This window comes from Phaethon aethereus, assembly GCF_964289735.1.
Source record: "Phaethon aethereus genome assembly, chromosome: 11".
Classification (NCBI taxonomy): Eukaryota; Metazoa; Chordata; class Aves; order Phaethontiformes; family Phaethontidae; genus Phaethon; species Phaethon aethereus.
The window spans coordinates 17,212,773-17,284,861 of record NC_138587.1 but is presented as its reverse complement, the minus strand read 5'-3'; the positions used below and the strand labels follow the sequence as shown (position 1 = coordinate 17,284,861).

General features: G+C 43.5%; 1 protein-coding gene across 1 annotated transcript; it reads right to left on the bottom strand.

The window, feature by feature from the left end:
• Positions 1-12,544: 12,544 nt before the first annotated feature.
• On the bottom strand, positions 12,545-71,744 carry POC1A (POC1 centriolar protein A; the record flags this gene model as incomplete). The annotated part of the gene is made up of 11 exons (XM_082004609.1): positions 12,545-12,643; positions 24,700-24,840; positions 41,204-41,302; positions 45,170-45,238; positions 57,141-57,274; positions 62,502-62,617; positions 64,011-64,118; positions 65,237-65,416; positions 68,896-69,067; positions 70,063-70,147; positions 71,727-71,744. 11 exons carry the CDS (start codon positions 71,742-71,744, stop codon positions 12,545-12,547), a joined length of 1,221 nt encoding a protein of 406 aa, XP_081860735.1.
• Positions 71,745-72,089: the final 345 nt, after the last annotated feature.

Sequence of the window (72,089 nt, the reverse complement as noted above, 5' to 3'; positions counted from 1 at the left end):
GAAGAAAAAGGAGTGAGGTGAATCCATTCCTTCTCAGAGGTCTCTAGTGAACCCACCAGGCAGCATTAAACCCTTAGGAGACAAAGAGGAAGGGCGTAAGTCACAAAATCAGAGTGTAGAAACCAGCTTGTGGAGAGTCAACAAGGGAGGAGGTTTGGTGTGGGAGACAAGAAAGCCTCTTGAGAAAGCGCTCGAGAGATGAACTGTAAGATGCACAGGAAATCAAATAGCACCCGCAGCTCCGCACCTGGGCTGTGACCCAACCAAACGCATTTCAACACAACCACGAGCTATTTCCTCAGCCAGGCACGGACATCGGTGAGGGATGCAGGCAATTGTGGAGACCTGTTTTTAGGATGCTGCTCTGCAGTCTCCAAAGAAACTGGCTCATCCTCAGCAACCCCTGTTTGGACCAACATTTCTGCCTCCTGGACTATATTAGTGGAGAGCAGAACATCTTCCAGATGGAGCATGGATTTCTTGTAGCTTTCCAACACCTGCAGGTCTTTCAGCATTACTTCTACACACTTGGCTTTGACTTTCACACCACCCCATTAACAGAAATATTATCCCTATCTATGGAAGGGAAAGGCCTAGATCTTCAGGACTCAGCTCACCAGCTCCAGCTCAGGACAGGGAGTCCAGAGCCAAACCAAATTCTCCCTGCACCACTGGGTCTCCATCCAGCACCCAAACACTGGAGCACCTTCCAGAAGGCAAGGCCACAAGTGTCCTACGGGATGGCTCGGCCAAAAGAAACAAGAACACAGGTGCTGATCTTGGGTCAGCGTCTCGCTGGCTCAGATACTGAAGCTGCAGAAGCTGAGCTCCACACAGGCTGCAAAAGTCAGCTGAGACGGTGGCAAAACAGCCGGATGGTCCAGCCATGCTGCGTTTCCACTGCCAGCAGCACCCTCACCAGCTAGCTAAAACCAAACCTGCATCTCCGTGTCCAAGCTGGAGATCGCACCATGACCGCGTGCAGACAACTTACACAGTCTTAAGCAAGTCACTCCACCTTCCAGTGAGTCAGGATCCCTGTCCACGAGGGCTGGTTTGAGTACGACCTCTGTTATCTCACCGGGCTCCGGCAAAGATCTCACGGATGCTTGCACAACGCCGTGATTACGTGACACGCCATCTACGTGATGGCTTTCATCAGACAGGAGCACTGAGAAACCTACCAGCGGGGATGCAGTGGGGCTCTGTGAAGGATCCCCTGCTGAGGAAAAGCACCATTTCCAGCACTATCCAAGACTTTTGGAGATAGGTTGGCTCACTGGCAAGACCCATGTACCAGCACACACAAGTGGTGTGTATTTTTCCCTCCAGCCCTGCTTTGTCAGGTCCAGCTCACGGGACTGGCCCTGAAGGCCTTTTGTAAAGGGGCTTTGCAAAAGCCTCTCCATTCCCAGCCCATGAACAGCCCCTTCCTCCACAGGGAACTCTAGCAGACAAAGCCAACCTGGAAGGGATAAGAAGTCCTGATCTGCCGGTGCAGGAAAGTAACGGAAGATTTACCCTTCACGTCTGCAGGTGACACAAGGATAGCCCTGACGCTCACGAGAAAATCTGGAAAGACAGGGCTCCCAGGTATCTTTGGAAAGGGTCCCCTTTCCTCTGCACACTGACCGCCCTGAACCCATCAACCAGGCTTCAGCCTCCAGGCAAGGACCTCAGCCACGGGGCCTGCAGAAGCCAACGACTGCCAGGGCGTGATGAGAAACACAGTGACCGCAGCTGTGGTAACACGGTTTAGCCAGGCCAGGCTTCTTGACAGAGGCGGAAGGTAAGTAGGAGCCAGCAAAAACCAACGTTGGTCCTTCAGGCCCTGCTGAGCTGCCAGCTGTTCGGTGGGCTGTGACCGCCTTTCTCCTCGCAAGGGTTCACATCTGTTGCTTTCCTTAGCGTTCCTGACATCATTTTTCTAGCTTTACCTGGTTGTCACACTAGAGGGTGACGAGAGGTTTCCAAGCGCATGTATCGACAGTACGGACCATTGACAGACTATACCGGCTGGTGGACTTCATCCCTGCACGGCATGAGAACAAAGACCACAAAATTAAACAGGAGCCCGCACAAAGCCTCCTGGGAACACCATCTCCCACACTTTGCACAGGTCTGCTACCAACCCATCTGTTGCATAGGTGTGATGGGACCCATTTGAACACCATCAGCTGCAGGGACAACGTGCGGCTCATCCTCCAAAGCTACAAAGCACCTTTATGTCCAGCCAGGATGCAAACTCAAGGAAAGGAAAGGCTCAGGAAAAAGGAAAATCAGTGTCGTGGCTCAGAGGCAAGGAGGCATTAAAGTCTCTTCAGCACAACAGTCCAGTAAATGGGACTTCTTTTGCATTTGGACAACTCAGAGCCGATAACCTCGACAGGGGCCTCCCAAGCTATCTGGCCCCAACCCCAGGTCTGAACGATTTCCATACAGGTACCTGATCTCCCCTCCAGCGAAGGAAAGCTCCCAGGCAGCCAGCTGGGACTTCACTGCTCGCTCTGTGCAACTGGGAAGGGAAGGCAAAGGGTTAAAGCCCTTGCAAATCCCCTTCCGTTTAGATGCAGGGGCTAGTTTTAACTAACCTCAGGGATTTCAACTGAGTTATTAGTTAAACTGGTGCAGGTAGATGTGGATGGATTATAGCAGTCTTGCTTAGATTTCCAAGGAATCAGCTTCAGATGAATTGATGCAAAGCTCTTTAAGAACAATTTTCATGCAGCCTGAAAGTGAGCAAGAGCAAGAAGAGGGGGAAAAATCTTCATCGAATATTTAAACCCCATAAAATTTCTCACTGGCTAAAAATAAGGAGTGTTTAGTGGGAAAAGGGGAGAAAAAGTGGAGAAAAGGCAAAGGGATCCTAAGAAGAGGAGTGGCCAGTGCAGGCTTCAGGTCTCCACCACCCAAAAGCCACAGTTCACCGAAAGCCCTGGGGGAAGCAGAAATACCTGGGGAGGAGGTGGATCCTGGATCCAGCATCTCCCCCTCTGGCAGGAAAGTCTCACGCTGGCCTGTGCAGGCAGGAGGGTTTCAGGAGCACAAAGATGAGGATGAGCTTCACAGCAAGTATAACCCATCACCACAGATGGCTCACGGTGGGGACAAACAGGCTCTCCTGCCCGTACCCTGCTTTCTTGTCTCCTTCCGCCCCATCACAGACAGCCCAGGGAACGTGACACATTTCTGTGCCGCCCAACACATGAACCCCCCAAGGGAAGGAAAAGCCTCCCGTCTCTCTGGCATGCAGCTCTCTAGGAAACCTAAATGATGGATGTCTACTGGTCAACAAGCCCCTTGCTATGGGCTGTCTCACTCTTTCCTGCCTGTTTAGGCATCCTTCAGCAACAACGGAGCTCTCTGCTCACACCCGAGCCCCGTCCTCTCCTCGCTGGCAAGAGGAAAGGGAGGCTAGCAAGGTCCTTGGATGAAGGAAAAGGAGGGGACTGAGCCTAACAGCTGTCCCCACAGGTAAATCACGGTTTAGCTTGAGGAAGTAAGGGGACGTTAAGTAACTACTAGGATAGGAACCACATATCATGTTTTTAAAGAGGTTCCTGCCAAAGCCACAGCATGCGCTTACCCCTCTGCTTTGTGGTCGCGCTGCACCGGTGGCCTTGCCACTCACACCACTGAAAACAGACAGACAGACACACTGCCTCACCCATGGGACCACAGGCACCGTCCCTTTGTCGCTCGCTCAGCCGTCGAGCTGCCCAAGCACCTTGCGTGCTGGGGATCTGCCGATCGGCATCTCGGCCCCTCTCCCCCTCCAGCAGCCCTCACCCGCATAACCCGAGCGGCAGCAGCGGCACTGGGGTGCAACACCTCTGCACCCCAAGACGGGGCCAGAGCAGCTTGTTGCAGGAGGAGAGGCAGCTGATCCCGCAGCTCTCCGAGCAAGCCTGTGCAGGGCCGGGGTGGATTCGGGAAAGATGGCTTTAGCTGACCTTCATTTAGCTTTCTGCTGCTCCTTTCCCTTCACTGTAAATTAGCAAGGTACTTACTTGCATCTGAAAGGCAGGTGAGCCAGTCCAGGTGGGGCCAGGGCAGCGTGCACTTGCAGAAGGGGGCAAAGGGGCTTTTCATTTAAAAGAGGCGGGGAGTGGGTGGAAAAAGCTACTTTCCTGACTGCCGGGACCAGGCTGGAAAGCCCGGGTAACACAGATGCATGTAAAGCATGCCGCTGGCTTTCTCCTTCCCTCCAGTGCCGTGGTGGAGCCCGGCACGGTCCTGGTGCGATGACCACGTGCGGTTTCAAAGCTGCCTCCCGACTTCAATAGGTGGGAGAGAGGGAAGGAAAACGGCCCCCAGTCACTGCACCAATTTTCATTGCTATTAAATATAATCATCTCCGCTCTCTTTCATCTTCGCTTCTCCTCTGAGAGCTGGCAGCAGAGGCAGCAGGCAGAGGCGGGAGCGCAGGGTAATCGCAGCAAAGAACGTAACCCGCGGAGCGCGCGCCCGGCCGCGGGGCAGGGAGCGCAGCGAAACCCGCCGGCGCAGGGAAGCGCACAGGCCCGTCGCTGTCGGAGGTGTGGGGCAGGGAGCAGAGCCAGCCACTTGTTCAGCTTTGTTTCTTGAAGCAAAGCAAGCGACGGATTCCCAGCACAGGGAGCGACCTGGCCCCCCGCCCAAGCTCTAGGTCTCGCTATGTTAAAACGCCGCTCCGCGAGCGAGGAGCCGGGCTGGCTCTCGGCACAGGCAAGGCAGGCAGCTGCTTGAGGCAGCAAATGGCCAGCGGTGGCAAAATCACCCCGGGCGTGCTACAAGCCAGGGTCACAGCCACGGCTGCTGCGGCCATGCCCTCACTCGCAGCCTGGGAACAGCAAACCCGTCATCGGGTTAGACAAGATCCGGCTTCTCTGCCAGCTGCGGCCTTTTGCAGCGCAGGGGAGGTGACGGAGGTAACTCCAAGCAGGAATGGCTGCTGGGGAGCACGGGTGCCGGAGGGGCCGCCGGCACAGGTCTCGTGGTCCACGTGGAGACACTATCCCAGAGAAATCCCACGGCGGGGAGCAGCAAGGGGCCAGGGCTTGGCCCGGGTGCTTGCTCCTGACCCCACGAGTGGGTACGGCAGCACAGGAGAGCTCCCTGTCCTCGGGCAGCGGCCCCCACACCCTGCCCTGCGGAGCTGCACTCCCCATCCTACCCTCCTTCCCTGCCCAGGAAGATAGGCTGCTTTATTGCCTGGGGCTCCGGTTTCATAATTTATTACCAGGTAGCAGCAAGGGGGAGTTTAACCCCAAGCTCCCCTTGGTCCTGCTGCCTGGTTTTTCCACAACTCTTCTCTGCTCCCAAGGCCACCCCTGCAGCCCCCCTGACCCCAATTCAGCTCTGGAGCATCATCCAAGGATTTATTCTGTGGGCATCCATGTTCCAACCTGTCGGACCCAGACTAGCTGCCCTTTGACTCGAAGGAGCAGACACTCACTTGCAACAGGAATAGCACAGAAGGAGCAGAAGGGGAAGGAATAAGCACTTTCTCTGACTCGGCTCCGCTGTTTGCAGAAGTTGCCTCTACCCACATCCCCAGCTGATGCCAAAGGCAGGTGCTACATCAGCTGGAACCATCAGAAGCTGGTTCTTCTGGTGGCTCTGGTTCCTCTAAAAAAGCCGTGTCAGTGCTGGGCTAGTAGCGCCAGGAGCCAGCAGAGCATGGGTAACAGCTGGCTCTTTGCCCACACCAGCTCGTGGCCGGGCTCAGCCAGGCTGGAGACTGAGGGCCCTTCTCCAGCTCGCACGGGTGCAGAGCGAGAAGGCAAAGCCGGGATGCTCCTGGGCCGCATCTTGGACATTTCTGGCTATCCAGGAGCCCCTTCACCAGTGGATGCCGTTGCAAAACATGGTTGCAAGGTATATCCCCGCTGGCTGGGTCAGCTGGGACCACTCACTGCTGCCTCGTGACACGCAGAACTTGACTTTTCCTGCCTGCACGGGAAGGCTGGCGAAGCCACAGCCTGGAAAGCAGCAGGCCAGTTTGGGGCGCAGGACCGAGAGAGGCAAAGGAACACGCGGCACCTTGCCAGGCAAAAACCTGGGCTGATGCAGGCCTACTAGTAAACGACAGCCTGGGCAGCCTTGGCGCAGACGAGAGCGAGCGTGGTACCACCTCGGGCAGGGTGCCGCACAGGAGCGGCAGATCTGCCCTCTCAAAATCAGACGAAGCAGCCCCATGGCCTGCTGCAAAGTCTCCACAGCAACCCAAGCCCGCTCAGTGCCACCAACACAGCCTCAGTGAAAGGCACCTAAAGAATTTTCAGTGTCCTCCGCAGCACGTAGCCCAGATCACCCCCTCCCCCCTGACCTGGGCTGCCAAATTTAGCAGACCGATCCCATGGCCCACCCTTATCCCTGCCCCTGCTTCACTGCATGACCTGCGGGTACTCCGGCAAGAATTTCTGCTTTTGCCTCCCATCACCTGGGCCGCTGTCAAAGCACTTCCATGGACAAACCACTCCTTTGTGCTCGGGTGAGCTCCTCTCCCCCTCTCTGGCAAAGACGCTTGGCTGATGGGAAAGGCCGTGCCAGCGGGCAGGTTTGCGCATTCTCCTCCAGCACGCCTTGCTTCAGACACTTTGCAGCAGACATTCCTTTTTAAGATCTATTGATTCCATAAATAATTAAAGCAGCACACCACGCAAATACACAGGTCAAATAATCTCTCCCTTAGGAAACAAGCAGGAGCAAAAAAAAAAACCCAGCAGGTCTGCATTGATCTTTAAGCAAAAGATCAAGTGGCATTAAAGCTATTTGTTAATCAGCCTAACAGCACACAAGTATGGCCATATTCAAACAGGTCACCTTGAAGGGTCTTGCTCCACAAACCTGCAGCTTGAAGCCTGCCTTGCTCACTCCCGAAGCTGTGGAAGCACCCGTAGTGTTTTGTCACCTCGTCGTACTGAAGACCAAGCCCTTGAAGAAGAGAACAGCTCCATGGCAAGGCAGCTGTACCTCTCCCAAATCACTCCTCTCCATCACACGCACAGCATTTTAGTCTCTGCTGCTAGGGCATCATATTGAGAGCTTTTGTTTCAGTCCATCCCCCCAGTCTACAGTTTTCTTTTAGCCAGCTGCTGTCCAGCTGTGCCACCGCTGCTGCAGAGCATGACCAGGGAGATGCCCGGTTTGAGAGCACCTTTCCTGGGTAGCACCAGCCCCAAGAACAGCCAGGCCCTGCTGCTTCCCACCTGCGCTCTCGGATCTGAAGCCTGGGGTAAGGCACGTCCCAGCTGAACGCGGCCACTTCCATGCCAGCCCTTTGCCTCGCTCCACCTCCGCATAGGAAAGCGCCAGCCTAGCAGGGACCTCACCTGCAGCCCACCGCGGACGCTGGCAGAAATGAAGAAACAGCAAGTGGAGGAGGAGCTTGTTACAGCCTTGCTTTGCAGAGCTTCCTCACGTTAAGTACCATCTTTCCCTACGACCTCAAAAGCGGAACCCAAACACCATCTTGACATCGCTGAATTGACCAAGTTTGAAGCTGCTTTGGGGAAGGGTTTCTTAAACTCTACCACCACCACAGGCAGACACAAGATGGGATGAAACGCCACAGAGGCAAAGCTGCAAAACCAAAGCTTGCCCTCCCACTCCTGGTGTCTCTCCAAGGACCTGTGATTAAGCCAGATGAAACTTTCAACCATCCTGGCTTGTGGGCCAGCAGCTCTCAGTAGCGACATCTCACACGCTTCTGCTCCAACCACGTTTACTACAGGAAAACACGAGCACTCAGCAGCTTCTGCAATAGCACAACTACCTCCGTCTTGGTTGTACTGACCGACACTCACAAGGGACAAGCGCCAAAAGCCAAAATCTTCATCCCTAACTCCTGGAGAAGGCTCTTGCCTGGAGAGCCCAACACACAACAAGAAGCTTCTCCAGCCACAGGCCTGCATCAGAAGACACTCATGTAGAAAGCAACATCTACTGCCCTCAGGACAAAAGAGAACAACGTCCTCTGAAGCAAGCACAGCCTTTTGGAGAAGCTGAGCAACTAGAAGGTAGGAGAAATGCAAGATAAAAACTATATTCCCAGGCTCTCACAGGATGAAAACCATGTTGGTCAACTCCGGTTAGCCCAAGGCACCTGCTGTGCCAGACGGACCAAGCGCAGCAGCAGCAGGCAGACAGAGCCTTTCTTGCTGTTACGGCATCTACATGTGGTAGAGCAGATTCACAGAAGAGGAAAAGCAATGAGCCCGTACCACGCTGCGAGGAGGTTCTCCTCCTGGGAGGATCTCATGGCGCCCAGCACAATTCCACGCTTGTGGATCTGCCCATTTCAGCTGCGCAGTGAAGTTCTTCCTCCAGTTGGGAGACCAGCACACCGAAGGCTGGCTCCGTTTTTCAGCAGGGCTGCGCAAATGTGACAATGGAAACATTGCCAAGAGCAGCCAACCAAGAGGGGAGTGAGGCCACGCAGGAGCTCTATCCAGGCAGCTGTTTAGCTTAACCCTTTCAGTCACCAGCTGAAAGAACAGCTACCACCAACAGGACATGCTCCACGCAGCCGCAAGCTCTTGGAGTGAGCGGGATCAGCCTTGGTAGCACTCCACACCGGGCATGTGCAGAAAAATCATTGTGCCACACAGAGCACCACCATACCCTCAGCTAGACTGGCGTCCGGAAGGCGGCAGTGAGTTATTAGCCACATGGAAGATGCCTGCGGGGAGCAGAAACAGCACAGGAGAACAGAGGTGACAGGACTTTGGCACTGGGTCACGGCGCTGATTCAGCCTAACCATTTTGAGACAAAATGGTGTGTTTCCAGCTGTATTGCATTATCAGGGAGGAAGGGCTGGAGTGACTATAAAGAAACCTAAGGGTGTTGCAGAGCTAGAAATAGATCCCAGCTTTCCCGGAGACACACATAAAACTTCCTACAGCATGTTAAATCCAGGTTAAATATGCAAATGAGCATCAAAAAGAGACTCTTCCTTCCCATCACATTTCCTTCCCAAAACTACAGCCGATCAGGTCATGCCATTTGAGAAGCACTTGGAGACCAACCATTTCTAAAAGCAAGAGAAGAAACACAGCTCTGCTCTCACGTCACAAGTGACAAACCTTTGCAAAACGATTCGCTTCCCTCCCCTCCTACTCACTCGTGTTTCAAAAAACATTTCGTTCAAAAGCAGCTCTTTAAAGAGGTTATATAATAAGTGATTTGTACCACGAGGCTGGCTAGTTTTAGCCCAGCTACTTAGATCATAGTTGATTTTCTAGTTAGCTGGCGGACTCCTGTTCAGCAACGACCCTGCGGGCAGAGGACGCTCCTGACCATCTTGCTTCCCGGCCGGAAGAGTCAACACCAGAGCGCTCTGGTGTTTTTGCCTATGCAGTTACGAGCTCTGCTGTGCTATCCATCCAACTCCAGCTCCCAGACAGGAAGGGAAGTGGGCAGTGCTTGAAGATTCTTACTTTTTCACAGATCACGGTTATGTTTAACATGCTCCATACTCATAGCAGCCAAAAAGCCATTTGCAGCAGCGCCAGGCTCCCCAGGGGCCAATCTCGGCACAAAGAACTGTTGCTAAAAGTTTAGTGAGGTCATACGTCTGGCAAATATAATGGCAACAAATTAAACTACTTTTTTAAGAACTTGGCTTCAAGCTTGCCTTGGAGATCCAAAACAAAATCCTTAACTCTTTGTAGCCTCCCCACGCACAGAGTTTACTGCAAGCCGTTTTCAAGGGAGAGTATATCCTCACACGGTGTAGAAGCGTTGTCAGCCCAAGTACAAACAACGTGCTCCTCCTTGCTTGGTTGTTCCACTGCTCCTCAAGTTAATAGCTTCACAAATCAGTTGCTGCAGATGCTCCCAAGTCAAAAAAAAAAGATCATGAGTGTAAAAATAAAAGTGGATTTAACTCACACCAGAGGCTACGCTCCTCAGTGCTCAAAAATCGTGGTGCTTAGTGGATAGTTAAGCATGGAGCCTAGGGACAAGACAGGCAATGTTTTTTTTTAAGTTATCGCTCAATGTTTAAGCACAAGCATTATAATTTAAATCTTGTATTTTCCACACCTTGCCTGCCTCTCAAACAATAGCCACCCTTTCAGAGTGCAGTACATTTTAAGTCCTGATATCCTACTCCAGCTAAGAGGTTGTAAGGAGGGGAAATGAAGAGACAGCAAGTTGCTGAGATTTGGCACAAAGAAAAGATTGAGATGGAAAGTACTGTCAGAAGAAATTCCCTTCAGATTATCTTTCTTGCCACCTAAATCATAGAGGTTGTTAGATTCCCTCTCCTCCTAACTCCCCACACTCACCCACCCTGGGGTACCTCTACAACACCACATTGTATTGATCAAATGAGTGCTTTAAGAAGTTGAGGCCAGAAAAGCAACTTTCCCTACATCCTACTGGCTTGCCCTTCAGCACCTGAGCATCTCATCTGTTTTAGAAGCACAATTAAATCTTTCAAATGGATTCACTCAGAACATCTGAAAGGAAAAGGTGTCTATATTGAATGTGCCCCAGTCATTTTTATTGCCATTCTCCCTAAAATACTATATACAAATTGCTTCTGTGGTCTCTAAGACATCAGAAACTACACACTAAAAGGAAGCAGAGGCTATTTTTAAAGTAAAGCTTAAAAATTGATGAATGTTGGAATAGCTTAAATTTTCTTCTCCCCTCCACACCCCACCCCAAAGGCCAGTCCACAACATTGAGGATCAAGTTGATAAATTAGGCTCTTGTAACTCATTTTTCTCATCACCTCAGCAGCAGCAGATCAGGGCAGGAGCAGCCTCCTCCTAGCAGCAAATGAGCCACTCGTCCCCTCGAGTCCCCTCCTCCCCACCCACCTGCATCACGACATCAGCTCATTTCAATGAAAATTATGTCAGCCTCTCAGCAGAAAGCCACTGAAAGCTTATAGCAAGAGCACAGACTAATATCACTGAATTGATTCCATTAGCGTAATCTAAAAGAAAATAATGATTTATCAGACTGAGCTTGGAAACAAAAAACAAACAGTCTGTGGCAGAGCAGAGAGAAACTCAGATTTATAATCAACGCAATAAGCATGGAAATGTGAAAGCTCTCAGCTTCCCACAAACAAAGAGTGAAATATTGTGATAATACCAGCAAAGGGTTCTTAGAGATGTAGAAAGTACCAGGAGGGAAGAAGACCAGAAGCTTCCTGGTGACGGCAGGCGAATGTGAACAGCTTCACCCAGATGGGATGAGATAGTGTTAACACTGTCAAGACACCGTACCAGCAGACACAGCCTGCAAAAGAAACAGGTGCAGAAAACTTCACGGGCTGTCCCTGAGATCTGCTAAGCCCCATGTCCAGCATGCCCACAGCACATCTGGAGACGGGGGCCTTGGGAGCTGTGGGAGGCTGGCAGGTGGTGGCAGCAGGAGGGACCACCAAGGGCAGGGACCCAGGCAGCCGCTCTATTTGAAGGCATCAGACAGTGGTGAGAAGGGTTTCATTAACCCTGAGGCGCTCAAGTTCCCGCAGCTCATATCTCCAGGAATGCGGGTAATAGTTTATTGTAAGAAAGGAGACCACCAGTGTGTGTTAGCAGAAGAGGTGTTGGAGAACAGGATCTCCCAGAAGTCCAAATTCTTGTGCAACTACATATTGAACACCTGCTAAAGCCTTGAAAAAGTCAGAAGGAGCGATGACGGGAGCAGGGTGAGAGCGTAGGTGTGAGTAATGAGCTATTCAACTGTGAAAACATCTGCAAAATGACCAAAAATTAAAGGCAGTCTGGTGCGAGAAGAAGAAAGTTCCAAGATGGAGCAAACATTCTGCTATTTGGTTGCCTTTCCTCCCCCTGTACCCTGCCTTTAATTTAAGAAGCAGAAGCAGCACAGCAAAATCTGCCTGGAATCCACCCTGCATCTGACCCTCCAGGGCCTCTCTTCCAGCCTCAAGCAATTGTTTTCCACATATTGCACAAGGGAGCAGGTTAAATCCCACCACTGGATTTAATCACCTCTACACAAATACCATCCAGGGTCTGAACGGCTCTTTGTCAGATTTGCCAGGCACCACCTGGGACTCAGGTGAGACAGACCCTTCTCCAGGTGCCAGTTGTGCTGGGACTTCACCCGCTCACGAAGACCTGCCAACAGAGGTTTCTGTTTCTATCAGAGCTGCCTGAAACATCCTGGGAGCTCTTTGTTTGTCACCCACAGACAGCACACACCTCAGCAACAAGCCTAATACAGCCCGCACCAGACATTTGGCAACTCCAAGATGCTTAAACATTTTAAAACTAACCCAGCAAAACCAAAGACGGGAGAGATGCGGCCTTCCTAGTTAGTACTCAGACCATACGCTGGCTGCCATATCTCTGGAAAACATAGGAGATCACAATTGTTATCCACACTTATGAATAAAATATTTCTTTTATTTTAGTAAAGTAACAAAGCTTATTTACAGACACAATAACTGTACATTCCAATTAAAAAATAGATTGTGCTCAAAATCGCTCAAGCAAGTCACACACAGCCTGGTAGGAACACAACCAACCTCAAACCTCCCCATGCCTTCAGCTCCCGTCTTCTCTCAGGAAATCAGCCCGATTTGTTCTGAATGATTTTCTGCTGATTCTCAAGACATTCCTTCAGCTTGTCTTCAGTGAGTGTCAGCCTCTGCTCCAGGATGGAAACTGTCTGCAAAACAAAACAAGAGCTGCTGTTGAGCTGCCCACAAAGACAAGCTACATACTGTACTCTCAGCGGGTAATAAAATGTTAAATCCACAGGAGTATTTTGAGGTATTTCAGGGCTGTAACTCCTTTATCAGCATTTTAGTAGGCTGAGCCCCACATGACTTGAGAGGAGCAAAGGAGGCTGGTGGGCACAAAGCTCTCCTGCAGACAATGCTGAGCAGCCATTTTGGCAATCGGTGCTTTCAAATTGGGTTCTGCATTTCCTTTCACAGACAGGTTCTGTCCTTCTACATTCGTGAGCCACCAGACACTAGAGACCAACCAGACACTCTTCTGCTAACGACAGACAGAGGTTTTGAACAGTTTTGCCCAGTTTTAACTTCGATTTTGCCTCTCTGCTTTCAACTTTTTCCTCCCTTATCTGGATGCCATCAGTTTGCTGCAATTAAAACACGCAAAACTTGCTGGACAAGCACAATGACAGGCAAGAAAACCCTCCCTCCCAGCATAAAGCAGTGCAACAGGCAATGGAGGGGAACTGAAACCCAAAGTGGCAATATCTACTTCAATATAATGCCTAAATACTTTTGTGTAATCCAGTTAGCCCACAAAGGATTGTTACATCTTTCTCCTCAAGCTGAAGTCATCATGTACAGGATACACAGGAAGAACATTTTAACCACGTGGCAATAAAAGCTTCTGCTGAAAACCTTTTATTGATCGCTCCGAGCTAATCAAGGGACCTAGCTATGCAAAACCGCTTCCAGCTTCCAAAGACACCGGAATGGCTGATAATAGGCAGTGATGATTTAATGCTTTAGTATCCATAAACTTATCAGCAACAATCAATAGCTTCACATTTTGAGTGTTTTTACTGCATAAATAACATCCTCTGTTAAAAACAAAGGATGTTCAGAACCTTGGACTTTTAATAAAGTTATTCAAATAAACTTGGACAACCGCTGTTTGTATAGAAGTTATACATAGAAAGCCTTTTAATAGCACATTTCATAAGCACATCTCTAAGTTCCTGACAAAAGAAAGCAGGTCTCATTATCCCCATTTTACAGCTGGGGAAACTGAAGCACAAAGAGAGGAAATAACTTGGCTAAGGCCACTCGAGTGACTAGGAAAAATCTCCCATTAAATAATTTGGGGAATGAGGCAAATAGGGGGTGGGAAAACAGCACCAAGCACTGTGGCAAAGCCATCTCACAGGACAGCGTATCAAAGTCAAAAAGGGCTGTGCATCCTGGCATTTACCATAATGTACCCTTTTTTTTAATCCCCAAACATAGTTCAAAGCTTATTTCTACCACACATGCACCACTGACATGTGACAAGGCAGAAGAGCTAACTCCTACTGCCTAATGCAGTATTGTTGCAACTGTGGAAGGCTTCACCTGAAAGAAAAAACCCTGCATTACTTAAATATTCCCCTGGGCTACAGCACTAGCTTCATTTAAGTTTTTACCTCCTCTACTGCCACTCCTTTGAGGCACGAGAACTGCAGTACACAGAGAACCAGAAGAAAAGTTGTGGAGCCAGCAGGAGCCCTCCCGCCTATCCAAAGGGGAAAGGATTTCATCTTTTTCATATCTCGCCACGCTACTGCCCAGTGGCTGTCTTACAGAGGTCAGGAGTAAAACTGCTCAGGGCAGAGCACAGCAGGCTGAATGTCTGCCAGTGGTTTACAGCAAAGATCTTACCCTGCAAGCAACCAGAGAATGAAAAGCAATAGGGATCTTGGCTTTTCCATTTGAAAAAAAAGCAAGTAAACTGAAGACTTGGTTGGGGGGGTGGGAATGAAACACTGCATCAAATTTCCTTTAGAAAGATAATCAACGAAATTCATGTCCTGGACACACTACCTCGCTAGAAGCAAAGCCCCACATTACTTGTGATTCCTGCATCCCGTGATTTACTGCCACTACGATCCTGCCGATAAGAGTTAAGTGCTGTTACATGCAGCACCGCGAGACTCGGTGCAAATGAAGATTTCAGAAAGTGTTGCATTTGTAAAAAAGATGTAGGGAAAATGTTTATTGGAATGGAAATTGCATGTAAGTATAAGCAGAAAGCTTGTAGTGAGTATTTTTTGGAAACTAGAAGTGGAAAAGTAGCAGTCAGAAATGAAATCCAGGAAGTCTGAAGTAGGAACTGATGACTACAGTCCATATGATGCCTGCAATACGGAGGGCACCTGACGTGCTAGGAACATAAGGGAAAGTGCAAATACTGCCCAGCTGTTGTTACTGCTGCATTAGTATTGTAACTTACATATGAAAGAAAAGTTCCTTTATGAGCAGCTGACAGTTTTACAATATTTCCATGTTGCTATTTATAAAGCAAGTCCTTGTTGGTAGGCATTTGCCTAAACTGCGCCCATTCAACTGCTGCAAGTTTTTGCTATTGCTTTTCAGAAGATAACGAACCAACAATTAAGCCGAAGAAGAAAATATCATTAGCCAGATTCAGCAAGGATTCACCGGAGGCAGGTTCGCACTCGAGCCCTTTCTCCGTGGCAGAATCTGGGCTTCCCGTTGTGTCAGGAGCACAGTACATGTCTCCATTACACACCAGGGAGTTAAATGCTGGATAATTTATTATAGTCTTGGCTCAAATTGGCAGAAGATTAAGATCTTAGGCTTAAACGAGAAGAAAGATCAACCTATTTATTAAGGAGTATTTCTGACCTTACAGTAATATACTGAGCATTGCTACGGACACCAGCGCAGAATATGGAATTTTTTTTTTTTTTTTTTTTTACACGAAAGAAAATTTACTTAAATCACTTCTACCAATGCTTCCTGCAACATTTGTCTTAATTCATCTTCACAGACTTAGCTTAGAAAAAAACCCCTGTTCTTCTCTTTGAAAACATTAGTGAGAAACTGTGTAAGAAAGTAAATAGGATGCAACTTATTTTTTTCAAGTTCTTTCACCTCCATTCTACCCCAGCAGACCTAAACTGAAGCACTCTGTCATCACGCTTGCTTGGTCTCTTCTCCCAAGTAACAAGCAATAGGATGAGAGGAAACAGCATCAAGTTGCACGAGGGATGCTTAGATTGGGTATTAGGAAAAATTTCTTCACTGAAAGGGTTGCCAAGCATTGGAACAGGCTGCCCAGGGAAGTGGTTGAGTCACCATCCCTGAAGGTATTTCAAAGACATGTAGACATGGTGCTTAGGGACATGGCTTCGTGGTAGACTTGGCAGTGCTAGGTTAGTGGTTGGACTCTATGATCTTAAAGGTCTTTTCCAAACCAAATTATTCTATGATTCTATTCCTGTCATCATTCCATAACATAAAATCCTTCTCTCCATTCATCTTGAAGGGGGTAGAAGTAGCTTCCTAGCTTTACTTAAAAAAAAAAATTTTCTTAAGAGTTTGCTCCACCAGTTTTTTTAAGTCTATGCTAAAAAAACAGATTTTGCAGGGCACTAACATATCAAATAGCCCAAGAAAAAACAGTACTTATACCTCTTAAGATTTTTCTTTTCTATTTGACATGTTAATTTATGAAGACAGCATTTTCTTTTCAATTTATCAAAAAATGCACCTGCAAAAGAACATGCAACAAATGCAGAAGGTTCTACGTTTCCGTACACTCAGTTTCCCCTCCCCACTGTGCTGGTACAAGGACAGACTTAGGGATGCCTTTCCAAGAGGTACAATGAAGACTATAGATGGCCCATGGGTTTGCCGAATGAGACTTGTCAAGTTTGACCTGGAGTTGCAGGCTTAAGAGCTCTGCCCCCTGTAAGAAGCAAGGCCAACACTGGTTTGTTTTCGAAGAGATAGATGCCCTGCTATAACTTCTTACGGTTTTCCCTAAAAATGGTCCTTTCAGAGCTGATTTCGGTCCCAAAGGTGGCCAAGTACAGCAAGTAAGCCACTTCATAAAAATGCTGCCTTAGCATCCAAGGGTCCTTCTCCTTGGCAAGTGCTGAGTGGGTTCAGAGGTACCTATATACCTCTCGGGCGCAAATTCCTGACACCTCGCCCCCAGACTACTGCACACCATTGAGGACACCTATTGGCACTCTACTGGAAAGTAAAAACAGTCTTGCAAGAAAGCAGTACAGTTGCCAACTTTCAAATGCATCAGTTAAACAAGAAGAGACCCCAGTTACTGTATACAGATCACTAAAATGGTACCTCCAACGCCCACTAAATACAGTCCTGGGCATATACGCAGTCCTATGCAGAGACAGGAATTAGCAAGTATCCAGGTCAATAATTGGCAGCCCTTCCTCTGAACTAAGGCAATGAGTGAAATAAACTACCACAGGAAGGGTTTGCACCAGCGTAGCCCTACCTACCTCTTACAGAAGAAGAAAAAAAACCCAACTCCTTCCACCAACAATAGTTTAAAACACCAAACTCCAGCTGCAAGATTTAAAGGCTCATGGAAGAACTAGTGCAGCAAAAGCAATTCTGAGGTTCAAGCATGAACCTGTCTGGTAAGAAGCAGCCTCTCCTCCTGTTGTACTAAGTTTTGCCCTGACTTGCTGCCAGCCTCCCTTCGGTCTCAGCAACTGCATATAGTGAAACTCAAAGCAGACCCCTGCTATTAGTAAGCATGCTTAAAGCAAGCTAGGCTGCCCTCCTCGTACACAAGTTATATCTTAACACAGTGTTGAGATGGGACCCGAAGCAACTACTATTCAGTATGCTCTGAAGCATTTTCAGCAAAAGCTGGCAGTTTAGACTAACCAAGGAACTAAGCTTCATATCTGAGGGTATAACAAGGTATGAAGCCTTCACAGTTATTAACACTTTATGCAGCAAACAAATGCATGCAAGGCTCTTTGCATGCTGGGACTAGCCTTACTCTAGTGGTCAAAGCCTTAATCTCAGAGATCAAATATACAATTAAGGCTTTTTTTTTTTAAATGTGAAATGATTTCTAAAGAAATGATAGCTCTTCAGCTGCTCAGACTAAAACAAGATCTGCTATCCCAGAGACATTTAAAGTAAGTTCTGTAGCTCCTCACCATCTCAATTGCTTTGAATGCAAACTCAAAAGGTGAATTCTCACAAAGCCTATTTACATAGAATATTTCACTCCAGGCTGATTTACAAATAGTGTATTGATTATTTCAGAATTAAGACGATAGTTCATGTAGTGCTTTAGTCTTCCCCTCAAACTTTTTTTAATGCAACTTCCTGAATTTTCCTGGGTTTACTTTGTAACATGCTTCAAATTCCACAAGCTTTTATGTTTGTTACTACAAAACACTTAGCTCCAGCATGGCTAGACAGGAACATACAGGTCGGTGCTTGCTGTACAGCTGTGGGTTAGGAAGTCCCACAGGCTCCCTCAACACAGATTTTGCACGTTCAGCCAATATCACATGTGGATGAGGAAAACGCGACTGTGCCTGCAGAAGTGCAAATGCTAGCACTAACCTGGCCTCCTCAGGACCCCTATGCAGAGCTCCAGATCTGCTCAAGAAGTCGTGTGCCTAAACAGCTTCCACATCTGTTCTCTAAAGCAGCGCACAAGTCCCACCAGCTCTCTTCAGCCAGTCAGATATGTGCTACTCGCAATACTTGAAAAGTAAAGAATTTTTTTATATGTAGCAGCCCAAAGCACTACAAGAAGGGAGTGGGGAGTTATAAAACTCGAAACCAGTATTGCTCAGCTATCCACTCCTTGTTACGGTGAGGGTGGTGAGACAGTGGAATCAGTTGCGCAGAGAAGCTATGGATGCCCCCTCCCTGGAGGTGCTCAAGGCCAGGCCAGATGGGCCTTTGAGCAACCTGATCTAGTAGAAGGTGTCCCTGCCCATGGCGGGGGGGTGGAGCTGGATGATCTTGAAGGTCCCTTCCAACCATACGATTCCATGATTAGCAGCTGCCATCTCTCCTTCCACCTCCCACATACACTCCACTTTCTGTAGATCCTCAACTCAGTTAACCAACCCTTTAACTAAATTATAGGAGCAGCTTTGGTGCTGCTCAGTACAGGAACAACAAGTTATCACTCATGGTGCTCATTGTGCTTTTTACAGTAGGAAAACCATATGAAAGTACCTGAAAATTCTTCCAGGTATCAAAGTATCATCTACTTTGCCAGACCAAGCAGCATGGTCTTTACCAATATCACAGTGACCAAAGAGACCCTGGAGCACAGAAAAGGATCTCCTTTGTACTAAATCAAAGATGATGAGCCATGGGTTCTGCCAGCTTCCTCCATGCAGTGTAAGGACACAAGGTATGCCAGTCATTGTAACTGAGCCTTTGTGTTTACAGCCCTCTTACTAAAAAATGTCTCATTGCACATTGCTGGTGCTTCAATCTTGACAGCTGATCAGCCAAAGCTAAACTGAGGGCACTTGCATCAGATCCCACAAGTTTCCAGAAGAGAATAGCTGCACACTTCTGCACAGGTACCAGCAGCCTTCCTGGTGCAGAGCTCCTAGACCTCTGGGGCTAGACCAGCAAGAGTCAGGGGACCAAATTTCGGCACACAGTTTGAAAACACAGCAAGTTATGATGAGTTACAACAAAATATCCAAGCACGTACCATGGGAGCAACTGCACAACATAGAGTTTAGTGACCCCAAAAGATTAGAGGTCTCCCCCAACCACAAGGACTTCAAAGATTTCCCATATCCTTCCCTTGTCACCCAGTCTACCTCTTGAAATGATGCAAATCACTCAGTTAAATTAACCCAACTGCTGGTACCCAATAGCTGAATAACAATTTATATCAATCTTCAAGGTCTGCTTGTGAAAACAAAATGTGGGAGGTGTTTAATATTGCTGCCCATTTAAAGATAAAGGAAGGTGAAGGTCCTGTGGACCTCCAGGGAGATGATCAGCACTTTTGAGAGGCCAGCCTTTGGACAGTGTCCTGCTAATACAGCAATATCCCTGGGAGTGCATGTAAGTCTTAGAAAGAAGAAAAATCCATTTGCATCTAGACTTAGAGATTTTGTAACACACATATTTTGGAAGTGAATTTCAGAAAAAAGTAGCCCTGATGACACCATACAGAGGACTGGCAGCAACCAGGGTACCGCACTTGTTTTCTTTGAGTGAAAGATCAAAGCTACTGCATCTCCAAGAGGGTTCTGACTCATGAGAAATAGCCTCTATGTCCTTTAAATTAAGATTTAAAAACCAAGCTCACCTGGCATTTCAGATTTTTCAGATGGGAACTTCTTTTATTAGTGTTTTGGATTTCAAAACTATTTATTTTGGAATAAAGACTGCTTGCCATTTTTCGCCTATGTGTTGGGTCCACCTGTAGCCAGTAGGAGTTCAGGTATTGAGAGTAACATAGAAACCAAGACATTTGTGCAATGAAGAGGTAGCAGCACTTAATGAACAAAAGGAAAAAAAAAAATCTTCATTCTTGACTTTTCACTACTTGAAGTCATAGGAACATTTATTTTACTAAACCAGTTGCTTAATCCACATTCAATAACTTTCAGAAGAGAGGAACCATTCATTCCTCACCAACACAGGCTTTGGAGACCACATCTCCAAAAAAAAAAAAAAGAGTAACAAATAATGAAAACAAGTAAAATTAAATAAGCATTGCACACACAAACATTTTCAGTTTTAATTAAAAAGCAATCCAGTTGTCCAAGTCTTTTTTTATGCTAAAGAATTTAATTTTAAAAATTCTCCTCCCTCCCTCTGCAATCTTCTCTGGAGTGAAATAATCCTTTAATCTCACATGAGCTAGATTGTACTTCAGTTGAGGCTTGGATTATTTTACGGATTTAGCAAGTCTTCTCCATTTCACTGTGTTGTTTTCTCCCAGCTACAACGCAAGATTAGTTTGGGGAAGTATACAAAGCTGTTTCCTGTGGGTGGATTATCGCAGCTATTTATGAATTTTTATGCTAACCTGATTCTGAACTCTTTGTTTGGAGCAGACATCTTCCCACATAAAAACAGCAGCTTTTGCCTCAGTGCTCGCTGCCCACCAGTGCTATGGATTGACAGAATCAATGTGACAGCTGCAGGTGTTTGGGGTGAGGGCAAGAGTATACAAACTCTTTGAAGATGATCATTGCAAATGCAAGTTCTCCCACTGCAGCCAAGATGGTTACTCACAGATTATGATCTTTCAGAGGTGCAGTTCAGCTGCAAGTGCAGAAAATGCATTTGAACCAAGTAAACTCTTAATATCGGCTCCATTTTTGTTTCTGCCAAAACACACCTTTCCATTCCAGGAAGTTATCCAAGAGATAAAAATCACCTTGTTTTCCCCTTAAACTTTAATATTCAGCCCACCTCTTCATATAGCACTGAGGTACTGAGATTCAGCCTTAAATAAAAAAGTAACTGATAAACATTTTGCATTTTCCTCCTTTTCACATCTCTGAAATGCCAGTAAAGAACAGAATTTTTAAACATTGAGACACTGACAAGATACTAAGCTGCAAGAAAGGGAGCAAAGCATCTATATCCCATACTTCTTACTCTCATCTTCCTCATTCCTTTGCCAGATTTGAATTGCCTGCTTTCCTACAAAGGGGCACCAGTGTATCTAAGTAATCCAAAACTACTGGAAACAACCAGCTTATGTCTGCGTCTCAACTCCATCCTTCAAGGCAGCAGAATCATTAAGCATGTGCTACTCTTCTGAAAAAGGCAGACAAACGTTAACTTCCTTATTTGCACATGAAGTATGGCCAAACACAAACCACGTTCAGAAAAAAATGTGAAGAGCCTGTCAGATCACATTAGAGCACTTTCTTACAAGTAAAACAGAAGATGTTCTGACAGTTCTGCTGAGGAGGAAGGGGGGAAGGTTTCAGTGAATCAAAGACCAGTTTAAAGAAAATTGCCAAAACCTTACAGAATAAAATCCTAGCACAGAGTCAACAACATAAAAATGAAGCTTTGTAAAAATCTAAGGGGGGCATATCTATTTGCTGTAGCGGTTACTGCTAGATTTGGTACACAACAGCCACTAGTTTCTTCTGATATAACTTTCTCCAGTAAGAACTGAAGTACCTAACTGAAGGAGCGAGTCTGCTCAAGCGTATCCTGCTGCGCGGGGCACAACGCCTCTACAGCCTCAGCACTTCCACTTGCAATTGGCACCTGGCAGGAAGAGACCTCTCAATAGAATAAAACCAATCCCGCTGTCTCCAAGTACACGGCACCCCACTTCATCTGGAAATCTATTACCAACAGAGGGAAGGTACTGATAATTGGGGAGCAGCAGACAATGCAGCTTCAAGCGTGCAGCTCAGAACAAAGCTGTGCATTGGCAAGAGATGACAGCCTTCAGCTGGTGCCTTACTATTACCTCTTTCAGCAGAAATTGAAAGTATTTTTTCTCCTTTCCACTTTTACATGATACCAAGTTTAGATAGATAAGTATCATGATAGCTAAGGAAATAAATATTAGGAAAAGAAATGAGGTTTATACTTGCATAATTTCCCAAAGTAGTTTATCATGACTAAGTTTCCCCCCACTGATATATTACATCACATTAACACACTGTTAGAAACTACGACGAGCACAAAGAGCGCAGGAATTCAAGGTACCACGTTAGAGATATACCCCATCTCCCACGGAGCTAACAAATTATAAATTCCTGGAAAACCTATGGATGGCTATGTCAATAGAGGGTTTCTGGAAATATCACAGGGATTCTGTCCTTTCTGCTGAACTGTATGGCTCTCCCTATGCCATTAGTGTTCTCTTTAAACACGCACGACTTAGGAATTACAAATTGCCGATTTATAACAGAGCACCAGGAGACTACTGGTACATCCTCAGCCCTTCTTCAAGAAGGGAAAAAGTACTGACACCTGTCATGCGTTATTTATGAAAGCTTTTTGTTCCATTTTTGAAGGACTGGTGTCCTCCTTTCACAAAAAGGAGTCAGCAAGCCCAAAGTTGCCATGTGAAACACACAATGTTGGTTTGAAACAGCTACACACAGGGAGCAGCACCCAGCTGTGCTTTGGCAGAAAGGGCTAGGAAAGACAACCAACCCAACATCACCCGCTGCTGTTTCCATTTCACTTGGATCTCTGCTAGCAGTCAGCACACAATGGCTCCTACCGGTCAACATCACGCGTGAAAGAGGAGTAACGATGGCTGTACCAGATTATATACTTCTCTATTACCGTCTGTCAGCATTGGAAAAAATAGTTTAGCTATGCAAGGCAGGTGCCCTCCAAAGTTACCTTCCATGGCTCTGCATCCTTCCTCTTTGAGGAACCTCCTCTCTTACTCTAAGAATGAGGACTTCTTCCATGCTCATTTACATGAGTTTGACTATTTGATGTTGGTTTCTTTCACTGCTAAATATCAAAGCCTTGGCACGAAAACGAAGAATTATGAAACCATTTCAACAGCATGTACAAATAGGTGTGCCTGACATACGCATTAAAATGGTATTAATACGAAACACAACATAGAAGAGATTAAAACCAATAGGAAATTAAGTTTTGTAAGGATGGCAAAAAAGCTAAAGAAAAGGTAAAAGGTTGCTGAATGCAGAGTTATTCAAGGCAGCTTTTGAGATTTTTACTATAATTTCAGGCCTATTTCCAATTTTATCCTACAACCTACTAATTTATTCCTCCCCCCCTGATCTCAATTTCTCTTTCTGCTAGGTTTAAAACAACATTTGGAATTTTCTATGGTTACACAATATCTTTGAGATGTTTGCATTGCTTATATCTAGTTTAAATCCCACACATATTGTTTACTGCAATATTTACCTCCTCTAAACACATATGAAGTTGAAAAGGAGCCATTACACATCCATCATCAGAAGTGCGGATCTGATTTATGTAATGAAAGATAAAGATCACATTCCAAACTTACTAGGGAGACGTAAAACAGTAATAAAGTATTTTGTGTATACACTGGGTTGCATTTTACTCACAAGCATGAGGGCCCTATGTCATACAAGATTTCTTCCTCCCTCCAGTGTTCAGTGTTTTAGAGATCACAGGAAAAAGTGCTTTCTTGCATTTCTGCCAAACGAACTTAACTACCTTTTGGTTTTCACCCTACGCTATTTTAGGCTGTCTGTAGTCCTGGAATGTTTTTTATCCCTAAATCAGCCCTACTTCAATCCCCTGATGGGCCCTCCAACCTATCATCTTACACTTCTTGACAGGTACTTCTCTAGAGCAGAGCGCTAACTCAGACTAGTAATCAGTATGTTCAACACCAAGTGTTCAAGACCTCCTTGTTCTTCCCCAGAAACAACAAACAAACTCACAGAAAAACCCTCCCACACAGATTTTTTTTTTTCAATCCTACAATCATAGCCTCATCTACAGGAGATCTGTTTACTATCCCCTGTTTTCTCCCTGCTTCTCACCTCAAAAATACGCAATGAAATTCAGCCCCAGGCAGTGATCAGAAATGATATTTCTTAACAGGAGCAACAAGCAGCCATTTGGTTAAACAAAGAACAGCTCTGTCCCCAAATTCTTACTAAGTAAACACATACTGTGATGGACCACCATTAACGGTTGGTACTGTTCAAGCATTGCTTAGTGACTCTGAGGAAGAACTGTATATTAATGCTTTAGCAAGGGATTAATTGTTTGCTAGCTGTGGGTGAGAAGCATGTTTCAGAGATGAGGCATGGAAGGGCCCAGACTTGTTGATGGGAGGAGAATACTGCAGAAATTGGGCTGTGTAGGTGAATGTTGGGTGGGGGAAAGGAGCGGGATCTGAACAGAGTTCACCTATAGACTGCAGTATAATGGGGGAGGGAAGAGACAGATATTCACCAAAACCGCAGAGTCCTACTACCAACCACTCCTTTAGGCATCACCTTGGGTACCAGAGCTGGCTCAAGTAGCACCCTGCTACACCGCAGCATGAAGGAATCGGGGAAAGAGCAGGGCCTAGGCTGGAAATCGATGCGAAGGAACTGATAGAAATAAGCTGACAAGCAGATGAAGACAGCTTTATCAAAAACCTACTAAAAAGCAGAGGTTTTGAACTGGCCACACTTTTATTCTATGAAACTATTGCAAAATATTCCCAATTCTTCCAGTCAGAGGTACCCTTTTCATTACAAAATTTAAGAGCAAACCATACCTGAGTCAGAACATCCAGCTGTCCCATAATATGCTCCAAGGTATTTGCAAGACTGGTCTCCTCCTCTTGCTGCTCCTGGTTCCTACCAGAATCCTGAGTTTTTGTTTTCTTAAGATGAACACCACAATCCATTTCTGATTGCTAGAAAAATAAACAGACATAATCTGCTACTGCGATGCAAACAACTGGAAAAGAATTTCTGTTTTATGGAGGGTTAACAGTAAAGAACAGTTTATGTTGAGACAGTCTATGCTATTAAAAACAGGTAAAGGAGAAAATGAATTGTTCTTGCCACAGCTGGAAAAGGAAAAGCTGCTGCAGACTCGTCTGCCTTGCCCAGGTAGAGGGGTTTTTTGTTGTTTTCTCTTTGTGTGTTTTTGTTTTTAAATCTTCATCAGGAAAGGCAAACCTGCAAGGTTCAAGTTTTACATGCACAAAGAGCTTTGGCATGCTCATGTGGTACACAGGCATAGACTGTACAGGTAAATGACGACTTACTGATGGAAGCACTAAATCCAAATCATACAAACTAAGTAAGCTACCCTGAGAGGAGTAAAATTATTTCACTCCAACAGTAAAAGCCTCTCCATGTTTGACAGTTGTAAGAAGGCAAGGATGCTGTACTACAGTTAAGTTCAGCAGAAGCAAGATGTTCCAATATGCATTAAAACAGGCAGTTTTGATTCAGTAATTTTAATTTTGTTTATATCTTGAACTGGTTTTCCCTCCTCAATGAGGTTAAGAACAAATTTACTTTGAAGTTTCAATTTCAACTGTTTTAGTTATGCAAGCCTGAATATTTCATTCAGAATAAATTAATTTTTAAAAGCACAAATAGATCTCTACTACACTTATTCTAGATCTCTACTCTACTTATTCTTTCATTTTCTTTCAAAATGGTATCTTCTTCTAGAACAAACACTATTTGCATTATTTATCTGCTTTACCACCAGTAGAAGTAGTTCAGAGAAGTTTATCTACCTAAACAAGGTAGCCAACTGGCTAAGCAATTGCAGACTTAAGTTTCTCAATTTACACTAACAGACAAGGTTTGAATCTAAAGCCAAGACCACAGCACTCAATAAGTAATTCTCCATAGCCCGATGCCTGGTGGAGATCCATCCCATGCATTTATTACTCATATATATGACTGAAGTTTGCAAAACAACAAAGCAGCAAGGAATTCTGAAGGATTAAAAGAATGGTGTCTAAAAGTTCTCCCAGACATACTTTTTCCAAGCAAGAAATGAAGAGTTGCTTCCATCTCTTCTCTCATACGCACTACTATGAATGCATTTCTCATCAGCACTGTATTGATTTACCTGTTCATCTCTATATTTGATGCCAGGTGCATGCAGATGTGCAACTAAGCTGCAACAAGACCTTAGACCAGCTCACATAACTTTAAACCCCAAACTGTTCAGTGTATTACGAAGATATATATACACACACAGAGAAAAAAAAAATATATTTCAAAAATAAACATATATAAAAAACTGGTGGTGCTGGGAGTCACTGATTTAGGCCATGGAAAGGCTCCCAAGGCTGAGGTCCAGCCCAATAGTTAGGCAAAATAAGCAGTGAAAAGAACAGAAACTCAGCTACGTAGGGAGACTACACTGGGGGGGCAGAGACACAGAAAAAGGCCGCAGCAATAGTAAGCTTTGGCAGGAGAATGCTTGCTGCTGGCTGCTAACGGCTAGTAAGGGCCAACTGTTCTTCCAGACCCTGCTAACCAAACTATCCTCATACAGCCAAGCATCACAAGACCAGTTTTGCATAAGCAGCAGGAAAGGAAGGGAAAGGTTTAAAGGATCCATATAACAACTGCTCCACAGGGATCACTGTGCTACATCACAGGCTTGGGATGCAGCTGGGTATCAGGTGGCACCAGCCACACCAACCTCCACTAATTTGCTTCCTCCCACTTGCTTGGATAATTTGGATTATCTACAGGCCCTAGGCCAACACAGCCCACGCTCTGGGTCACATTGCACAGCCCTGGCATAGGAGCCACACTCCAACTACTCCTGTGCTGCAGATAGCCCAAGAGCCACATGTTGCTCACCAATGCATCGATTTAATCAACTAAAATATGCTCTTGCAGAGATGAGATAAAGGCAACCTTACAAAGCTGTTATTTGCTGTTTAAATTTAAAAGTAAAAACAAAAAACCACACACGAAAACACTGCTTTTCAATGGGTAACTAGCATTAAAAAGCACGTTTCTTGTTATTTTAAGGCTGACTATCATATTTTGATGATGTAACTCTAGGCCAGTCAATAATGGCACAGCAGAAATTTGAGTGAGCTAACACTGCATACAACCTGCACTTAAAAACCCCAAATGATGATGAGCTATCCACTTCAAAACCCATTAGAACAAGCTGACTCACAGAAGCAGAAAAATGACTGTACCAACATATTTTCTCCCTCTATCTTTATAGCCTGTCAGACAGCTTTTCATAAAAAGCTGCTGGGTTAAACTCAAGAGTTGATGCTCTCTTTGCTACAGTCCACAAAGTTTAAAAGTCTGGCATCTTTGCAAAGGCAATATTGCATAGATATTCCCACAGCTGATGCTTTAGGGGTCAGGTGGTCCCTCATCATGTCAAGCTGAAGCCAGAGGCAGCGGCAGAAGCTGTTTGTCGCTGATGCTACATTCTACTCATCAGCTCACAGGCTACGTACCACCCCTGTGAAAAGCCAAGCAAGCTACTTCCACGAAGCCTGTGCAGGCTCCTGAAGGCACTCTGAATGGTGGCAATACTCCCAGGAACAGATGTGTATCTACATTTAAAAATAGAAGCATGACAATATGGCATACTGCCCCATTTCAACCACAGCTACTTGAAAGGTTGCTTACAGCCCATCATCCTCAAGAAGGTAACCTGTAGCTCATGCCTTCAGCAGTGAGGTTCTGAGTTAATTCATCTACCTAAACTAGGGACATAGCCAGCCAGCAAATAAAAAATGTCAATGTGTCATGGAGAGTGACTTCCAAAAGGGAGGCTCTCAACTGACCAAAGTCTTTGACTATTCAGTTCTATGCACAAGCACATCCTACCTACCCTACCCTGCCACAAGCAGGTGCAGAAAACAAGTACCCAACACCCACACCTACAGGTAGCACTTTGAAACACTGTCCACAAACAGTCAGGCAGAGAAGCTGAAATCAGTTTGCTCTAGCTTCTTATTCATCCCACCAGCTCTGATGGCATCAAGCTACAATCAGAAGTCTGGGACCTGTCCAAGCGGGCTGCTCAAAGAGGGGCCCTATATACAGCATTCAACAAGGGTTAAGCCTGGATTTGTCCAATGCAGGCATGTCCAGCACAAGGTGGAGCTCACCGAAAATACCTGCAAGCTCTCAGCTAGCCACACATGGAAACACTGCAAGCTGTAAATGCAACCCATGATGTACAGAACATCAGGACAACAGCAAAGGATCGGCTGGTGGCCGACCAGCCAAGGTGGACATGCACAGCACTTTCCTGTTGATAGGTTAAAGCAGAGCATTTGCATCCATCTGGATCAGATTCACTAGACTAATTTCAACTCGCTTTCTGAAGAAAGGGCCCAAATATGTATATTTGTATTGACACTACCCAAAGCATGTCCCTCTGCTACCAGCTAACAGAAGCCTTGTGAACCAAGGGGAACAGTGATACCATGGCCTTCCTACTAGGGCATCAAGAAGAAAAACAGGTGTTTGGGGTTTGTTTGGGTTTTTTTTACTCTTGAATTTTTCATGCCAAAGTCTTTTTTTTTTTTTTTTTTAATACAGTCAAGGAAGGCTTTGCCTGCTAAGAAAACACAAGTGGGACTTCACAGGGACAATGCTGAGGCATTTTACAAATGTCCTAAATCTGAATGGACACACAGAATTTTGTTTGACAATAATTTTAGAAAGCTGCCAAACATTTTGATGAGCTCAAACACACACCTCTTCATTAAAAAACTGGAAAGAGACTGCAATACTCAGAGGGAAAGGTTGTTTGCCATAAGCACCCACCTGGACTTCTGCTGCAGTTCAAGTACAGCAGTGACACCAGTTGAAACTGCGTTATAAAAGCAATAAGGCCACCTCTACTCAATCGTTAGTACAGCTTCCAAATTGGACAGTGGTAAGCATTATTGTGGGGTTCTTCAGGGAAAGCTTTGCCCTTTACATTTTAACAAAAGAGGGAAATGTTTGGAACTTTCCCTTAACAGCCAGACTACAACTGGTACTTACCACTGCCTTAATGGCCAGTACCTTCAAAAGGAAATGTGCACCCATGTGAGGGAGAACTGAATTGCCCCCAGATTGAAACTGTTTCCAATTTTGTAAAATGAGGATTAAATCATCCCTGCTACTGTCCATAAGAATGAACAAGAAAACCCTCGCATACCAAACTAGTTACCCCTCTCCTAATAACAATCTATATCATGCGGTGAGCCAGCCGCTAGTGATTTAAATTCTAACAGATCATTAAAAAAATATTGCAAAAATACAGAAAGAGCCCTGAAATATGCATTGTCTTCATGACAGTCTCAGTACTGATGAGCAGCACTATTACAGAGAGACACCTGTGCTCCCATCTGACTCACCTGCAAGGTAAAGTGCCAGCTGAATCCTGGGGACAGGCAGCAGAAACAATGACACTGCTGCAGGGGTTTAATCTATTTTAGTCAGAGTGCCATTTATTCGGCACAACTGAACAAATGTATTTGCCATTAAATATCTTATTACAACATCTGCTTATTAAGCACTGGGAGCATAGTGAGAAGCAGCTGAACATTAAAGGAAGAATAGATGAGCAGTTTCAGAATACAATACAGCTCTCAGTGACAAAGGGAAAAAAGTGATTTATTTATAGCAACCACTTAAAGACAGCACAGTGCAACTACTTGGGGAAAGGGGAAAATTAATCAGCCTTCATTCCAGAGGTCTCTTACCGAGCCTCTTATGAAAATTCTTCTGGCTGAACTACATTCTGGCCAGTTATTATAGTGCTGATCGGGGGGCTGGTGGGCAAATATTAACTATACAACACATGTACCTCCATAGTAAAACTGCAAGGGACAATTTAAAAAAAATGCCAGTGGTGATATTTAGAAGGTATATTGATGGGATAACTACCTACCTGAATTTTACACCTACAAATAAAAAGTACAATTCGTAATTTAATCCATAGGAAATATTTTCTCTTCTCTTCAACCCTCTCCACGGGAAGGGAGGAACTGAGCAGTGTGAGGCAGTTAAGTTCAGCTCTACCTTTGAGTCCCTTTAAATGTATTTCCACAGTGTATCTACTCTTTTGGGTTTTGTTTTGTTTTGTTTTTTTTAAGAGAATATGATATTATCAGGAACTAATTTTCAAGTATCTAGAAAAAAGCATTCCCTTTAAGCAACACATACATACAATGTATTAAATTCAATACAGTGTATTAAAATTCACTAAGTGCAATTAAATTCACTACCTTAGCTGAAAAAGCTCCCAGAGCAAGAACAGACGAGCAGAAAACTCCCAAAGGTGGTGTACATTGTTTATTTGAACCCCAATTCTACTAATACAGACAAGAGAGAAATACCATTAAAAAAAATCTTCTCATTCAAAGAGTCATTTTCACCACAGGTAAAGTGATATTTTGAATGTGTTCCCAGAGAGCAACAGTGACATCCAGTGGAAGCATATTAGCTTCAAGGTAAGGTCCACAAGAAGGTCAGATGGAATACACTATGCTAGATTGGAGGACTCATTAAAACCTGAGATGTAACCTCATTTCTCCCTGCTGCATACACAATATCATTGACTGAACACAGCTCTTCTAGCACAAGCACACTAGACCGGAAAAACATCCCCTCTTCACGGCAGCACTGAGGTTTCTGGTGCAGTCACATCCTTCAAGACTTGCATTACTCCACATCTACTGTCCAGCCCAGCATAGGGTAACAACTAGAATTAGAATACAAGTTTAATTATGTCAAATGATTTACAGGACCATTCATCCCTGCCCACCTCTTATTTCTGGATTCAAGCTGTGATAATGAAAGGGGATTTGGGAGGGAGGGGGAGAAAGAGAGAAGGGAGGCGAGAAGAACATTACTTCCCTTTCATTTTTATTTGCATTTTTGCTTCACACCAAAAGGTAAGTTGGGTTAGATAAGCAACAAGCCAGAAATAGTTTAGACAGAACCCTTCCTTCTCATTGGTGCTACTAAAAATACCAAGTTCAAACATTAAAACTTGGCACCTCTACTGTAATGGCCATGTTTTGCCATAGACTAATAAACATTAAGTCTGTGATAACCCCAAGAAGAAATGGAGTTAATAAGTACATCTCAAACCCCTCTAAGTCCCAAGGCACTCTTGTGCCAAAGCTTAAGTGAACGATTGGCAGAGGCAGGCTGATGGAGTAAGGTTTGTGTAATTTAAGTGAAGCAGCATCATACCATCCAGCTCTGCTGAACAAGCTGCCAGGAAGGAAAAAAACAGGGGTAACTACTAATGGCCAGCTACAGTACGCAAACATGCATGAAGCCAGCCTGTCCATACATAGAAGGCTGCACTTAAACTGAAATTTGTATTTGCTTACAGAAATACTAGGACCCTATCTCTGCAAGTGATGCTGTTTGGCAACCTCTGGCCAAGAGCAGGTCCTCACCCTGCTCCAGCCTGCCAGAAGGAAAAAGTTGATCCTGTCCTGTGTTTCAGTGACCTTGCTCTTCTGGTTCACTACCTGTTGGTCCACTTAACTCACCTTTATACTCTATAAGCATCGCTTTTAAACCAAGACAGACATTAGTATCATGGTTTTCAAGGTAATTTCAGGTAACAAGCACCTATGCGGACTGCCAAAAGCATCCAAGCTACATGCTGTCCATGCTTTTCGGTTGGTTTATACTGAGCACCACTATATATACACCATGGCATTAACTGGTTGTGTGCCAGCTGAGATCAAGCTCATTGTTTTTTGTGCTATGGGATCTTTGTTTTATACACGAAGTTGAAGGAAAGTAAATCCCTGCACCAATTTCCAACGAGGAATGTATCTGGCACTGGAAGGAATCGAAATCACAGTTCCTGATAAGCTCTGGCAAAGGGGATCGCCACAACCCCAAACCAGGAAGCAACATACCTCTAATAAAGCTAGGGTTTCCAAATGGCTAGTAATTAATGCAATACTACATCCACTCACAGTCTTACTAAGGAAAGATGCTAAAATAATAGGAGCTAATTTTCCAATAGTCAGCTCCTTTCCAATGTGAGTTGTATTTTAAATAGCTAAAAAGCCCTCTACAAACATCAAAGAATGGGAAAGTTTTGCACATATTACAGTCCCAAAAGCACAAATGGCATTTCTGTGATGGGTGAAAATGGGAAACAGTGATGACAGACATTGAAATCCCAGTGAAAGAGTGCATAGGTGAAACTTAATGACTACCAACTGTTTAAAAGGATAAAGCAGGTCTGTATTTATTGAGAGAGAAAGAAAAGTTAAGGTTAGCCTTCAACATTTTAGATTTGTCTTTTCCTACTTTGCATAGGCATTTTACCTCCCTTAACCAATTCTCGCCCCCTATCAGTCCTAGCATTCTCTTATGAGATATGAAGAGGTCTTCCAGAATTTGGGATGGAATAATTAAGCTTTGTTGTACAGGTGATGTTCAACTGGCTATCCCAACACTGCTCCTGGAGAATAACAGCACCAAAGATCTCAAAGGAACACTTTATATGGAAACAAGCCTCTACAGGAACAAAAAGATAAATATGAGAACCATTAGAAAGAAGTTTCACCAAGAATTGAACTACTGTTCCCTGATCCCATTTAAGATCATTCTTGGGAAAAGCTCCCCCAAAAAAGGCAGCCAAACACTGAAACAAAGTGTTTATCCTTACACTTTATGTAAGGTTCCTTATCCTTTATGTAAGGTTCTCTTACACTAAAAGCAAATCTCCAAGGCAAGAAGTAAAACACACACAGTAATGTCCTGAAGTGTGAACAACAGCTTCCAGCTCATTTTCTTCATCAGAATCATTTGCCTCTTTCTAATGAAATATGTATTTGTTAAGTAACATAGGCATGCACATATGTTACACATGTATAAATAATGCATGTTATGTATGTATACACACTTAAATGTATGCAGACACACATATAACAACATGCCCATTTGTTATTACTCTTGCTTGAAGTCTGGATTTTAGCAGAAAGTTTGAGATCTTAGAAACTTTTAAAGCTCGAGCCATCTTCATCCATCTCAAAGCTGACACCAAATAGCAGCTTGGAAAAAACACACAAATCTTGTCTCCATCTCTTCTCTTTGAATTATGACTCAAGCATTAAAACAAGCCACACACAGTAGCAATCTAAGCAGATGAATTTACATTAATTAGCCTGAGATGCTGAACTTAAAAGGCAAATTTTTATTCTGACCAATAATGACTTGTCAGGACTTGCCTTATTGTTCCAGAGCCTTAGAGAACAAATCTATTCACTGTAAGATGACAGAAATTACGAGTTGATCCTCTTATTTCTGCAAAACGTCTTGTCAAACCAGAACACAAGGGAAAACAGCTGTAGCAGCATGACTGTTCCCATCCCCTAACGGGCAAAGCTGTTGCAGGTTGTTGCAGTCATTCAGAGCCTCTTGGAAAGCCAAGCTGAGGGTGCCTATACCCTGCCTTTTCCTCCCTCTCAAGTCCCTCATCAAGACAAGATATGAAAATTGATAAATAGCCTGCAACAATGTGTAAAAAAAATGTGAGGCAAACACTCATTTAGTGGAGTGAGAAAACACCATTTGTTTTGCTCTGATGGATCCTCAGAGTCAAATTAAGATGCAGAAAATTGGTGAGATCTGCAGTGACGCTCCACAAAGAGCAGAGCCACCTTCTATAGCTATCCAGTTCTGCTCAGATAAACTCGGGCTTCCCAATATGAAAAAAACAGCTACTGTTGCTAGACTTTATTCTCCAATTAATTAGAGCTGGACTCCAGAACTCAGTTGGATCCAGCCTTTTCAACAATGAAACCAAGGGATCACCCCCTCAGAGGCTACCCATAAAATGGATGATGCAACACAGATGCTTTCCTGCCTGATGTTATGGGCTGGAACCAGGTTACCTGTATCAGCAGGAAGGAGTTCAGATAGACCTATAATCATGTAACACAAGACCGAGTTGCTATCTCTTTGTTAACAAGAACATATGTTTATAAGTGAATGGGCAGTGTGCTCTTTCTGGCCCACATTAGCCATAGTTCCTAGTAACCATACTATGGTTAGTGTGGTTATTCTCCCAGAGCCTGAGGATGCTGAACCAGGCAGGAAGAAATCAAGCAGATGTTCTCAACTAGCCAGGCTTGCTCACCATGACAGCTCCTTTAGTCAAGTAAGTGTCTGGTACCTGTTGAGGGTTAGAGTTTGTCCCACTCAATCTCTGGTTTCCACCAAGACGAGTGGAAGACACCACAGGAACACACTTCTTGCACAGAAAGAACTACTAGCTGCTCTTGCTAAAAGAAGGATGAGAGTGATGAAAAAAAAAAGTTACATCCTTCTGGCTCTGAAAGTTTAGAAGCACAGCCTCTTCAGGCACAGGCCAAGGTAGAGACCCAGCTTTGTCCGCACCACAAAGGAGGGAAAGAAGCCTCTTCCTCTGTTCCTCTTGAACCTCTGTCTCCTTGCACAAAAAAAAAACAAACACAACCCACAAACAAACCCAAGGTCACATGCTGCAATAGGCTTACACAAGCGGGCTTCCTTCAGTGAAGGAAGAGTGAAAGTTATGAGTAACCATCTGCAACTGCACTGCTTGTTAAGGATGTGGGGAAGAGCTGCCAAGCATCCTGAGATCAGTCGTAGTAAGACTCCTGCCCATCCCTACGAAGCTTCTGCTTGGACAGCCAAGCAGGGTAGAGAACAGTGGAAACATCCTGAACACTCATCACACTGTTTTTTGGTTGCTTTTGTGTTGTTGGTGGGTTTTTTGGGGGGGAGGGTTGTTGGTTTGTTGTGGTTGGGGGGGGGGTGTTTTGGTTTTGTGGGGTTTGGTGTTTTTTGTTTGTTTTTTTTTTTTTTAAAGTAAATGATCTACCTACCTATTCCAAGAGGAAGACAACCATGTACCAGACTAAAGGTCCCTGGAGTAGGAACATATCCTCAGAAAAACAAGATGACAAGCAGATCAGGAAAAATAATAATTTTGCAGACCACATTTGTCCTGAAAGCTGAAGGTTGGATCCCCTGCTGTTGCATACAGGATTCCTCCCTTAAAACTCTTCAAAATAAATGGAAGGGGGTGAAGGAGGTGCAAACAACAACACACATTCACATCCAATTGCGAAGAGTTGTAACTCTGTACAATGAAACTGCTTCCCGGGAAGGGATTTCACAGCAAGAAAAAAGTGTACAAAAGTATTTATAAGTATTAATGGATGCCAAAATTAGAGACAGTGACCAATCTGGAAGCCAAAAGGTCAAAAAAAGAAAAGGCACATCTGGCCTATGAGTAACTCAGGAGGAACTTATTTAAACAAGGAACGAGTGCCTGACAGAATGAACTGCTGCAGTCAGCACGGAGACCATAAGCTGAGCACAGGAGGCACCCAAGGTCACCACACACAAAACAGAACCAGCAAAGGAGAGAAGTGGAGTCAGCTTTGGACATTCAGTTATAGGCCTCAGATGGTTTTATGATCAGATCATGGTTTTTAGAATTAATTCAACAGGACTATTTTGGAAAAATTGCCATTGAAGAAATAAGCATAGTCTAATGCCTGGAGAAAGGTTTAAATCCAGCAGTGTAGCAAGAGGCCTAAATGCCTGTCTTAACCAAAAGACACATTTGAAGAGTCACAGGCTACTTACTTGTTTAAAAGTCCTTCCTACTGAAGCATTGTTCTTCCCAAGCTTCACTTTGTGAAGCCTGCTATGCCATTAGCTTTCAAATTTGGTAGCTCCACAGTTGAGTACCATTTAACTTCAAAGGAGCTAAAGATATTTGAAACATTTGTGCTCTTGAATTTCAAAAGAGCAGAATGACTTCTTGGCAAGAGAGTGAGAGGACAACTCTGCACCTCTGCCCACATCTACCAAATTGCCCTACCAAGGGATTACCTGCTTTTGGGTCTGTCTGCACTCTGAGACCTACCAGGAGCAGAAAACTGAGCGGAATGTATTTAAGTCATATGGTTGCAGAATTCACAACCGAATTGGCAAGAGAAACACTTCCCCATCACCTGTAAGCTTACGTTCTGCTGTACCTATTGCCTCTCCCACCAGGATACCCTTAGTTTGCGATAAACTGCACACAACCCTTGCAGACTGCATTTCACTGCTTTTTGGACATCCGAGGCTTGTGCCCCTCCCTGTTCAAGATAGCTTTGCCTCTGAGGTTCCGCAACAAACACATTTTAAAGTATTTTTCTTTAGAAAGCTGTATGTAGAGGCTTAGGCTAAAGTTTCCTCATCAGCCTCCTCCTTTGCAAAGTAGTATTTTGCACAGAGTTACAACATGCCTAAAGAAGGTTTATGTTTAAACTTGAGTAAGGAGTCTCTATCAATGAGTATTTCCTATTTTCCATAATACTGCATGAAAAACTGTTTACCAACTTAGCTTATACTATAATGCTTCTACTCATAATTTTCAGTGTACAAGTTCAGATAAACACCCAAGCACTTTCTAACTGTCCATATGACATCAACTGTTCAGCATTTGCTCATAACACTTGACCATACATAGTCTTCTTGGAATTAGTCAACAACAGCAGCAAATCTGTCACATAATGAAACAAGTGTTCTTGTATACTCACGTCAGCTGTAACCGCATGTACGAAGCTTTCCTTGTATTTGGGGAAAAAAACACCACCAAACCCCCAAAATAAAACACATTATCTGCCCTCTCTGGAAGGAACAAATTGTATGATGTTTTCACAACATATCAGATCCGTGAACATGTCCTTTGATCAGATCCCACACAAATCTTCATAGAGTTAGACCCTTATACTTACAGTTACTGACCCCAGAACAAGCATAAGAGCCCATCGTTACGAAATCACATGCAAAATCTATACCTCTTATCCTAACTTTCCTTTAGGTCCTCACCACTCAATATTGCAGCTTAAAGCATGAATTTACTCTTATCCCTTAGATTCTAGATCAAAGCAAGCACAAATGCTTATAGGATCAAGACACAGGGCTAAAAGACTTTATTTCTTCCCATCAGCTTCATACAGCATGCATCACAAGTGCTTGCCCTTAACTTTGGTTTTCAAGGCAATTATGCAACACTTAGTAGCAACAATCATTAGCTTATAATTCAGGTGAGCGTTCATTTCTGAGCTACTGCAATTCTGATCTAACACAGAGCCTCACATCTACACTAACAGATATTTATAATTCACTTCTGACAGCTTTAGTGTTTTCTCCATCACACTTTCATGTCTATGCTTTTACACCATAGTCACGACTGCAATTCCGGCTCATCATGAGCTTCTATTTCATTTGCATTAGTCCTTGCACTGAGCAGTTTTACTTTCAAAGCAAGCTGCATCTCCCAAGCCTCATATATTTACAGAAAACACAAGCAGGTGGGCAGAGCAACTTTGAAGTTCATGCCTATTGTTGCGAACAAGACCAGTACCCTGATTCATAATGAACTTTAACCAACAGCCTGAGAAACCAGCATCTTCTAAAGGCTCCAGTCTCCCTCTGCCTATGGAAGTGAAAATTGGTTTAGAGCAAGTTTGTTTTCAAGTTCACCAGCCTTTCATGCCGCTTATCCCACAGGTTATTTAGGATTCTTTTTTTCTTCCTATTCATCTTGATGACAAACTAGTTTTGATGTCTGTGTTCAGTTATTCTTTCTTAGCACTTACCTGTTAGTCTGACTCTCCCCATGAGAAACTGGACACTAAACTGAGTCGTTACACAGCCACCATTTCGGTTAGTGTTTGTGCTTTCACAACGCTTTAGAAAAAACTATACAGCTATACATGAGAGCAGAAGCTCTCCTTGGAAAAATAGTCTCTCTGACTTAAGTAAAGGGTGGAAACAGATTCAAGATGTGTCAAGAATAGCATTCATGTATTTTAGGGGTACCAAAACTAATTAATTTATATGCCTGTTTTACATGTAGTTACATCCCAAAACCTCTGCAAAACCTCGGTATAGTTCAAGCAGCAGTATCTTGGCACACTAACACAGCAGTGGAGAAAGATGAAGCAGTTTCACTTTTTATTGAAGATAAAGGTGATCTCAGCATGAAATCAAGAGACACAGGTGGCAGCTTCAAGTCTGATCTTGATGGGAAAAGTAACTGATCTCAGCTACACAAAATCCACCAAAATAAGTACTTCATTATTAAGAAAAATCAAACATTTTGCTCAAAACAAGAAGGAACTGGATACATAGAGAAATTTAAGTCTTGCAGTAAATTGTAGCAGTGATGGTACTCTTAAGAGCCCAGCATAATACATTTCTAAAAGATAAGTCATGAAACTCACTTGAAAGAAAAAGAGTAGACTGCCATGAATGGACAATTTATTATGGAGCCAAGGTTTCCATGCTCAGGTTATATTTATTCCTTAAAATAACAAACCAAGCCATTTCCAGATAGATCAGCTTTTCTTTAACAGAAAATAACATTTCACATCAATTCTAAATTTAAGCTTAACCTATGGTATTCAAAACAGGTTCTCAGAGTACATTCTTTATTCTTCCCCGTCTAACTTTAGCAATTATAGCTGCCTTAATACTAAAGCATTGCATTCTTAATAACCTAATACACAAAAATACTGAGTACTAGTCATATTTTTGCATTTCCATTCTCATGAAGTGTAGTGAGCTCTTAGTAAAGACCAGGTATAGACTCTAGCATGCTACATGATTGTTCTTGTAACAGGCAGCCCCCCGCCAAAATTTAGACTATATTGGCTTTGGCAGCACCAGTCAGACTGTATGACACAAAACAAAAATTGAAACTCCACTCCTTTATAGCAGGAGAGCGCTGCATCACACTTTCAAGGCAAAGCAGTGTTCTTAACTGCATAAGAGAGATCACATTGTTGATCTTCAACAGACTTAATTGACCAAGACATTGGTCTTAGTTGTGCCAGCTAGCACCTAAGCTCTCCATTGCAACCACTTTCACCCTTGCTTTTTAACCAGGGATAATTTTACTGCTGAAGGCATTCAAAGGTTTAATGTACAAGTCTCTATTCATGCTCATAGCTAATCTGGCAGATCTAGTGGAAGCATCATTTGTATTATTCAGACTAACAGATAAGAATACATTTGCCTAAGGAACAAATCGGAAGGAAGAATCCTACTGACTATCACTCAGTTTGATCTTCCTAAGTTGCACATAACACAATAACTTTCCGACACTTTTCATAATCAGGTATAACTGCTGGGATCGGCAGCTCCCATGCTGCACGCCCAGGCCAAAGGTTGCATTTTGGGTGACAGTTCAAAATACTCACTCCTTTGAAGTAATTTAGGTCCCCAAAACAAAGTATGTCTCTTCCACATGACTCAGCATGGATTCACTTTGCCCTCTGTAAAAACACAGCACCTGGTCCAAACCAATATATTACAGCTCAAATAATTTGCAGTGCCCTGTTTCCCATAGGCTCAGAGCATGAGTAAAGCCAACCCCTTGTCAACCAACACCACATGACATGGATTTGCCTGTCAGTAGTACACAAACAGTTGGTCCCAGAAGCATCTATTAGAGGTTTTTCCAGGTAAACCCTCTCCCACAGGGGAATAGTTTTGTTGGAGGGACAGATGTTCAGGGTGGTTATTCATTGTTCAAGGGTTTTGTTCAGCAGCTACCTTCAATTCACATCTTAAGAGGTTCTATAAAGAAGAACTATGTTGTAGAAGAGCTCAGGCACTTCCTTCCTCTCCTTAAATTACTAGTGGATAATATGCTCTGATAATAACAGCAGTACAGACGGGTAAGCTTACCATAACCTGCCGTTAGCAGATACCTTGTCTGCACTACTGAAGCCGTTCCTTGGAATGTTAAAAACTGAACACAGTATCCCTTCCCGTAAAGGCTTTCTTTGTCTCTGCTGTATTTCAGCCAGAATTATACTACACAGAATCTTAAATTAAAGCAGATAGAGTTCAAAGTTAGCTCAGTTCAATAGGCTAATAAACAAAGAGGTCATTGGACTGCTAGTTTCATAGTCTGCATAACTTTAGAGTTAGCACACAGGAGAGGAGGAAAAAAGTCAGTTTTATCCAAAACCAGCCAAGGATCAATTAACACTTTCATCTCCCTCCTCCTTCCTTCTGTGATTGCTTCCTACCATCCTCTCACACTCACCTAACACTAACACCCTTGTGGTTGTGTCTGCTTTCTTTATAGAGCGCTGCTCATAGTAGGGCATCAGGTTTAGAGCTGCAGCAAGTCAGACTCTGATCTCGTCCATCACATACTACAGCTATTCCAAGACCTCCAGCAACAGACTGAAGTCATACTAAATAAAAATGCTACTATGTTTAAGAGAGAACAGAAACTTAGCAGCCCAGCAAAGAAGATCTAAGTTGATAAGATTAAAGACATTACCACAGAGCAACAGATGTTGGATAGAAGCTTACCTTTCAACTGAGGCAATGCAACATATGCATAAACCCCTGGTTCACAAACTGCTTTTTACCTTATTATGGCTCATGTTGAACAAGATGTACCAGAAAAACATCCACGGTAACAACATATTTCAGAATCCCAATAGGTATACTCAGGTGGATCAAAAACAACCAAAGATCGACAAGACAAAATACAGGAGTTTAAGTGAAGCATCACCATGCACAAAACCTGTAACTCATATGGGCAGTAACTTTAAAGGATTTCTCTCTTAACAGCCATGATATCCAGCATCAGTATTACACTTAGTAATTCAGTATGATGCTCTGATCTCAGTTGGTGGATTTATCCACTAGATACAGTCAGAACTCAGATGTCTATTAACACATAGTTCAGGCAATGGATATGGACTGATGCCTCCAAGTACTTAGGGAAGAAGCTCCAGTATAATACATCACCTATTTCTCATGTGTGAAGTCTATGCAGAGATTTGTTTTGTCTTTGCTGACTGTCAGTGGAAAGATATTGTGAACAATACTTATTTTCAGGACAGACACCAGCCTAAAGAATTTCTATCAGCTAGCAAAACTGACTTCAGCTGTTACTCAGGTCTGTGCTTTTTTGTGGACTATCATCCAAGCCTACCACATATTCTTAAACACAGGCTGTTAGTAAAAAATGCATATATACATGCACTATATTTATTTCCCTTTTAAAATCATTATATATGATTTTCCTATAAAGTACGTACAGTTAAACAAAACAAACAATACGACATTGGTTAAAAACAGACATCTTGCAACTCAAATGCTAAGGAAAGATGGCTCTAACACTCAACTACCTAAAAGAGCCACATGCTTTCAAGTTGCAGAGTGTACTGAAAAGGAGCTCTACGCTATTTCTGCATGCTGACCTACCAGAGTGTGATGGATCCCATCCACACTAGTGCCAGACTTCTGTGTTTTCAGTACATCACCATAATCTGCTGCATCAAAGTTAGTCTTCCACACCATCACCTGTAGAAGAAAATTATCTCTATTAAAATTTTCTATGTTTGCTTAAAGGTCAATTTTGTCAACACATCAGAGAAGAGTTAGCAGATGCACACCAAAGCTTACCCAAGAAAGCTTTGCCATCAATTAAGTTAAGGATGTTATTTGTAAATATGCTACTGAATACAGACATAGCATAACTGTTCTCAATGGGTAAGTGACCTCTTCCAACATTCTTTGTGTCAGGAACATCACAAAACTAGAGCTACCTAGAAAACTTCAAAGCAATATGCAGAATACACCATTAAAACCACAAATATATTAAAATACCATGCTTAGTATTATAACACCTATCAGGCACACCCAAACAACTCGTCATTGGTTTATCATGAGATTCATTCACAGGAAAAGGAGAGGTAGTACTTTGAGATGAGCATTAGGGATCTTGAGCTAGTTTGTCAGCTAAACACTAAAATTAAATCCCACTTATAGTCACCTTCTCTCCATAATGAAGTATTTATTTCAGAAGAGAAGAGAGGCCTCTAACACATAAACCACTTAAACATACCAAGAGAAAAATTCTTAGCAGTGGCTCTAGAAGTCTAAAAAAGGTTTAGGAGCAATCAACCAACTATTTTAGAAGTCTGAAAGACACCTATGAAACCAGGCAGCTCGTCTTGGTTATTGAAACATTAGTGTTTATTCTTCCCTTACAAGTTATCATCCCTGCCTCATGTGAAATAAAAGCATTTTTCTTTTGTAGTTGCATAGTTAACAAACAAGGCCATTCTACTGTGTAATAGAAAAATGCAATGTTCTTTTATTGTATAGATTGTGTCTTTACAGCTAGTAAAGGTGCTATTATAACAAAAGATGGGCATTGTGGCCGAGTGGATTAAAAGCGATGCAACGCAGCTCAGTCAAGACCAATGACAGAAAAATGGATACTTACTCAGAACACTTGGGCTGAAGTCTGTCCATACCTTCAGCAGGGCAACTCACACTATGTTAAAACCAGCATATTTGCAGAACAGGGTGCAAATGGCACTTCCTGGTTCCAGCAGGCTCATACAACGGGCCGGTTTGCAGTTCAGTAATTTATTTATTTTTAGACAGGCTACATGTCTAAACTACCCCACCATAAAAATTCTTTTTGACCTGTAGAGATGTTCTTGATTATTTCTGATCCCTTGGATTCAGAAAGCTAGTATTCGGCAAGGTCCATTCCACTCAAAAAGCTTCTTGTATATAGAAAACTGGCAATTTAAGACTAACACTGTTTTTAACACATACATATACTGTATGTTAAAGTTCCTTCTCCATGCACAGAAGGAAGCACTGCCTGCATTTTCAGATACATACCTGAGAAAAGACAGACAGTTCCTTCATGGGGGCTAAGAAAAAGAAAGCCAACAGCCACCCATCCCGATACATGCATTCAGAAACACACAGCTTTGAGCTACAATGGAAAGGGCTGCCAAAGAGTCACTTGTGAGTCTATGCCATAAATGTACCTTTACAAAGCACCTTTCTGGGGAGACGTTGCCATTCAGTGTTTCAGTTTAACAATACCAGGTGATACTTTGCAATGAGCATTACCTTGTTTAAAGAAATCCCAACCATAGGAAAGACAGAGGGAGCTGATAAAACAGTCCAGGTATCCACAGGGTATTCAGCCCCCTGAGCTGGAAGATGGGGATGGAGAGCACAATGTACTCCTCATAATCCAGGAGGAAGCAGTCAAGGACATGTTAAACCACCTGGACACCCACAAGTCTATGGGGCCTGATGGGATCCACCCGAGAGTACTGAGAGAGCTGGCAGAGGAGCTTTCCAAGCCACTCTCCGTCATTTATCAGCAGTCCTGGTTAACAGGGGAGGTCCCAGAAGACTGGAGGCTTGCCAATGTGACACCCGTCTACAAGAAAGGCCGGAAGGAGGATCCTGGGAACTACAGGCCTGTCAGCCTGACCTCTGTACCAGGGAAGATTATGGAGCGGTTGGTTTTGAGAGTGCTCACAGGGTATCTGCAGGACAACCAAGGCATCAGGCCCAGCCAGCATGGGTTCATGAAAGGCAGGTCCTGCTTGACCAACCTGATCTCCTTCTATGACCAGGTGACCTGCCTAGTGGATGAGGGAAAGGCTGTGGATGTTGTCTACCTGGACTTTAGTAAAGCCTTTGATAGCGTCTCCCACAGCATTCTCCTGGAGAAACTGGTGGCTCGTGGCTTAGACAGGTTTACTCTTCGCTGGGTGAGGAACTGGCTGGATGGCCGAGCCCAGAGAGTTGTGGTGAACGGCGTTAAATCCGGCTGGCGGCCAGTCACAAGCGGTGTTCCCCAGGGCTCGGTTCTGGGGCCAGTCTTGTTCAATATCTTTATAGATGATCTGGATGAGGGAATCGAGTGCTCCCTCAGTAAGTTTGCAGATGACACCAAGCTGAGTGGGAGTGTTGATCTGCTGGCGGGTAGGAGGGCTCTGCAGAGGGATCTGGACAGGCTGGATCGATGGGCAGAGGCCAACTGTATGAGGTTTAATAAGGCCAAGTGCAGGGTCCTGCACTTTGGCCACAACAACCCCATGCAACGCTACAGGCTTGGGGAGGAGTGGCTAGAGAGCAGCCCGGTGGAAAGGGACCTGGGGGTGCTGGTTGACAGCTGGCTGAACATGAGCCGGCAGTGTGCCCAGGTGGCCAAGAAGGCCAACAGCGTCCTGGCCTATATCAGAAATAGTGTGGCCAGCAGGAGTAGGGAAGCGATCGTGGCCCTGTACTCAGCACTGGTGAGGCCGCACCTTGAATCCTGTGTTCAGTTTTGGGCCCCTCACTACAAGAAGGATGTTGAGGTGCTGGAGCGTGTCCAGAGAAGGGCAACGAAGCTGGTGAGGGGTCTGGAGCACAAGTCTTATGAGGAGCAGCTGAGGAAACTGGGGTTGTTCAGCCTGGAGAAGAGGAGGCTGAGGGGAGACCTTATCGCTCTCTACAACTACCTGAAAGGGGGTTGTGGCGACAAGGGTGTTGGTCTCTTCTCCCAAGTAACTAGGATATCTTGTCCTAGTGATAGGACAAGAGGAAATGGCCTCAAGTTGCGCCAGGGGAGGTTTAGATTGGATATTAGGAAAAATTTCTTCACTGAGAGTGTGGTCAGGCATTGGAACAGGCTGCCCAGGGAGGTGGTGGAGTTGCCATCCCTGGAAGTGTTCAAAAAACATGTGGATGTGGCGCTTCAGGACATGGTTTAGGGGACATGGTGGCGCTGGATTAATGGTTGGACTTGATGATCTTGAAGGTCCTTTCCAACCTAGTGATTCTGTGATTCTGTGAAAAGCCTTTTGAAGGAATCTGTTTTATACAACAGAGAAGTGTAGGCTAATACATCCTCTTAAGCTAAAAATTAAATAAATAGAAAATCAGCTTTTTGGCTATGCCTAGAAATTGAAGACAAAAAGCTTCTGAAGTTTTCTATTGAAAATAAATAACAATAAATTGCTACATAACTGCAGCTTCCAGCTACATCAGGGCTTTTAAGGAAGAGAGAGAAACAACAGCAAAGAGACATTTTTATTTCTTGTGTTAGATAAACATTGCAAAAGCAAATCTTAATAGTGACCCAAACATAATAAGACAAAAAAAAATGGATGCATCTCTCCAAAACAGTCTGTTTAAAGGCTTAATTAAAAAGTGGTCTTAAACAGACAAGATGACAAGCTATGCCCCCTATCCCAGCAAATCTGTAAAATAGAGTTAAAATGCAGCAGCTCATGAAAACTGTCATGAGCTACAACCCTAGGATTGGTTTCCTCCTTGAGAGCATACAACTGAAAAAATGAAAGACTGAAAACTGAAAACAGCAGCAAGGCACAAAACTATCAAATTAAACTAGTCACATACCTGTTCATCAGAACCTCCAGAGGCAAACAAGTCTCCAGCTCTTGAAAAAGCTACACAGGTGGCTGGCCCCTGCAAATAGGTTTAAAAGATAAGTTTATAAATATGTGAAAGAAAACAAAGCATTATAAAGCTCCATTCATTCTAGCTTTATAAGGTATTTCTCATTTGATTTCAGCAATCTAAAGGTAAAATTTAAAAAGCTCTGATCTGTCAGGTAAGTGGGCCACAATTAACATGCTAAGCTTGCTGGCACTTACTATTTCCCACATTTTTGCCCCCAGTTTAAGCCATCCACTTTTCAATAGCCATGGCATTGAGACAGACAGGAGCAAACAAAGTTTTACAGCTTCAGACTTTTCCTTCTTCCCTCTCAATCATTCTTGCTTCCCTTTAGAATTAGAAATACCTAAAACTCCAGTTCATCTATTAAAGGGAGTGACACTGTTGAGTTCTGTTAAATGCAGCCTTCAGTTAGCCACCTGACGGAAAGGTTTGAAGTGGAAAAGGAGGTTTAAACAGAGATACGCAAGGAGCAAAGGGCATATTGAGAAAGTTTGTTAGAAGTGAAATATCCTCACACTTGACAATTCTAGGCATTCACAAATCATGAAATATATATATAAAAATACACCTTTTTAAAAACAAATTTGAGGAGTAACAAATCCACCTTACAGGCTCCAACTGTCAAGCCTTCAGAATTTGCATTTTCCAAGCTCCTCTTCACACCATGAGAACTAGAACCATGAAAGGAAAATGCACTCAGCCAAGACTTTCATGCAGTTATGGAAGTCCAGGGGCCAGAACGTCAAACATTACCCAGAATCTTCAAGACACTCACACCACAAGACAACATATTTCATGAACCACTGTGTGCACCAGATTCACCATAGGAAATAGTAACTTCTGTCCACATGCTCTCCCAACAGCCTCTCTGAAAACACACAGCTGTCACTGAGGGACAGCATAACACACTCATGATGAAAATAGCCAACAGGTAGGGCTAGAGGCAAGAAGTGAAAGAATCAGTTCTACCACAAAGGAAAAGGTTGTGGGCTTTTTTTTTTTTCATACAGTCATCACTCCTACATATTTCCAGGATACTCCAAGCAAACTACTCACTGCAGAAGACCCAAGGCTTAAAGATTTTGCCCATTCCACCACAATATAACTTCAAAACATACCTGACCAGCTATCAACCAAAGCAATCAATTTACATCAATTAATTTGGCCAAGGTTAGAAGCATTTTAAGTCAAGGAATCTGTACAAGCAAAATAACTGAATGCACAATATTCAGTACTCAGAGCAGAAAACAATTACTTATTTTATTTCAGACGTAGCAGTCAAGAAGTCCACAAAGTACGAGAGCACTGTTTCCAGAACAGGAGGAAGGAAAAGCCAAGGCTACCTGAGCAGAAGAGCAGGTCACTGAATGGCAGACAAAGCAGCATCAGCAGAATATACTGTATTTGTACATTACCTTTGTCTTAAATAGTACTACAGAATACAGCAGAGTTTTGCAGGAGGCAATTATGCACTTTAGATACCAACTAGCAGGACAGAGTCAACATGGGGGGGACATCCAAAGCGATCAAAACCAAAACAGAATCACTGCTTCATATTCCCTCACACGTGGACATTTGGCCAAGCAATGATAGAGGCTTCAAACCAAAACAAGCACTCCTTACACCACCATTGTTTGCCATGTTTACGCTATAGACTAACGATCTGTGCAGGTCTGTGTTAGTTGTCAGGTTTTTAACTGAAGAATAGAAGCTTGGCTTAAAACTGTTTTCCTCTTAGCAGTTTTACAGAAGAGATGTCAGAGTTAAATCATTCAGGATCACCTTCATACAGCACGGGTGCTTGCATTTAGAAGATTCATTCTTAAAACAGTCGGCTCTGAAAGATTTAAAATGATGCTGACTGCTACAGTGCTACTTGAGTAAGAGCATGCATTTCACACCATGCATCTACTTTAATACGTTTCCGACCTCGCAGAAAGACGCATATGGGAAGGTTGAGGCAGGCTCTCTGAGATGCATTTAAACAGAGCTGGGAAATCATTATGTGTGTTCGAGCAGAGGCACAACAAACTGTTCTGCTTAGAATTAACAGCTGAGGACCCAGGTAACGAAGTTTGATGGCAGCCACTGAACATGTTACTTCGCAGATTGTCCTAAGCCTAAGCTTTTGCCCAAACTGAAATAGGCAAAGGTAGAAATGAGCACTTCCAGAGGCTGCCTATGACCAAGTCTGCTGAACTTGTGACAGGTTGAAACAAAAAAAACCCCCACAAAACCAAAAAGAAAACAACCAGAAAAGCCACAACACAACCACCAGAAAACCCCACCACACAAACACACACCTCCTGACAGAAGTAGAGTTATCCTCTTTCAAGTAAGATCATACATCTCAGAAGGCAAGCAAGAATCTTCTCCTCACCTTATATCAAGTTGCAAGGACAGACTATTCTAAGAGTTCACATCTTCCCAATGGACATTGCATGGAAGGCTCACATCTAAGTTTGTTCCTGGTTTCCCTTCCTTCTCTCCTACTCTGTAAAAGTGAACTCATCATGACAAATGCTGAGGGTAGACAAAATACCCAAAGATTGCATTTGGGATAAACACCCAGCCCTCACTGCAATCTGCATCCCACAGTCCTGCATGCTTTCAAACATGCTGGCACAAGGTTATGGCCGCCAGACTAGAGTCTTGATGTGGTCACTCCCAGTGCAAAGAGTTTTAGCTTCCTTAAAACGCATTAAGGTATTTCTATATTATTATTATTATTATTTCAACCTGCAGTGTTTTCAAATGGTTTTGAGGCCTTCTAATAGCAACAACTCACTCAAGAGATCTTGCCAGAATTGATCTACTAGCAGCAATTTCAAAATGCATATGCAGTCATTAGCATGACTAAGCTTGTTCAATACAGCATTAAATAGTGCAGATATTTCAAACCAGAGACACTGCCATCAATCAGCTGAGGAAAAAGCATGCCTCTACCTTCTAGTCCCACCCACCTCCCCCAGCAGTTCAGCTCTGACCACATTGTCAGGAATGGAGACTCTCAAAAAAAAAAAAAAATAGGCAAAAGCAAAAAAGACAAGTAAGCAACAAAGAAGGGCAGAAGCAAGTACATAGCCAGAGAACTGCACAGCGGTGAACATTGCTCAAAGATAACAGAGCTGAGGATGCAGAAGCTGTACTCTGACTGTAATAAACCAGTGAGGTTGGGAGGGCAAAAAAACCCCCAAACATTCAAGACATTGCTTAAGACAAAATGTTCAGGAACAAGCACAAGTGACGAATACCGGAAAGGAGCAATGGTTCAAAAAATACTTTCATCAGTCTAAGTAATTCAGTGTATTTAGACAAAATTTAGGACAATACAAATCATGTCAAAAACAGGCAATGAACCGACTCCAAAGTCATGGCATTCTGAGAGGAAAAGTTCAACAGAACATATTCCTCCCAAAATAGAAATTGATGTAAAAGACTGAATGTGCCTTTATAAGTTGAAAGAAGAGGAACAAACAACTCTATAGACACAACATCCTCTACAGATTTGTTGACATAAATTAAGTTAAAAGTATTTTTGCTACATACACTTACAGCACTCTTCCCAGATATAACAGGTTTGCTACAGCAACATACAAATAATAGTTTGCCAAATACTCTCACAAAACAAAAATATAGAAAGATACACATGACAGTGATTAGACACAATCTAACTCCTATTTGTTCCAGGTAAGTATGGCAGAGATCCAACAGGTTTCTGATGCTGTCCCAGACAACGGGTACATCATGGTTGGAGACTGAAGAATTCAAATCTCCCTTCAGATTTTTTTCTCCCTTTAAACTTACTGTTTGCATCAAGTGTCAAAAAGCAACAGCTGCATATTCTTCTACACAAGTTGGAGGGAGAATTTTAAGCTTATTTCCCATGCAACTAGAACGTGTGATGTAGCAACCTTCTAAAGGACCACTTTATTGCTCTTTCTGTAGCAAGATACAAATGCCCTTCTATTAGTATTTCCCGAGGGTTCAGAAGTTCTGGTTCTGTATCCTCATTGTGCTAAGTGCTGCACACAAGCTGCCAGCGCCAGTCCCCAAATTCCTACAGCTTCTTGCCTTAGATTAAAGAAAGAAAGGATTGGACAATGAGATATACCAAGTCAGAAGTAAGGAACTTTTCTATTTAGTCCTCAGCAGGCCAACATGAGGACTGTCAAGCTTTTGTGCATGTCAATGATAGCTGAAACACCAGGTGACATCCCACTTCTGGCTGCGTACATAGGTAAGAAGGGTGAAGCACAGCACTTTACACAATCCAATTTATGTGCAGACTACTCCCCAGAGATTATACCTTCTTCTTGTTTTCCCTATTCCTACAGAAGGAGGCTAGGGATCACAAGGCCTTTAAAGCCCTCGCAATCCACAAGTGGATCAGTTTACACAAAACATTAAGTGGGGCCTTCGAAAAAGATGTTCAGGACTATTCTGGATGGCTTGAATGCATTTATCGCCTAGAGAGATGGGATCCGAAGCCAGGACACAGATTACAACACTGAATGACTGACTGGCAGGATGCTAATAGCATCAGCAACAACTGACAGTGTCGACAAGAGACAACAGGAACAGCATGCCTGAACACAGCGTTTTCAAAGGTAGAGCTACAAATAGGTGACTCTGAAATGATCCTCATGGCTCCCTTCCAGCTTGAGATATTCTACAATTCTATGAAATAGAGAGGTCTCTTATCAGAATCATATCTATCCTAAAATAAATACTTAGGAGAAAGGCCAAGAGTTTAGTTTGGAGAAATGGAAATACGCCTGGAGCAAACAGTCATACCTGCACACAGATGGCAGATGAACGTGTACCACATCTATAAATAACACGTGGACAGTCACAGTGAAAGCCCTCCTGAACACCGTTTCCTCCCCCCGAGAACTGGTGTAGGACAGAAGGCACACAATTTCAAGAACAGCAGGGCCAACACCAACAGTCAATTCAAGTAAAGAGAGGCCAGACTTGTGAGCTTTATCTAGGAACAGAGCTAGCATTTTGGCTTCAGCATAACAGAAGAAACAAGCGCGAGGGAAAAGAGAGTCCAGAAATAAACCAGGAGAGTAGTTTAATGATGCACAGTCTGCACAATGAAAGGAGAGGCAGAGAGGAAGGTAGCTGGAGAGACAACCAAGGTCAAGGATGCCAGTAGATTTTCCTTTTTTAAAAAAAAAAAAGAAAAGGGAGAAACTAATGCATACCAGAGAAAATCCAGATAAGAGACCAAGGGATGTGCCAGGAGCTGGAACAAGGCATATCTAGAGGATGTGAATAGTTGAATTAAAGGAGAGCTGCCTCTTCCACTGCCCACAAAAGGAGATGTAGAAGTGGGAAGATATGAGCCAGTATATTCAGTCAAACTCTCCTGGAATAGATTAACTAGTGCAAAGAGGAAAAGGAGATGTGGTGATGAGGTCTGAGAAGCAAATCAGAGGCAGCAATAAGCACGCTGGGATCCTAGGCATCATCAGTTCAAGGCACAAAATAAATACTAATAAACAGAGCAGTCATTGCCACTGTTCACAGTGCTTTCAACTGCTTCATGGCACAGGAAAAGAGGGCAAGTCACACTTGGACAGATGGACATTGAAATGACAAGGATAGAGGAGCAAAAGATGCAAATAACAATTAGTACAACACCAAGAGCAGGTAAGAAACTTGATAAATGCATTTGAGTGCCGAAGAACATAGAGGGCCTGAGACTAGATGCTGATGCCATGTGTATTTCACCTATCACTTTGTTTTGGCAGCAGATAAAGCAGCAAAGAGAGTTCAGTGAAGACCAATTCAAATTAACAGACCTTTTGGTAAGGCAGAAGCACTGAGCCTATGTCTCAGGACCAATGATGAACTTGCAGCAAGGAAACCCACAGCTATGAAGATCTACTCCATCTCATCAGAAAAGATGAAAGACAATAGCAGGATACATAGGGGAAGAAAGCTGAATTCAGAGAAGACAACAAAAGCAGGAAGAAATACAAGGGTCAAGACATGACAGTTATACACACACTTGTTTCACAGTCTGGCACAGGATGCAGAAGAATCAGTATCCTGCAGATAGAGATGTGGACTCTTTCCACAGCCCCTAATGGTAAGGGCAGGAAAAGTGTTTAGATAAGAAGGGCAGATTCCTAGAAACCACACAATGGGGGTGATAACACAAAGGAGAGAAAGGGAGAGTGAAAGAGAACCAAGGAGAAAAGCACAGGGGACAGAGATGGCATTGGCAACAAGGGATGTTGTTATGCAGCACACCTCTGACCAGAGGTCACAAATGTTCTTACTCCACAGAGCTTTGAAAAACTCCTGTATCGCTACAGGGAACAAGACTGTCATGCCTGCACCTTCCTTTGCCAGGGAGCAAGGGCTACAGCTAACATAAGGAAAGTTTATAATGGCACCTTATAATTGAGTCTTCAGTAGCTTTTTAACTCCTAAAGCTTTGGTTTAAAAAAAAAAGGGGAAGAATAGAACACTCATATTTCCTTTTAATATCCAGAAATGCTAATCTAAAATCAATTGCTTGTTGTTTGCAACACCCCCCTTCTCTCCAAAGGGGTGTTGCAGTCCAGTTCTGTGCAGCCCTGAGATGCCCTCACACACTTCAAAGAGAACTAGGCCTGCATGGATGTTTAATGCCATCTAGGTAGAGCTGGCAGCAGACAGTAAAGGAGCACATTTGTTTCTCGTGCACCTGCTCAGAAGATCTTGCTCTTTAGTCAGCTAGCAAAGCAGAGAACACTTACACCACCCAGGTAGATGGAATGCAGCTACTTCATGGTTCAAGTCAAGGTTGCTTGGAGAAACATAACTTGGCATTTTCTGTCTTCCTATTTATAAACACTACCCCGCATATATTTTCTAAATATTTACTGAGAACTTCCATTCCACTAAGGAGGTCAGTTTGAAAGTGCTCTAATCAAATCACCCCAAAGGGCAGACAGGCACTGTGTACATACCTGCCCTCCTCTAGCAGCTCTGAAGGTGACTTACGGGCCTCAAAACAGTCTGTTCCTCGATGATGATTCAATACCAGAGGTGGACTTACATACCAACCCAGCATCTCATCTGCATGGAATTAGGCAAGAGTACTTCACAGCTGGAAACACTCCAGAACTAAAATATGCAGCACAATACAGAATGATATTTTGCAGCTGCAAGATGTCAGCTCCAAGCTGCAAACTCCTGTCTCTGACAACCTTTCTGCTACCAGGAGGCCAGCTACATTACAATTAAAGACAGCAATGTAAACTTGGCAATCCTCCCTATGTAAACTACAGCTAATCAGCTGCTAACAAATTCCTGGCACTCCAGCAGTTGCGTCAAAGTATGTCTAAAGGATCTTACTTTTTTTCCCTTCAGTCGTCCATTTGCATACAGCCTTCCCAGAACAATGTAACTGCAGTCAGAGTAAGAACAAAGCCTCAACCAGCATATTCACCCACACAAAGTCACAACTCAAGAATGTCTTCGGAACAGGCAGTTCATTTGATGACTAACCTATAGCCCTCACTTAAAAAGGCAAATTACGTAAAGACTAAAAAAAAATCCACACCCACTTCATTTGCAGACACTTGGAGATACTGGCAGAAATCACAGTGAGGCTGGAGGGAAAAAGAAAAAAATCCCTTAGTATTAAGTATCCTGGGTTTGCCTACAAACAGAGCAGGCTAGAGAAGCAGCCAGTGCGGGAATCCCGGGAATCCACCCCAGCAGCTTCTGATGAAAGCAGGGCCTGTTGCCACTGCCTATCGCCACTGCCTATCATATACTTTTAGTGGAAAAACAAGGTATCTGTGAAATCGTGAATTGAAGGAACCAATCCACAACAATACAGCACATGCCAGCAGAGGGAATGCCTGCCCAGGGCTATGCCAGGACTTGTTCCATAGCCATCTCAGTGCATTACCCCTAAAGAAAGCCAGAAAGCACTACCAGCCATTTTTATACTTCTACTTGTTTCCAAACCAAAGAAGGTGTGATCACAGAATCACTAGGTTGGAAAGGACCTTCAAGATCATCAAGTCCAACCATTAATTCAGCGCCACCATGTCCCCTAAACCATGTCCTGAAGCACCACATCCACATGTTTTTTGAACACTTCCAGAGATGGCAACTCCACCACCTCCCTGGGCAGCCTGTTCCAATGCCTGACCACTCCTTCAGTGAATAAATTTTTCCTAATATCCAATCTAAACCTCCCCTGGCGCAACTTGAGGCCATTTCCTCTTGTCCTATCACTAGTTACTTGGGAGAAGAGACCAACACCCTTGTCGCCACAACCCCCTTTCAGGTAGTTGTAGAGAGCGATACGGTCTCCCCTCAGCCTCCTCTTCTCCAGGCTAAACAACCCGTTTCCTCAGCCGCTCCTCATAAGACTTGTGCTCCAGACCCCTCACCAGCTTCGTTGCCCTTCTCTGGACACGCTCCAGCACCTCAACATCCTTCTTGTAGTGAGGGGCCCAAAACTGAACACAGGATTCAAGCTGCAGCCTCACCAGTGCCCAGTACAGGGCCACGATCACTTCGCTTCTCCTGCTGGCCACACTATTTCTGATATAGGCCAGAATGCTGTTGGCCTTCTTGGCCACCTGAGCACACTGCCGGCTCATGTTCAGCCAGCTGTCAACCAGCACCCCCAGGTCCCTTTCCACCGGGCTGCTCTCCAGCCACTCCTCCCCAAGCCTGTAGCATTGCATGGGGTTGTTGTGGCCAAAGTGCAGGACCCTGCACTTGGCCTTATTAAACCTCATACAGTTGGCCTCTGCCCATCGATCCAGCCTGTGCAGATCCCTCTGCAGAGCCCTCCTACCCGCCAGCAGATCAACACTCCCACCCAACTTGGTGTCATCTGCAAACTTACTGAGGGAGCACTCGATTCCCTCATCCAGATCATCTATAAAGATATTGAACAAGACCGGCCCCAGAACCGTGCCCTGGGGAACACCGCTTGCGACTGGCCGCCAGCCGGATTTAATGCTGTTCACCACAACTCTCTGGGCTCGGCCATCCAGCAAAGAGTAAACCTGTCTAAGCCACGAGCCACCAGTTTCTCCAGGAGAATGCTGTGGGAGACGCTATCAAAGGCTTTACTAAAGTCCAGGTAGACAACATCCACAGCCTTTCCCTCATCCACTGGGCAGGTCACCTGGTCATAGAAGGAGATCAGGTTGGTCAAGCAGGACCTGCCTTTCATGAACCCATGCTGGCTGGGCCTGATCCCTTGGTTGTCCTGCAGGTGCCCTGTGAGCACTCTCAAAACCAACCGCTCCATAATCTTCCCTGGTACAGAGGTCAGGCTGACAGGCCTGTAGTTCCCAGGATCCTCCTTCCGGCCTTTCTTGTAGACGGGTGTCACATTGGCAAGCCTCCAGTCTTCTGGGACCTCCCCTGTTAACCAGGACTGCTGATAAATGATGGAGAGTGGCTTGGCAAGCTCCTCTGCCAGCTCTCTCAGTACTCTCAGGTGGATCCCATCAGGCCCCATAGACTTGTGGGTGTCCAGGTGGTTTAACATGTCCTTGACTGCTTCCTCCTGGATTATGAGGAGTACATTGTGCTCTCCATCCCCATCTTCCAGCTCAGGTGGCTGAATACCCTGCAGATACCTGGACTGGCTATTAAAGACTGACGCAAAGAAGCCATTAAGTACCTCAGACTTGTCCTCGTCCTTGGAGACAATGTTCCCCGCCATATCCAGTAGGTGATGGAGATTCTCCTTGCCTCTCTTTCTGTTGTTAATATATTTGTAAAAACATTTTTTATTATCCTTTACAACTGTAGCCAGACTGAGCTCCAGCTGGGCTTTTGCCTTTCTAATTTTGTCCCTGCTTGACCTAACGAGATCCTTGTACTCTTCATGAGTTGCCTGCCCCTTCTTCCAGAGGTGATAAACTCTCCTCTTTTCCCCAAGTCCCAGCAAAATCTCCCTGTTCAGCCAGGCCGGTCGCCTTCCCCGCCAGCTCTTCTTACAGCACATGGGGACCGCCTGCTCCTGCACCTTTAAGATTTCCTTCTTGAAGACTGTCCAGCCTTCCTGGACCCCTTTGTCCTTCAGAACTGTCTCCCAAGGGACTCTCTCAATCAGTGACCTGAACAGGCCAAAGTCTGCCCTCCGGAAGTCCATGATAGCAGTTTTGCTGACCCCTCTCTTTACTTCACTCACAACTGAGAATTCTACCACGTCGTGGTCGCTAAGCCCAAGATGGCCTCCGACCACCACAATGGTAACTACCCTTCAGCTGTGCCAGTGTCAAAGCATTTCCAATGTCAGTTAGACACCTAGAATAGAGTGGCAGACATTTCAATGATCAGAAATAGTGCAGGTGGAGGGAATCAATACAGAGCTTTAACTGTACTTCTGATCAGATGATTCCCAAACCAACTGTTTTGTAGAAGCCTGAAGTACAGCATCAGCCTAGAAGGATTTTGTTGTCTAATTCTCAAGACATCCATCACGGTAATTAGTTTTGGACTCTCATTCAAAACAAAAAACTTTTTTTTTAATGCCACTGCACTCAAGGAGCAGCCCACAGCTCAGAAGAGAGGAAAATGGAAAGCAGGTTCAGCCTCCAGCTGAACAATAACCAGGCACACCACTTCCTGAGGCAAGGATGAGAGCTGCAATGATCCACTGTCCCTCTCTTTGCCAGAAAGCTACTTCCTAAGCACGCACTCAGCCAATTAACACAAGACAAATGTGAAAATGAGATTAGGACAACTGTTAGAAGCTTCGCAGCCCCTGTCCAATAGATGTATCCACTTAGTCCAGTTTTCAAAGTACAAAAGTTTTATGCAGTCAAGGTTTACATGTTAGGATAGCCAGTGTTTATTATCTTCCCCTCATTACTTTCAGCATTTGAACCCTTTGGTCTGTTTTAATCAGATCTTCCCACGAAGTAGAGCTTTAACTATGAGGTTAGTATTAGAAAAAAGGAGAAAAGTTTAGTAACACATCATATAAGAGAAGTTACAGAACACACTTGACCTTCTCAGACATCAGACAAGGCAGTCACTAAACACAAAGCTACAAGAAGCCAGAATTACCAGTTTTGCAGCTTATACAGCTACTATTATTGCCCAGAACCATCTCCCCCATCCCCAAGAGCTTCAGGCTGTGAATTTTCCCCAGCTAGTTTTGATGCTTGAAGACTCAGCCCTCATTTTAACAGACACACAAGTGGGTTAAAAATTTCTGTTCTTTGTCCCTTTAGAAAGGGAACCTTTAAAACAGGCCTTTGAGCCCCACTCAGCACAGACAATAAGATTAGTCTATTTATTTTCATTTAACATTTAAAAAGAGCTCCAAGCATTCATATAATTAACCTCACAAGCAACACATCCAGCAGCATAATACTAATAGGCCAATCAATTAAACCAACAGCATTTATCACCTCCAATTACTTAATTCAGACTGTTAACAAAATAGAAACATGTTCCCAAATCACATCACAAAATTTTTCCTCTATTTTACGGCTACTGTCCCTAAGTCTCCTGTGAAGTGAATAGCTTTTATCTTCTTAACACTTAAGTCAGGGGGCCAAGTGTTATTTGCACCACTCTAGAGAGGGAGTCAGAGGTGTGATACAGAGAGTGCACGACAGAGCCAGGATTAGAGTCTGGGGTGCAGCTCTGACTGTCCCCCTTAGGACTTGGACTTGCTCCCTTTCTGCCTTGTTTTCTCATCCTCTCCATTCCCACCTTACCTCCTTCCCTCTCCATAGGCCTTCTCTTCAAAACAGTCATGATCTCAAAGATTATTGTTAGTACTATCATCATCATTTTATGCAAGGAAGTTTTCAAAAGATTTTTGGCCATGAAGAGTGAAAGGCTCAAGTACAAATTTGCCCAGTTTGTTATGGGTTTGTAGGTTACTGTATAAAAGGTTTTATCTCACCTGGTGACCATGAAGAGTATACAGAAGTCTTCCTTCTAACAAGTCCAGAATTTTAAGAGTTGAATCATTGGAAGCAGTGACCAGATAGTTTCCAGAGGGGTGAAAGGAAAGACTGTTTACCACAGCACTGTGCACTAAAGATGGAAAAAACATACATAATAATCACTGAGACCAGTTTACATAAGCCTAAAGCAAAAGAATAAAATAAAGTATGAGCACATTCCAATTTTCTGTTATAAAGTTTAACCGGAAAATTATCATGAGGGAAACATTCCACAAAAACTCTTCAAAGCATTGGAGAACAACGGCAACATTCAATTCTTATAAAAATAATCACTACTTTATTGAAAGGAAAAAGGAAGCTTTGCCAGTTATTCTGGGAGATTTAAGACTACAAAAGCTTCCAGCATAGCCCCAAAAAGTATGAACAAGTGAGCTATATGATTCTGTGAGAGAGCTGGACATTGACATATTTTACTACTTTGGAGCTGTTCTCGCTCCCAAGTGATTCTAGAATAAAATCTATGTGCTGGTACATTAAGGAGCAGAGTGAAATTATGATGAAAGAAACTCAAAGTTGGCATTGCACAGGTTCTTCTGGTTTACTACCCAACTTTAACCAAGGCCGTGTTTCAGAGAAACTAGGAAAGAAGAATCAGAAATTTGAAAATGGTCCAGTATAAGCATTATTCCTTCATACATCTAATTCACCTCACCAAAAATTTAAAACCAAGTATGAATAGACAATGACGAGTGTGAACTTCCAATAAAGCAATCTTTCCTGCATGACGATGAAGCCTAAGAGTTATTTTGAAAAGAGTTAAAGAAAATGCTCCAGGAAAAAAGCCAAACTACACTTTTAAGTTCACTGTGACATTAAACATCTACTTAATGCAGGGATTTTTTTCCTTCCCCAAACTTTTACAAAACAGGCTATTGAACATATTTATTTGTGATAACATTCAGTACTTTACATACGTACAGCTTTGAGCTTATGTGAAATTACAGAATATTAAGACTATGCTTGAAGAGACTTTTAACTATCCAACTATTCTTAATTATACTATGTGTCCTCCAAAAGTTCTGGCATCTCAAATCGACTACTACTAGCCCATCGCCCCCAACTAAGTTTATATTCCCTTGAGTCTACTGTGCATATTGCAAATGCAAACTGCATGTTAAAAACCCTCAAAATACAATTTTAAAGACATTAAAATCAAATGTTACCTTTTATAGATGTGGATTTGAAGCATAAAGCTGAAATAACCTTGCTCAATTGTAATACAGAATGCATCTACTTTTTAAACTGAAGAACATTAGATATCTCAGCTTAAGTTCTGAAAACGTAACTCCTCTTGACCTGGACTATTAAAAATGCAGAAGAAAACCTCAACTCAAGATAGGTGACAACCCTGTATTGCACTATGTATTAAAGGAGAAAAAGTCTACATGGAGTTTTTCCTCCTGAACGAATGCTAAATAGATTTCTCCTCTGAAAATCTTATTCCTAGTGATTTGTAATATTCCTTACACCATTAGTGTCTACATTCAGATAAAGGTGAACCTATTTTGTCAACTAAGGTAAGTCGTAAAAGGAATCACACCAGAAACAGGCCAAGTTAATGACATATCCTCTAAGTTCCAGATAGTAAATTAAGTATTTCCAGTTTCCCCCAAAAAAAACTTTTCATAATGGAAAGAAATCACACAGACTGTGGCTGTGTAAGCAGTCACAGCTACTGCACCAAGGAGTTCTTGGCTGTCATAAGCTCAGGGAAAACTTCATCTCTGTTCTGCCAAAACAGCTCACACCTCCCACAAGACTGTTCACAATACCTCTCCAAAAACTTGCCAACACATCCTGTGACCTCACTTTGTTTCATGCTGTAAACAATAAATCCAGTGCAGCACAAGGTGGCATCTCCCACTGACTTGTTGCTACAAGCCTACCCTTCTGCCAGCCAAGCCCTAGAAAAATAATGGCCATTTAAAGGACCTATACTGGGGGGTTAATTACTTAAAATAGAGTCACGTCAGCCTATCGAATGACTGAACATAACCATCCCAAGTCTGGCAATACTACTTTTATGTAATCAGTGAATGTAACCTCTTCATAACCAGCAGTCAGAAGACAAATTAGGACTGACTTGACACAGCCACAGTCCCCAGTCAACAGATAACCACCATCCAGTCCCAGCTGAACTGTATAAAAGTACCAATTGCTCTTTTTAAAACAGCAGTAAAAAAGAATGTCAGAGCTGTTTCCATAGACCTGCAACAGAGGTGCCCCACACAGTTTTGCACAGGGGAAAAAAAAAAAAGTGTCAGGCAAGAAACATCGGTCTTTTTTTTTTTTTAGGAGGATGGTCAGCTGTACAAAAGTTAACGCCAAGTAGCACATTGAAAGCATGTCTGTTCTCCTGTACAGTAAACGTGACCAGAGCATACTTTACTTTGCTAAAAAAAACCAAACAACAAAACACACCATACAAAAGGCTTTGCAGTTTGCTCTCTACTCCCAACTTTCATTGACAAATGTCACAGTTGGAACAAGTCCTGGCAACAAGAGCAACATTACTAAAAGACTAATCAGTTCAGGAAAACAACCCAACTTTAACACACAAGAGTCTGTGGCAGGGCTCTCTGTCCATTAACTCCTTGATGCAACTTAATCTTTAAAATGGATTCCCTTGAAATCAGGCAGCATAAGCACGTACTGAGGGGAGAGCTGCCCTCTAGTGGGACTGAGGTGGCAGCTTCACATGGGAGAGCCACAAAACTAAACCCAATCTAGCCAAAAGACGTGTATAACCCTCAGAAGAGCAGGGCTTACAGAACATGTTACAAATACATCAGTTTGCACTCACAGCTGCATGAAGTGACTGCATACAGCTACCAGTGCAATTTCAGGTTTCTTTGGCTTTATTACTAGTTCTAGTTCAAAGTTTAATTACATAATTAGAATTTACACAGTAGCTGTTAAAAATAAGACTCATAACAGGAAAGATCACTATCACCTTGCTATCGAGCAAGGGTGTCAGACTAAAATGCCATTCAGTAAGGGTGGGATACAGGAGAAACATGTAACTCCAAGACACAAGATAAACCTGGCAGGCAAACCGAAACCACATTAGATTCAGACAATTTAAAAGCAGTTAGTAGAAAGCAGGAAGGGATGATTTTTGAGCCAAGTTACACTGTGGCTGGAAACACACACTGCAGACCTTGCTGCTGTTGAAAAGCTGATAAAGTACATTAAAGGACAATCTGACACTGTTCAAGTATTTAAACATGCTGCCTATTTTAGCAACAAGACTTCAGAAAGGCGTTTCCAAGTTTTAATATGGGTCACAAGTTAACAATACTTACTACACAAAGACTCGCACTTTAGCATTCATCGTTGTAATGCTCAACATTGGTGAACAGTCCTCAAAAGGTTTAATTTCTATTAGATTTTGTTAACTATTAGAGAACTGAAAGTGATTGAAAGTCCGTAAGAATAACTAAATAAAGTAAATAAATCATATTATATGAGAGTTCAAGGAGCACAGGCAGGTTTACAGTTGAAAGAGTTCAGAGTGCTCGACTTGACTACACAAGGAGAACATACTTGAGAGGAAGACCTCACGTTAAAAGCCAGGGATGAAACACAATTGAGGTGCAGGAAGCTGATACTAGAAATAGGATTTATTTATTTATTTTTGCTACCCAAGAAAAAAACCCTATTCCAATGATGATGGTGTCCCCATCGGTGCTTAACAGCCAGATCAATTGATCATAATGGTGTTTACATCTATATGCAAAGAGCACAAGAACAGCACTCTACATACAGCAGAATCACAACAGGATTCTAAAGTTTGCAGACTGTTCCCAATACCACAGCAACCTCTTCTGGGGGAGCTTTTATTTATTTTTTTAATGGATCCCAAAGGACTTTCATAATCTTAATAGCTTCTCTACAGACAATCTGCATTTGCTTCAAGATAAGTAACTACCATTACTTATCAAGTAATTGTCTAGCCCTTCACATGTTGCTGTGAAGGAAAACAAACAGAGGAACTCTGCTCCTTAAACATTGCTACTTTCTCTGCCTTTCTATATCAAGGAAAACTAGAGAACTTGTACTGAGAGACTACGCAATTTCTTTCATCACCTTATGATTAAAGGGATACACAGTCAAAAGCACTTTAAAAAACAACTCTAGTTACATAAAGCCAGAAGGACCAACAGCTTTAATTTAGAACTCAATTTCTGTCTCTCAACTTGAGAAGTTAGCAGGGATCAACTGCAAACTATGTTACTACTCTGTCTTTTCTGCTTTGCATTCAACTGTGAGGCTGTCACAGCAGGAACTGACAGTATCCGATATGGATGGCAAAAAGAACAACACATCAAGCTCCAGCACCGTACCTCTGATCTGCTTTACTAGGATGCCAGATGAAGTCTTCATGAAAAGCTAACAAAATTAAGTTTAATAAGCTATCTATACTGGAAGCAGTGCTTAAGTATATATGTGAATATACTATGGCAGTCCTAAAAATCATTACTAGTGAAGAAAATAAAAGCCATGTTTAGGCTCAAGCAACTAACATGCACAAAACAGTATGATCAAATGCAAAGAAGCTTGCAGGGATGGGAAAGGACACTTTTCTATCCAGCTCTACGAAAGCGCAGCACTCATCTCTTTGATAAGAACAGGTAATGGGAGGAGATGCCATTTTGAAGGTACGGATTAAAAAGAGTGTAGACTCTGAAATATAAAAGCTAGCTACTCCAAGGACAAGCCAACCCAGACAAGTCGTAACAAGGTCAAAGTCAATTCTGGAAGCTGAAAACCAAAGGATACACTGGAGAAAGAACTGTAAAGATGGATCATGGTACAGAATTGCAATTGGTTGATTTTGATTTTCCTCTTTTGTTAACGTCTGCTAGTTCTCTCATTGAGAAATTAACCTTTTGCTTTGCTGGAATGCATCTGGCTCCTCCTACAGGCTTATTTGGAGGCAAAGGCCGCATCCTTTCTACTGTGTATCATTTACTCAAGAACAGTGAATACAAGCCAACTGGCATTGCAGATCACACCTGCAACACAAGACAGTGTCAGCATCGGGGCTTTTTCACCTTTTTTGATGGTGGACAGAGAAAGAAATCAGAACAGAGCTGTTTCTCACCGATGTATGAGAATCAGTGTTGAAGCTAACACAATGCAAAGTATGATGTTTGGTGAAAAAAAGGCTTCCACTGGCAGGCCTAAGCCAGTGCCTTTCTGGAAAAGCAGCAGGTGACAGAAACAATCCTTGGCTTCAGAGCAATTCATATCAACATGTGAAAAGGTCTGATTTTTCCAAGATCTTAACTTGCCTTGATAATGCTGAAGTAGTCTATTCATCCTAACGTCCCACACTTTCACTGTGTTATCTGTACCAGCCGCAGCAATGCATGTACCACTGGGATGAAAGTCCACATGATTCACAAACCTGTAAATTGCAGTTAAATCCAACTGTTTACATTCAACTCTTGCTAAAGATCAAAATGGTCTTTTCAAGAAGACCAGTGCATCATACATCATGATGCATTGAATGTTATAGAAAGGAGGAAATAACCTGAATATTCATATTGCTAAATTTCTCTTAAGACCTTGCTTATAACCCCAAGTAGACTGCAGGATTGTATCTAAGCATACCGTCTTCAACGTTTTGCATTACAGGTGTAGGAGCTGTAGATACAAGCCTCCTGAAGTCTGATGAATCTGTCACAACATTTTCAAGTGTTCATTTAATGTCTCCATAATATAAGTCTATGATTAAATTAACAGGATTTCTAGAGTGGTGTGTACAAGACTGAACAGATATTTTTCTTTACTACTCTTAGATAATTTTAAGATGGAACTTACTGAATTTGTGCCTGAAACCCTATGTTGCCACTTCAAGGCAAAGCAGCAAGGCTGAGACCAAATTCCTTTCCGCACTTGTATGCAATAAATTCTTACTTTGAACACACAAGTACAGTAAAGCCTTCAGAACCTTCAGCGAAGAGCATCTTGTAACTCCTCACCTAATTCATGCAAGAAATTGAATAAAATTAATTAGCCTTTGAGTATTCTTGTAAAAAATGCTGAGAAAGTAGGGGTATTTGAATTGGTAGTTTGGACAAGTTATATTCTTCAAAGCATTAGAAAAAATAACACTGTCTGAATTTGTCTTAATATCATTGCATATTACCTGGAAAGAACAAACCTTTGTACTTAAAAATTCAATGCAACAAGAAACTAGGAAGATTCCAGTCTCAGTTCTCTAAGGACCTGTTTTGTGTTTGTGGACAAATTAACTTCTGCTGTGGCTCAATAGTCTCCATACAAAAAAAACAATTCAACAGCTGTTTTTTCTGAGTACAAAGTGGTTTTTGGAATAACTTTGTTATTCAGAAATTTGAGAATGAAACAAACCATCCAAGTACCAATCTGCCAGTACACTTTTGATCTTTTGATTTACTTCAACTCAGGACAAAATAAAAAAGCTTAACAAAGCTAGAAGAAGAAATACAGAATTTAAGCATCTCCAAAAATAAGCAAGCATAAAGAAACTAAGCTTGACGTGTTGGATAGTTATCTGAACATAAGCCTCAAGGTTCTAATCTGGACATGTCATAAGAAGGTCAAAGAAGTTTTGGAAGCTCTTTTTGCATCTCATTCTCCACTGACTCCTTTTTTTTTTAATAGCTGCGAATGATTTTTTTTTTTTTTTAGAGGTAGAAGTGATTGCCAGGACAAGGACCTCTGACTGCAGTCACAAAACAAGGTGCACATTCACCTGGCACTCCCATTTCAGCAATCACAAGAAGGTCAGTCCTTGTGCACCACCAGGTACTTACCCACCATGCTCACAGAAGGAGTGTATACATTCTCTGCTGGTTTTATCCCACAGTTTGACAGTTTTATCATCACTGGCTGACACTATTAATCGTCCATCAGGAGAGAATCTAAGACAAGAGTTATAGCAGTTAAGAACTGCCCCAGACAAAAGGTGTACAGGGTCAACTGGATTTGGTCAGCTGTCAAAGTATGCTGGTAAACACATTTCACGCAAGTCACACCAGCATCAGTGAGACTAAAAGAAATTCCAATCACTGTAAGTTGAAGGGAAAAAAAAAGCAAGCCATAGAGTCCTCAAACTATCCCTAATTCCACAAGCACATAAAGTAACCCTCAAGAAAGTCTTCAGTCTGACTTAAGATCTCCTGTCCTACTTGCTTCAACTTAAGTGTATCTCAGGTTGTTTCTCTTGATCTCTTCCTGACTCAAAACAATTCCTACCCTTGCCAAACATTCACATCAATATAATTACTCCCAATATAAAAGCTTCATCATTCTAGTGCTGTAAAGGAACGCATTAAGCTCTTATTGCAAAGTTTCATGTACAAGACAGATCAACATATCTCTTCACAGGCATAATTTTACAGGACCAGGACTTGAGCCCCTAGAGATCATCATCTTACATACTGGAAAAACATTCTTTCTGCTCTACTGTGGGCATCTATAGTACTACCAGTCACTGCTAGCACCACATTCAAGAATCATAATGAACTTTTCACTTCCAGAGAAACTGTAGCTTTATCCTAAATACATACATACATAAAAACTCCTCAGAACAACTGAGATGGAAAACTGAAAACCAAATCTGAGACAGTTATAAGGAAATAATGTTTTTATTACAGCAGTACTTTCAGCATTTTGGAAGGAGCTCAGGTGATCATTTTTAAGGAGAGGCAGGACAGGTCTAAAAGTAACTAAGCTGAAATAACAGCTATAATATAAATCTCTCATTTTGCTTCTGTTAGCAACTTGAAGATGCAAAAGTCTCCATACCAGGTAAAAGCAAATCACTGAGCAGGAAAGTTTCTGCTTGACAAAGATCACTGAAGAAGCAGAAAGTAAGTACACAACTACTATCTAAGGTATCTCTCTGCAGGTCAGCACTGTATTTCAGTCACTAGACACACTTGAATCATCCTGAACAGAAGTGTGCTGCACAAGATCATGATGCTCAGTCTATGCTTTGAGGGATAAATCCCTCTATTCATCAGAAAGCCGTACTTACCTGGCACAGCGAACCCAGTTTATGTGTTGACTAAGTGAGAACAGAAACTTCTGCCTGTGAACTGTCCACACTTTGACTGTTTTGTCATCGGAAGCTGTAACTAAAGACTGGCCATCACTGGAGAAATGAACACTTCGCACAGTTGCCGTATGAGCCTTGAAGACAGTAGATTCTCCTTTGCTATACAGAAGGAAAGAATACTTAAAAATTGCACAGCTAGACAGCAAAGACATTATGTACCTGAAAACACAAAGCTTCTATATGCTGAGCAATGCTATTAACCACCATTTCCATGGGAACTGCATGTGCTTACATTAGGAAGAAAAAGTTGATCAAGCCCAAACAAACTCATGCTTCATGAGCTACAAAGAACACAGAGCTAAAACCAGTTGTTCCAGTTCAATACTGGAGCCCAATCCAACAAGAAACAACCCATGTTTCCTATAAAGGGGCAAAAAATGCTATTGTTAATTTGTGCAACCATTTAAAACAACATTTATGGAAACATTAATACAAAAGAAGGTGCTGAATTTCTGTAATGTTTCCAGGTCCTTTGCTGCAAGGCAGGTGAGGAGGGAGGTAAGCGTTTTCACCATTCATCTAGACAGAGCCAAACAGCCAACTACCTCACAGCTGTTGCTGTAATGGCCCATACCCCAGCTGAACACTTCCAATGCAGCATCACACAAGAAATAACAACTGAATTCTGCGTGTCTGATGTTGTACAACTTTGAGCAAGCTACCGTTAACTCAGCCAGGCAAGACAAAGTATTGTTATTCTTCTTTACCCATCATTTCCAAATACATGCAAGAGGCATTTTTCTGGCAAATAAACGCAAGGCATATTTAGAGATCTAAAGCACAACATATTTAGAGATCCAACAGGTATATGGGACTCTTGGTCCAAGAAACATCTCCAGCATGTGCTGTACTACCACGAACTCCATATTCACAGACAGAAGAGAACAAGAGAAAGACATGGTGGTTTGCTCCCTCCTCCATTAGGATTTAACAAGCTTTATACTGAGGCTAAGGACTACTAAAACTGTAAAGGCCAAAAAAATCAAAATACTATATACCTTCTAGCAATATTCTGGCCCTCCTCAGAAAAGGTCAGAGCTACATAGTTTTATTTAATCCTTTAACTGCCAGAAGGCAGGGAACAGTAAAGGTTACTTCTCAGGAAAGCTTTCTTTCTGTCCAAAACCACAGAACATCCCCAAGTCTGATAAAAACTCATGCAGAAACATTAAATTACAAAATGCTGTCAGCGTGGCTTATAGAAAACAAACCCCAAAGACAAAAATCCATACACTAGTGTAGCATTAACTCCTTCAGTAACATATCACCCTTGAAAGGGACTGCAAGTTTTCAGATTCTTTGGAAATAAAGGCCTGGCCTACAAACAGACCATGAGGCAGCTTCTCCCTTCCCTTTTAATGACAGTACAAAACTGGCAAGCTGAAGGTCTCAAACTTGACTCAGCCTCAGTGCTCTTTTTTTTTGTTCCATCTAGAGAAGCTAAATTGACAAAGAACACTAAATAAACACAGATTAAATGTGCCATGCACCAAGGTATTCACAACCAGCATAACTCCCTTTCCACACTGGCCCTTTTCTGACATGACAATCATAGGCGCAGTTTAGATCACAGAGCTCATACCCCTAAGCAATCAAGACAGAATCACCCAACACATCATTTAAGTTCAGTTTTCCTACCACGTTCTAGTCCTTTCTTAAAATTTATACTTTAGCTTCTGAGAAATCTAACAAGTTTACACTGTAACTTATTTTCAATATTCTGTGTTAGCAGCACAGCTCTGGAGGTTGCAAAATGACACTGTTAGTCTCTTCATAGGAGAGTTTTTTTCATAATCCATCTTATGTCTTTTAATAATATATATGCTGACATGTCATTGTGATCATTTCTCCCAGGAAAGGTTAAACTGCAATTAATTGTAACTGAAGTTACAAGCTGCATATTTTAGTTTCACTTCACTATAAATTTTTAACTTTATGCAATTCTGCCATATTTACTGTTTAGTCACTCCACCATCATGAATGCACTGAGACAGTTCTGTAGCTAAAGAATAAGTTGGAATTTGCCTAAAAAGCAGGGCCTATACTTTTGTCACAATGGTGCATTTGCCCCACATGCATAACTTGTTCTGAATACAAAGTGAGCGCTAGGAATTTATGTTTACAGGAGCTCAGGCATTCTGATAGTTTCAGGTGAGCATCATGATGATTAATAGGTAGGGGAAAATGAGGACATGAATCTAGTTTAACTTAGAGCAGTGTATTAGTCTAGCAAAACTTATCGCAGATATTTAAAAGTCACTTTTATCACATATTTTTAAAAGCCACCTTCAGAACCTATCAGTTCCATGACACAAGTTACTTATGGTTTAATAGATCATCAAATAAAGCTTCCAATGTGTAATCATAACCAGAATAACTCATCAAAAATAAACAACTGGAAATGCTTTCCCAAGTTCCTGAAGTGACATGTTTATCTTAAAGTTGAGGTATATTTTTGTGTGTTTTTGTTTGGTTTGGGTTTTTTTTTTTTTAAATCCTTTTTATTTGCCACCACAATCATCAGGTCTGCTTCTAGACACAGTCCTTTAGTCTTTGATAGCAGCAATTTACAACCTTACAAGCAAAGGAACCTCAAATACCTTTATATGTGCCTGTCCATTCAGAAAAAACAATCCCACTGTTTATAGTGTGGGAACCAAGATACCAGAGGAAACAGACAGCTGCTTTTCTGCATCTCAGCTGCAAAAAGTTTCTCATTACTCACATCAAGTTTTCAAGCAGAAGTTCTGCAGCTGTCTCCTCTTTGTGCTGTATTTCAACTAAGTGCTCCTTGTTGAAATCATATCACTTAAAACAACGCATGGCAGAGTAAAACAATGTAAGTTCTGAGGCTTCTCAGCCAATGATTGTCAAGGACTTGGCAAGCATTAATGAGTTAAAGGAACTAAACCCTCTGCTCAAAAATGGAAGCTTCATAAATATATATTAAGACAGCTAAGGTATTGAAAGGGTAAGTAAATTCTTTTTAATCATATACAAGCTCACAAAAAAGTCAATACACAATCCAAAGTAGTCTTTTATCTTAATAATATGCCATCATTTACCATCAGTGGAACAGAGTTACTAGTTTGAGACCGAGGAATAAAGACTAAAGGTACCTAACCATTTTGTGGACTATAGCAAGCATGCAAGCCTGTAACCTCCACCTTGCTCACAGAACAGGCATCTCCATCACTAAACCCCAATTTGTGTTTCAGCATCTTGCCTAACACCAGCAAAGAAGCAAAGGATTGATTTGCCAGGAGGAAAGACAGACTGGGTGAGGAAAGGGAAGAAAAATCCAACAATTCACCACATTACAAGTTACATTAGTGACTTGTTATACTAGCACAGGAAGTTAATACTGGCTTTAAGCTTTGCAAAGGATTTTAGTTTTGTTTCCAACACAATTTCAAGACTAGATTACCTCTCCTCTGTCAGAGCTGCCACATAAAATGGTTCTTCTTTCCTTCAAACAGATCCCAATGCCACAGCTGAAGAATTGCTATCAAGAAGCAAAAGGAAATCCCAATCCATAGTTAAAACACAAAGAGAGACAGAAGGGAATCGATACTTACACACTGGGAACCCATAAACGGACTGTTTTGTCTCTAGAGCCTGAAGCCACCAGGTGACCAGAAGGTGAAAACTGAACACACATGACTGCATCTTTGTGGCCCACAAAGCGATAGGCTCTCATCTGAGGTCTCATACTCCAGATCATCAGGCACGAATCCATCGAGCCACTTGCTGAAGTAAAAAGACAAAACAAAACCAAACTTGCATTAGTTCTACTCCAATTACATTGAAACTACATTTCACACGCAGTTCACCATCACAGCTTCCAGCAATCTCAAGCACATTGTCCTTTGCACTTCACCAGTGTATCACATACTGTATATTTCAGTAGTAATTCAAATAAAACTATGTCATGCACTGGCTTGGACTGACAATTCTACTTCCAAGAGTCAGTTCACGCAACAGCCACAGAGGCAAAAGCCACACGAGTTGCAGAACTTCTTCCAAATACATACACACTAAGGAAACACATAGAAGGTCTGCGGGTGAAGGTTATCTCATCACTTTTTTCACTGGGAAGCAGATGCAGCAGGTTAAATATCAAGTAACACACTACAGATTAAGCAGAGAAGTCCTGTGACAGTGACTTAAAGACAACCCAGCTACATCCACCTCCAACATCTCTCTCGTTGCAAAATGTTGATCAAAGCCAGCTCAGCAGTTCTTAGCAATTTATGAAAAATCCAAGCTGGCAAAGCAATTAGAGCAGTGTTCAGTTTGCTATTAGCAGGATGGGTCAGCAGGACTTGGTGATAGTCATGAGAGGCTTTAACATAGCAGGTTACTGAATAGCAACAAGGACACAATCCATGGCATAACCATGGGAAGCTGTCTAAAGGGGAGAAATGAAAGATGAAGAAGAAAGGTAAGATTTACCTTAAGTTGACTGCATGGTAAAGCCATGTATGTGAAATCATAAGCAATGGTAGATGTCCCTAAAGGTCTACCAGGATGCACACAATCTGCAACTCCTACAGTTCAACAACAGGGTTTTGGTTTTTCCAAAGCACATAGAAACGTTCATCCTGAAATTCTCCACAGTCTCTTCATCATGAAAACAAGTTCTTTGCTCTTGTAGAGCTCAGTACCTCCACTGCTCCCTCCACTTAACTAAAGCAGAGAAGCTCTTTATCATCTGGCCATCAAAACACAGGAAGACAATTTACCCAATTGTTTCTTATTGAGACTGAAGTCCACACTAGTGACAGCATCTCTGTGGCCTTTGAAGTGTCTCTCCAGGGACGGATCTTCCTAGAAGACAGTAATGTTCAGAGACTATAGATTAAGAACAATCTTTGCACAATAAAACCATTTTACTTCTACAACAAGCAAACCAAGCCACATATTCATCCCACAAAAAACAAGTAGAGATAAGAACACCGTGCAACACAACATACAAATTTCATATGTATCAACAAACTTTAAGAGAGGCAAATTATCCAAGCTGATAACCCCCTGGATCCTAGGTGATTTGCATGAATCATTCAGGCACTTTTACAACATGCTGCTAGAGCAGAGACCCCAAAGCTGACTTTGGAACTGATCAGACCACCTGAGCAGGCAGTCAAGCTCAGCTTTGCTCTGACAGCTGCTCATCTCAGCCCAGGGGTAGCCAAGAGGCCACTGTTTGCACAGAAGGGACAAATTTGCAAGACTTAACACACCTGCCAAAACAGACAGGTACAATCATAACTGCAGCAAAACAGAGTGACCCACTACCCTTCCCCCTACATCTGGGGAACACAGCATGTCCCTGCACAGCGCCTTGCTGCAAAGGCCAAACAAAGCCTGAGGTCGGGGGGGGGCGGCGGGACGAGGCAAGGGGACGACATGGGGACGGGACACGGTCAACACGACACAAAGTAAAACCAAAAATACTGAGAGAACCATTACAGGAGGTTGAAACACTTGAAAATTGTCCAGACTTCAGAACAGGCTGATCAGCCTTCAATCTCTGCCCTCATAGAAACGCCTCTGCCTTCCTGGCAACCCACACCACAGCCTGCTCCCCCTCAGGACTTGACCACAGCCCCAGCCTGCTCAAACACCCAGCCCCAGAAGAACAGGGCTGACATCCCCCCACAACACACAGCACCAGCCCTCCCCAGATCCAGAGCTTCCCACACACAAAAAACACAGTCCAATCCCAGCAGTAACAGCACCGCAAGACCCAAGGCTGGTCCTCCCAAGCAGCATTAAGCCCTCCCCAAGCCCATCTTTACCTCCAGTTCCTGCCCAGCCCCAACTGCATGAGGCCACCCCACAGCCCCAGCCCAGGTCAGCCCCTACTGCACAGCCCAACCCCAGCAGCACTAAGTCTCCTCAAACCCAGAGCTGCCCCCACCACCACCCCAGGGCCCCCCAGGCCTTCCCCTGCACAGCCCAGGCCCTGCAGCACCAGACCGCCCCCGGCCTGGCACCAGGCCTGCCTTTCTCCCTCCCCCAAAGTACCAGGGACACCGCCCCTTCCCCTACCCTGCACCATGCCCCCCCCCCCAGCACCGCTTTAAGAGCCACACCCCATCAAACCCCGAGCCCAGGCGCCCCAAGCAGCTTCCCCGCCAGCGCCAGACCCCCCAACGCTCCCCCCATTCTCAGAGGCCGCGGCCTCCCCTCCAGCACGCTCTCAGACGCCCGGGCTGCCCCCGTCTCGGCCTGGCCCAGCCCCAGCGGCCTCCCAGGCCTTTCCCCTCCCAGCGGCACTAAGGCCCCGGGCCGCAGCAGATCCCGGCCCGGCCCGACCTCCCCTCAGGCCTTCCCCCTCTCAGCCCAGCCACAGCAACAGTAAACCCCTCAGGCCACAGCAGGCCCCGGCCCAGCCCCCCCTCACCAAACAGCCGGCAGCCATGACGCCTCCCGCAAACCACAATTCAGTTCCCGCGCCTCCCGCGCCCCGTAGCAACGGTTCCGCCCTTAAAGGGGCCGTGGCGCCGGGCCGGAAGGGGCGGGCGGTAGCACTTCCGGCTGTGGGTCGGGCCTGGCAACTGCGGGGGCCGCCATTACAGGCTGGAAAGCTGGAGCGCAGGGTAGTCGGGCATCCGTCCATAGCCTCCTCGTCCCGCTAGCCAGGCTATAGAGCAAGCCTGGTTGGAAGCGTAGGGAATGGGTCTCACAGGCGTTGCCATGGAAGTCAGTTCCTCTGGGCACAGCTAGCTCTGTCCGAGGGTGCACAGCAGTGTTAACAAAAATCTCT